Source organism: Gymnodraco acuticeps, unplaced genomic scaffold, assembly GCF_902827175.1.
Source record: "Gymnodraco acuticeps unplaced genomic scaffold, fGymAcu1.1, whole genome shotgun sequence".
Taxonomy (NCBI): domain Eukaryota; kingdom Metazoa; phylum Chordata; class Actinopteri; order Perciformes; family Bathydraconidae; genus Gymnodraco; species Gymnodraco acuticeps.
Genome location: NW_022990693.1, coordinates 473,418 through 545,506, shown reverse-complemented (window position 1 = coordinate 545,506; position 72,089 = coordinate 473,418). Strand labels below are relative to the sequence as shown.

Here is a 72,089-nt window from a genome sequence, read left to right as displayed (position 1 = left end):
ACTAATTAGTAAGTATGTGAGGTGCTGGCCTGTAAAGAAGAAAACATAGTTAGAACAAAATCATCTCAATTTAGTATTCAGGATGAGAAAATACTATTTGGATAAATATAGTCTGAAATCCCAAAAGATGGGGCTTAAAACTCTCTATTTAGCAAAGCTCTTTGCTTAGCCTTTTCCAATCTGAGTTAGTTTTGAACCGTAACGTGCATGCTGTGTTTCTGACTCAATACAGATGATGTGTTGGAGAGGGGCTGAGCTCAGTAGACTGACTGTAATGAGTGCTAGCCACTAATTAGCCTGTTGCTAGGTAAGGCCTCGTCAACAACAACAGACCAACGGGGCTTTAGCTCCGTTTTACTCATGGTGTGTGTCCCCCCTCACATACATACACACAGTGTTGTATCCTAACACACCCCCATTTATATTCATGTGCGCAAACAAGTAAACACACAAAAGCTTTTACATATAACGCTGCAAAAAACGGCATGTCTCATTAGCGTAGCGTAGCTTAGCTTACAGATCTGATCGTTCTTACAGACTACAATCACAAAAGCTTTTACATATAACGCTGCAAAAAACGGCACTTACCTACAGAAGATTAAGTTTGTTATTAAAACTTACTCAATATGATTTTAGAGGATACAAAATACCAATAAATAGGAGAATAAATACTTGTGTTATCGGCTAGGGCGTGGCTTTACAGCCTTCACACAGATCGCCATTACGGCAGTATGTCTGAACATGTTAGCAAATGCCTGATAATTAAAATAAAAGACAAAGCAAAGACTGCGGAGCGTACAATATAAAATGTTATAAAAACATATAAACACCTAACCGATTACTATTTGGGTTTGAGGCGACATTGATACGGCGAAGCTACATGCTACATGCTACATACTACAAGCTAGAGATAGCTTTATCAGGAAAAACACCGCTAAATAAAAACTTACAGCTTCAAAATTGGATGTGTCCTCACTGGCCTGCTCCCGGATGGTTGGTATTGATCCCGGCAATGCACGTGGCCGTGGCTCATTCCACTGATAGGTGGAGAGTTGACCAATAAGCGGAGCACGTCTCTTTGTGACGTAGGAAAGTGTTGAAATCTGGATCCGTTTTTTTCAGATCCGTTTCAGCCACTTTTTTAGAGATTTGGCGAAGGAGGAAAATAGAGAGGGTTGTGTCTTCTGACACTTGGTGAGTTCCCTGGAACACCGGGGACACATATTCATGTATAAAAGACGTCCAAATGTGCATTTTGGACATTTGGACCATTTGGAAATGTCATTGCAAATCTTTATAGACATGTTACAAGATTTTATTTTCCTAAGGGACAGAAAAAAGGACTTGAACTAATTTATGAAACAGGGCTTGCCTCCTCTCCATTTACTACAATGTAAATGGTATTTACCCAAAATAATAATTATATTTACCAAATCAGATATGGGAGAATCCACATTATCAATATAATATAAAATATGATATATTTTGAAGGCCGGAATGTTTGTTAATTTAAGTAACAACCAATCTCTCACATTCGACCAAAACTATTTAGAAAAAGGGCATGAGAAAAATAAATGTTCCAACGATTCATCAGATAAATTACAAAAGGAACATGGTTCCACTTCAAATTTAAATCTTGAATTTAAAAAAGTAGAAACCGGGTAGATTTTATGAACAATTTTAAAATGAGTTTATTTTGCTTTAGGAGAAATAGGCCATTTTATAAAATAAGATAGAGCTTTTTCCATTACAGATAAAGTGTCTAAATCGGTCCCTTGTGGAAATAAGCCTCTGTTCAAATTGTGAAAAATGTGGGATTTCAAAGAAGCATTAATAGATTTGTTATTCTTAAGAGTATCGTCAATAAATTCCAAACTAGGTAAAACTGATACAACATTTGAGTACAGTAAAGTATTGTAACGATCAACTATCTAAAATAGTTGTGTTAATTAAACGCACAAGGGGTTCTTGAATGAAATAATATTATAAAGGTAAACAGAAATAATAAACGGATAATCTGCTCCTTAAACAAAATAAACAGAGACAGATTTCATGCATGGATCCATTATATTGACAGTTTTCCAGCGAAACAACACAAACAAAATTAAACAGTCCGCTCTGCGATACACAAAAAGTGTCTTTACTGCCTAATCCTTTTGGACCTGTTTGCTGCATTCGACACGGTGAATTATCAGATCCTCCTTCGCACTCTCCAAGAACTTGGAGTTTCAGGCTCTGCACTTTCCCTCCTCACCTCATACCTCAAAGACCGCACCTACAGGGTTACTTGGAGAGGGTCCGAATCCGACCCTTGTCAATTAACTACAGGGGTCCCTCAGGGCTCTGTTCTTGGTCCCCTCCTCTTCTCCTTGTACACAAACTTGCTCGGATCAGTCATTAGCCTGCATGCTTTTTCATACCACTGCTACGCTGACGACACCCAATTAATTCTGTCCTTTCCCCGCTCAGAGACCCAGGTCGTCGCACGCATCTCTGCTTGTCTAGCTGACATCTCTCAGTGGATGTCTGATCATCACCTCAAGCTCAACCTTGACAAGACTGAACTGCTTTTCCTTCCGGGAAAAGATTGTCCCACTCTTGACCTAACAATCAACATTGGCACCTCTGTTGTTTCCCCGACTCAGACTGCAAGGAATCTGGGTGTGACCCTAGATAACAACCTGTCCTTCACTGCAAACATCGCTGCTACAACCCGCTGCTGCAGATACACGCTTTACAACATCAGGAGGATGCGTCCCCATTCAGCACTTGAAATGTTTTTGCTCTATGAAGCCTGATGTACTTATATGATTCTGTTTTCTTCAAGTTTGTATTTTGTTGGTCGAACGCACTTATTGTAAGTCGCTTTGGATAAAAGCGTCAGCTAAATGCAATGTAATGTAATGTAATGTAATCCAGGCTATTGTTCATTGACAAAAAAGGCTGTTGCTCCTGCGCCCGTCGGCGGCAAAAACAGAAATGTTTGTAGGCCTTTTCAGGCTATATTCCACAAAAAAAAGGAAACACGAGGTCCAGCGTGGCACAAAGGAGCGATCTCACCCTGTGTCGGAGAGAATCTCTCTCTATTTGTGCGCGTCCTCTCCAAGGAGACGTGCTTCCAGGTCGGTCGATCCAATATCCACATACGGTTACTTTCAGTTACTTCCCCATTGAATGAATATCCACATTCACCACACACAGGCTTCCTCCTCCCCAGTGTGCGAACTATACACCACGGGCTCCGGGGGAGCCGGGGGATTTTTTTTTTTTGCGGTGGGGGTGGGGGGGGTAAATGCTGATCCGTACATTAATAGCAACAGCACAGACATAGGCCTATTATAAAGAGAAAATCTGTTGCACACGGGGTGGTGCTACAGGTCTACATTTACATGAAACGTCCCGATGGATCATGTTCATGTCAACAGATTTCCCGAGCATGTATGGGCTACGCAAACTTCAATCAACTTGATAATAAATAATCCACGGACCATCAATGTAACGTTTGACTGTTTAATTAAATCAACTTAAAATGACTCAAAAACAGGCGAGGCTACATTGTTTCACATGGGCTATAGCCTATTATGGCTGTAGCCTACACAGAGCCGAACACACGTGTTAAGGGAAATGTTTACATATGTCCTCAGTTATTGTATGTATAGACTAGAGCAGGGGTGCCCAACCAGTCGATCGCGGTCCATTTGATGTGTGATACTTGGCCTCGCCTGGAAATGAATCTGCGTATTGCATTTATGCAAGAACTGGTGTCCAATGAATAGGCCATTTCCAGATGGACTGCCCGACTGCCCATGCAGGTGAAGATAACTCCATAGCGTTTGATGAGGCTGCGACCTCTCTTCACTTCAAACGGCCCAAAATAGTCAATGCCCACATTTGTGAATGGTGGAAGATCAGATTGCAGTCTTTCTTTTGGCAAATCTGCCATCTTTTGTTCACCCAGCTTTCCCCTATATTGTCTGCAGACAACACAGGAAGAGAGGATCTTTCTAGCAGCAGCATTTGCTCTGGTGATCCAGTATTGTCGACGAAGTCTGGAAAGTAGGTGATTTCTTCCACAGTGTCCTAACTGTTCATGAATGTGGCGTAAGATTAGAGTGGCGATGTGTTGGTCCTTAGCAAGAATGACTGGATGTTTTGTGTCTGAAGGCATTGCTCCTTTGCTAAGCCTACCTCCCACTCTCAAGATTCCTTGTTTCAGCACCGGATCAAGTTTATAAATGTGACTGCTTTTCTTCACTGCAGATGTTCCCTTTTTCAAAGCAATGATTTCATCACTATACTTGTCCATTTGGCAGTACTGAATGATGACACTTTCTGCCGAGTCAATATCTTCAGGAAATAAGACGTGACCACCCATTGTGGCTCTGAATCTTTTCATGTCCTCTTCCTCTTTGTTCTTTTGTTGAGTTGGGTCAAGTCCACTACTGGACAGAGAAGCTTGTATTTCTTTTCTCTTTTGACTCAACAACTGCAACGTCTTTCTCAGCTGGAGAAACCACGCAACTGAGATCTTAAGCCTTTTCCACGAGGAGAAGTGGGTTATCAGTTGATTTACTGCATTCTGTGGGTCTTCATCAGAGATGTTATTTGTTGCATTTGGTGCATCATTAATGATGACAGTATTAACTGAAACTTCTCCTCTAACCTCTGGGTCATCACTGCTGATGGAAGTTGAATCCAAGATGTTAAGAGGCCATTCCTCTTCACTCTTGGAAAGAAACTCTGGGCCATGGATCCATCTGCTGCAAGTGAGAAGGTGTTCAACTTTCACCCCACGAGAGGCCTCATCAGCTGGGTTCCGTTTTGTGTCAACGTACCTCCATTATGAGATGTCTGTGGCTTCTCTTATAGCAGAGACCCTATTGGCAACAAAGGTGTGAAAGCGCTTTGTTTCATTCCTGATGTACTTTAACACTGTTGTGCTGTCTGTCCAGAAGATTGAGTTTTCCAGCTCTCGTTGCAACTCTGCTTTCAGGAGTCTGTCAACTCTCGCTGCCAGCACAGCAGCTGTTAGTTCCATCCTTGGGATTGTCACATTCTTTAGAGGAGCAACTCGTGCCTTTCCTAGAACGAAAGTTACATGGATCTTCTCATCATCACTCTGCAGCCTCAAGTATGAAACTGTGCCATAGCCGTTCTCGCTGGCATCAGAGAAATTATGCAGTTGGGCACTTGTGAGCTGTCCAAATCCTTTGGGTTTAAAACATCTCGGCACACTGAAAGTGCTGAGTCTTCTTAGATCTTCTAGCCACCCCACCCATTGCAACTGGTAGTTTTGAGGAATGTGCTCATCCCAACTGTAGCTCATCTTACAGAGGTTTTGCAGCATTATCTTGACAGGTAAGGTGAAGGGTGCTAAAAATCCAATGGAGTCGTAGACCGAGCTCACCACCGACAGGATACCTCTTCTTGTGAATGGTCTTTCTTGGACTGCCATCTTGAACCTAAAGGTGTCAGTTTCTGCACACCACTGCAGTCCCAGGGTTCTTTCGACAGGAAGGCTGTCTCTGTCGAAATCCAGTTATTTCACTTCCTTGGCTCTTTTCTCCACATCAATGGCTTCCAACACTGACCTGCTGTAGCTGATCCATTTCAGCAGTTGGAATCCTCCCAACTGGCATAGAGCGGTCAGGTCTGTAACCAAAGACATGGCTTCTGCCTCTGAAGACAAGGATTTCAAGCAATCGTCCACATAAAAGTTCTGCTTGATGGTGTCTGTTACATGAACTGGGAAGTCTGCTTTGTGGTCTTCAGCCGTTTTTCTAAGGGCAAAACTGGCACAGCTGGGCGATGATATTGCACCAAACAGATGAACAGTCATTCTGTACTCAGTGAGCGGCTGTGTCAGATCACCTCTTGGCTACCATAGGAAGCGAAGAAAGTCTACATCCTGTTTTGCTACTTGGACTTGATGATACATAGCTTTTATGTCAGCCATAACTGCTATAGAGTTTAGGCGAAACCTTGTGAGAACTCCGAGCAAGGAATTTGTCAAGTCAGGTCCCTGGAGTAGTTTAGTGTTGAGTGACACACCTTTGTAGCTTGCCGCACAGTCAAATACCACTCTCAGGGTTTTCTTTTTAGGATGGTACACCCCATGATGCGGGATGTACCACACCTTTCCTTCTTTTCCTTTCACCTGATGCTCTGGCACACTCTCTGCATAGCCGTTGTTTATGACATCACGAAGAAAGTTGGTGTATTCCTCTTTGAATGTTGGATTTCTCTCCAATTTCCTTTTTAGGCAGAGGACCCTTTGCTCAGCAAGATGGCGGTTGTTGGGCATGACAACATTGTCCTCTTCTCTAAAAGGCAACTTCAAGCAGTGATGTCCATTGTTGAGTTCAGCTTAAGTGTTGGCAATTTGCATGAACTTAAGATCTTATATGGACATTTCTGGCTTGTCTTCTGCTGATTTCTCATTGATGCCATGGTTGTACTGCTTCACCAGCAGTTCCTCTATGTGAGCAATGGATATGCGGTTGGCTGTGATTGTGGGGCAGCTACTCCCACTCTCATTGCCTCCTCTCAATGGTCCGTTGACAACCCATCCCAATAAGGTTCTAACAGCGTAAGGTCCTTTACCCCTGCTGTTTATCACTTCCCATGGCTCCATTACTTCTGGAGAGTTAGTTCCAATTAACAGCTCCACATCAGCATCGATAGCAGGAATTTCCACAGAGTCTTCCTGTTGTGGGATGTTATTACGAGTCACAGGCATCTTGCGTTGGGTGTACACATCAGGCAACTCAATATATATGTTACCATTGAGTGCAGCTACCTCTAGTCCTGAGATGACGTGACTGTTGACAAAGCTTTCTTTATTCATTGTTTTCATCAGGAATTTAGTGTTCCTTCCTCTCACCTTTAGCTTCCTCATCAGTTGCTCAGAGCAGAAAGTAGATGAGCTGCCGGGATCTAGAAATGCATAGGTCTTTAGAATTGTGCTGCCTTTCTTTGCCTTGATCTTTACAGGCACAATTGACAAGACGCAATCCTGTGCTCCGGCTCCTATATGGCCACATGTCTTGGGAGTAGTGGCTTGACTCATCCATGTTGTCTCTTGCTGTGTGTCCTTTGATTTGATTTATTTCCATTCCTTTGCATGGATATGGAGAATACTAGGATGTTTCAGGTTACACAACTTACAAGACAGCCGACTGTGAAAATCTTTACTCATGTGTCCAACTGATAGACATCCAAAACAAGCAGTGGCATTTTTCTCCCGGAGGCCAAGGGAAGCCAGGCTTCCCCTGTTTTTTCGGATTGTAATTATAATTTAAATAAATAAATAAAAACACTTTGTTTTGTTTCGATAATTCTCCTTTGCTGTGTGTTGCTGCCGACCCGTCTCTCCCCCATTCTCATTGAGTATTTTACAAAGAGTGAAACAAACAGCGCCTCTCTAGATGTTATGGTGAAACAGTAGATTGCACTCTCTGTTGCGAGAGGAGGCCAGCCGAATCTGGCTTCCCTTGGTGAAAAAAGGGGGATTGACCAATCAGATGAGGCTCACGTGATGCCCCTGCCAACCTGTGATTGGTCAGGGCCATGCCAAGGGAAGCCAGAGGCGGCTGGCTTCCCTTGCCTCACAATCTAATCAAATCGCATCAATTTAGTGTTGCAGTGACGCATCCTAAAATCCGGAAGTAAGCTGCGCTCGGTTTCCCTCGACAAAAAAGCAATGAGAGTTCTCCATAGGATTTTGGAAAATAGCTCGAAATAAGGTCAGTGGAAAACGAACCTGTTAGATAAATGCAAGTTTTGTTCAGTCGGATAATATCCACATGTCTACCCTACTTTTATAATTTTCGAATCATAAATCTAATCGATAGAAGATAGATAGCGCCACTGCACCACTTTCACCGCCGTTAGAAAGTAGCAAGCAACTGAAGCAAGTGCAATTATGGAGGGTGGAGATTTGGAGTATTTCATCAAAAATAATTGTACTAAACTTCCGCTACAGCAGCAGCAACAGATACAATCTGATGACAGGCCAATGCCCAAACTGGAGCTGTGTACAGCGAGGAAAAAAGGAGCGAATCGGACGTAAGACGTTAAAGGTCTCCTGATTTAGTTTGTGAATGAATGCTTATTAGAGTTTCAGCTGGAGAGTGCGTGCGGACCTGTCGGTTAGATAACAGGCGTGTGTAAGTCCTGCATCTGATACAAATGTGTGTAAAATGATACCGGGTGCTGCACTCATCTGGTTATGTTATTACATTGACCACCACACCCCCGACCCAAAAGAAAGGACGTATTATTGGCTTCCCCTAATTTTTTCCCCACGCCACGCTACTGAAAACAAGCACCTTTCTTTTTTAGGAAATCAATTTTATCCCGATGCTGCTTCTTTTCCATCTTGGGAAACACTTCCAATCTGTGGCCCTCTTCACACAGCAGACAAGGTCCCTTTGTTGACTTATCAGGTAAGTATTTCTCCTTTTGAGTTTCAGAGTTAACAGCTGCCACAGATGTAGCGAAACTGCATCCTTTCTCCTTTATGCGTCCCTGTGACACTTTATTTCCAACTTTGAATTTTGAGAATGAGACAAATGTGTCTTGAATGTCTCCATACAGTGGGTCAGATGCAATAGACACTTGTCTCTCAATAAAATTGACCACGTCACTGAAACCTGCTTGACGATGGCGTCTCTCATGATGTTCAAAAGCAATGTTTCTCCATTTTTCCCTCAGTTTGTATGGTAACTTCATGATTATAGCACGTATGTTTGATGGCATATTCATTTCTGACATATAGCTTATGTCCTCCATAGCGTTACAGCAGACGCGTAGGAATAGTGAAAATGCTTGTAAGGCTTTGATGTCCTCTGACTTCAGTGGTGCCCATCCAAGTGCTTTTTCCATATATGCAATGGCTATTTTTTGCTCATTTCCAAAGCGTTCTTCTAAAAGCACTCTTGCTCTTTGATACCCCCTGTCAGATGGCATGTGTTGACAGCTCTTGACCAGCTCTCTAGGTTGCCCTCGAGTGTACTGCTCCAGGTAGTATAAGCAGTCTACACTGCTAGCAGCTTTTCCTTCCACTCCATTTTCAAAAGCTCTGACAAATAAGTTGGACTCAAGAGGGTTTCCATCAAACACTGGTATGTCCCTTGGGGGTAATGATAATGAAGACTGCTGTTGCACTAGTAATGCTGTGATGTCGTTTTGCTTTTGCATGATGGTGAAAATATTGCCTTGGTCCGGTTCCTCACTGTTGTGGTTTGATTGCTGTGATGGCTGTGCAGTTGGATATGACTGACGAGATCTTTGAGGCATTCTGCCTTGGTCCTCATCGACTTGGATACATTGCTGTTGTGTATATGCACTGGGATATGACTGCAAAGACCTTTGAGGCATGCTTGGGATGTGATTTGAAGCATACGTTTTTGATCTGGTTCCTTGTGAAATGGTTTCTTTGCGCCGTGCCCCTGTTCCACTTGGCATTGTAGCTGCAGTATTGAACTGGTTGTATGGATCCTGTAGCTGCTGAGACTGTAATGGCATTGCAGCTTTAGCAGCTCCTGTTGGTGGATTGTACTGGTTGTATGGATTTTGATGTGATTGAGTGGGTTTTGCAGTTTTACTGCCTCCTGTTGGTGGATGATTGACGGTACAACCTGAAGTTTGTGGAACAAATGGCACAGCAGAGGGTTTGAGCAGTGGCGAGCCGTGACTTTTATACCTAGGCCCAGAGTTGGGTGTAACGCGTTACAAAGTAACGCGGTACTGTAATAATATTACTTTGTCGGTAACGGAGTAGTGTAACGCGTTACTTTACTATTACAGTAATCACACTACAGTTACTAACATTGCCCCGACACGCGTTACTTCGTTACTTTTATAAAATAATCACACTCACTGACAGACAAGAGGGGTTTCCGCCGCAGGTTTATATACATGTAGGCCTATGTAATCTGCACGACTTGCGAGACCACATCTCCACCTGCAGCAGTGCTGCATAAACATGGCTGAGTCTTCTCATCTGTAAACTCCCTCAACGGGGCCGCTCGCTCTCTTTTGTTGATCGCCCTCTCACGGGTGAACAGTTAAATGTCCCGCTTCATTGTAGGAATTCTGCCATGTCTCTACCACTTTAGTTTGACCATCTATGTTACTAAGTTATGGAATACTAAATACATAAGTAATTAGATACCTTACCGTTATGCGCTCATAAAGAATGATAAGAATAATGCGTCTTGAACTGGTTTCATTAATTAGTGTCTTGACGTTTCACAGACTGTTAGCTTGTTGTGGTAGGCTGGTAGCCTATTTTAGAGCATATAAAAAGAAAGACTTGTGTTATGTCTTCCTTAATGCAATAGTAATTGGGGGTGCAAGTGGAGTCTCGCAGAGGCAAAACTGTGGCGCGCTTACACTGTAGGTGCGCCGCAGTCTGCGTGATCTGCCTGTAGGTAGGGGCGGGCCCTGCGAGTAAAGTAACGAGTAAAGTAACGAGTTACTTTATCTAGAGAGTAACGAAGTAGTGTAATATATTACTTTTTTTAAAAAGTAATATGTAATATGTAATATATTACTTTTTTTTAGTAACGACCCCATCTCTGCCTAGGCCCTCTGACCCCCCTTCCCTCGAAACAACAACAATGTCATCACTATCACTGAAGTTGGCCGTTTGACACTGAAGCTTCGAACGGAGCTTCAACCCTGGACTTCCTATTTCATAGAAGCAGTGCTTCGAAGCTTGCCTCAAATCATGTGACATATGACGTCCGAAGCAGCAACTGCTTCAAATCACGTGACATGTGACGTCCGAAGCAGCAACTGCTTCATTTCCTGAATTAATCACTTGACTGGTTCGCGGTCCATTCACGCGATTCAATGCACTGCCTCGTCTCGATTCTGACAGGTGACAGGTTGAAACAGTTTCAAATTTGAGTGCTTCAACACTTTATGACCGCTCTAAACAATGCGCAATGTGTGGGTTGTTGTCGTAGTTTGCGTTGTTGCTGTTGAGTTGTTGTTGGTATTGCATTTGAATTGTAGTATCATTATAGAGCAAGCCAGGAAGAAAGATAGGTCGTTCTGGCTCGGGAACAAAAAGACAATTATCAGTAATATAAAAACAGTTCAATATTTCAAGGAATAGATAGCCCTGTGCCGGGGGCCCGAATGCGGCGATGTCCTCCGTGCAGCTGGTTCAAAGCCCGGAATGGATGTATTTTAATCATTGCTTTTCAACTTTAATAACTGATAAAAGGCCCTCTCCTCCCAAAAAAATGTCCAGCACTCTCTAGTCTCTTCTCAATAACCCAATACACACAATTATCCATCTTTAATTGCAAATAGAACATGATATTCAGTCTTAGTGTGTGTGTGCGTCGAATATTTTTCAAGGCAAAGATACGTTAAACCCACTGCAGCCTTGCACTTTGCCAGGAGAGGTCGCTGTAACTGAAGCTTCGAGAAATGAACCTATTTCCGACACAATTGTCCAAGTGGTTCGATGCTTCATTCAAAGATTCATTTTGCCATCACTAACTGAAGTGAGCCTTCATGAACGAAATTATGCTAATTGTAAATCTATCGATCATAAATCTATCGTTTAGATTTATGATTAGAAAATAATAAAAGTAGGGTAGACATGTGGATATTATCCGGCTGAACAAAACGTGCATTTATCTAACAGGTTCGTTTCCCACAGACCTTATTTCGAGCTATTTTCCAAAATCCTCTGGAGAAATCCCACTGCTTTCTGTCGAGGGAATCCGAGTGAAGCTTACTTCCCGGTTTTAGGATGCGTAACTGCACCACTTGCATAGGGTCCTTCTCACTTCGGTTAAATGGATTCCTTGCGTCCCTCACTTGCGTCGTTTCCCTGTGACTAGTCCCTCCCTCCAGGGAAGCATGGAGAGACGCAAGGAAACCACGAGAAGCAGGGAAATGAGTTTTAAGAGCAATGGGACGTCCTTTCCTCCGGAGCGTCACGTGAAGCGACGTCCGTTTGTGATGACGCTGCACAGCTGATCGTCTGACAGCAGCTCTGTCCCCGTTATTTCCACACACACCCCCGCCTCTGTTAGTACACATTAGGCTTGTTTGAGACGCGTTGCGGCTCGCCTCGAAAGTAGACGAGAATAGCCGATCGCAGCCGGGGGAGGTCTCAAAAAGCTCGCCTGAAGTCGGAAAGCTCAGAGTCGGCTTCGTCTTCTTCTTCTTCTTCTCTCGGTTTTTTGGCGGATTGCAAACAACTTTAAGGTGCATACCGCCACCTCCGGAGTCGGTTTGACTCGGTTTGCATTTATAAAGAATGCACATATGTGTTTAATCGTTAATGTCAGATATGTACTAAGTAAATACATTTGTTCCTGCTCAAGATTAGATTCAACTTTATTGTTATTGCACAGATTACAGGTACTGAGACAACGAAATGCAGTTTAGCTTCTAACCAGATGCAACAAGCAGTAAAGTGAAAAGTAATGTACACAATCTACAGAATAAAATATAGAATGAATTGAATGATGAATAAACAGTGAGGGGTATGAATACACTAGATATACACAGCAGCCTGAGAGCAGTATGAACAGTGTGTATGAATATGCTAAGATATATAAAGTATGAAAACGGTAAGCAGTGCAAGTATAGTATAAAATATATGGATATTAATGTCATGATGATAAACATTGTGGAACAATGATGAAAAATGTGAATGGAAATGGCGACGTAAAACTGACACAAAACAACAACAAACTTTTGCCGAGCCAATTGGAGAGTTTCATCACCAGCACGTGGTAAAAACCACCAATGAGCGCTCAGCTCGAGATACCAGCGAGTCGTTTCCCATCAAGAATTTCGCTTCCGCAGCCCGTGGAGAGGAACTGCGCCGCCTCGCCACGCCTCGCCACGCCTCGCTCTCAAGGCTGCGGGCGTCTTTGTCCCGCGAGATTTCAACGTCTCATGTAGGCGGGCCTCCAGAGCAAGTCGGACAAAATGACTAACCATCATGCAACGCACGTTGATCGCAACTGCGCAGGTCTCGCTTGTCTCAAACAAGCCTATTTACTGACACAAACATTTGTATCATCTGTTGTAGACCCAAATAAATAAAATAAAAATAAGAACTCATTCTCAAAAAAGATAAACGCCATTCTTAAAATGTATAAACGAACATTAGTTGGATTAATATTGAGTGCACAATAGAAATAAAATAATTGAGAGAAGAAAAAGAGATATGTTATCTATCAAAACCCAGTTAGATTAACATTCATTGGATTGAACACTTTGTTTGTTTGTTTGGATATGTAGCACATTAACATTTTAAATAGCACTTAATGACTGACTGAATGGAAATGACAATAAATGAAAATGTAAAACGAAAAAAGCGATCATGAAAATGTTTCCAATAAATGAATAAAATGATTTTTGACCACTTTGTTGTTCAGATATATCACATATTTGTAACTAAATGATACATGAATTGAAACAAAACACGGTACTGAGGAGTGACTCTCGTGAGTTTCATTTATTTTCTTCACTCCGCTGGGAAACTGCTCTCATGTCAAGAAGCATGAGATCAGTGCATGCACTGCCTCGTCAAATCAGTGAGCGATACACAGTAAGGGGGCGGGGCGAGTGTCTGAGGATTTCATCGAAGGATGGTCTGGTGGTTCCTCGGTTATAGCTCCTCCATTATCGTCCTCGGTCCTCCGGCAAAAATAAGGCCATTGGGACGCTACTCAAGATGGCGCAGACAAATCAACTTCCGGTGAGACCAAGACCGAGGAGCGAGGAAATGAAAAATAAGAGAAGTGAGAAGGGGTCCCAGTAGCTTCACGGAGCAGCTAGCAGAGAGACGAGAAGCTAGCAGCAGCAGTCACTTGACAGAGCCGTCACTCAATGTGACCACGCCCTAATTTATGCAAAAACTTTAAGACCTAATATAAATAAAAGGGTCGTGTTAGAAAACAATTCACTCACAGATCCTCATCATGAAGGTGGAACCTAACTATATTCATAATAATATGTATTGCATCCAGGGTCGGCGTCATGGGGGGTCATTCGCGGGCCATGCCCCCCCAAGTGAGTCACTGTGCCCCCCCAACGCAGGGTGGGCAAGCCTTATTGCCACTTTGCCGTTTTTTTTTTTTTTAATCATATAAGTTAAAACGTTTCCACCAAAAGTTTTTTGTGTGAAATACATCAGAAATAAAGAATACACATTTGTATTCTTTATTTATTCTTTATATGAAACACAGCCTGAGGTGAGCTCACTGCTGCTCTCTGATTGGTGTGTTGCTTGACCAATGACCCCGACTTTTGTTTTGTTATCATTACGTGGCTGTGTGTTTAGATGAAAGCCCGGTGGCGATCTGTCCATCTGTTACACTGATTATACAGTAAAGCCATCGAAAATAATATGATATACAGTACAGTACAAGTACATGGGTCTCTGTGTTTCATTCAAGCTCGGCGCTGTGTGTGTGGCACGAGCGCATTTTGTCAGTGCGCGAGCGGTAACGTGGAATATTGTTGTTAGCATCTGGTTAGCTAGCTATGCTAACGGATATAAAGAGCTGTTTCTACACCAAGGTGGAGGAGAGTCCTCTCCTGTCAGACTGAGAGGATCTTATAACGTCAGCTCAGTGAGGTAAGGAGTCTCTCAGTGTTTAGATAGTTCACTTTAGTGTAAGTTATCTCAGTGGGTCTCAAACGGTTTGGTGACCATTTATGTAAACAAGTATTTGCGAGGAATAGGCTACCTTTATATGATCATTATAGTCATTAAAGAATAAGAGAATACATGAAAAACGGGTATGAAATACTATAGGACAATAACACAAGAATACCATTTAAAAGGGGAGTGATTAGTAAAATATCCATAAAGAAAAAGTAAATCTGTGTACAGTTCTGTTTCATATGGATGTTGAGAGATGTATCCATAGATCTCTTCATTTTGCTCTCAAAGTGCACCAGATTGATGCTTTTAACTTCAATATTTTAAAAATAATCTTCCCGGGGGAGCATGCCCCCGGACCCTCCTAGAGGAGGTTAGGTCCACACCCACCTAAAACATGTTCACATGGATAGGATACTAAATACATTTGCACACTTTTCATATGGTGGCCTATGTCCATATGTTTCTGTTTTGGTGGTCGTGCCATAACCGTGCATGTATGCACAGCTCATAGGTGCGCTATACAATAGCACTACACCCTGCAATGTGTGTGAAAGACAATAGACTTTACAGCATGTTTTTTGAAATTGAAGTTGCGTTGGTGTTTGTGTGTTGGTTGTTGACGGCAGTATGTGCCCCCCCTTGGTAAATGATTTCCCCCCCATTTGATTTGTTCTAGAGCCGACCCTGATTGCATCCATGGGTAGAAACATGTTTTTTTCTGCTGTAAAGTTGGGCATTTTAACATGGGGGTCTATGGAAATTGCTCCTTTCTGCAGCCAGTCCCTATCGGCCAATATATGAACTGCAGTGTGTGGCACTTCCGTATTGGCATCCCGGCGTTTGCCGCTTGGGTAGAGCCTACGGTCGTGTACCGTCTTGCTGCTGCGGCTATGGCAGGGTCATAAGTTTTGATCATTCAAAAAAAATACAATTTATTTGAAAGTTCAAGTTTTTATCCTGAACTTTGAAAAAATACAATGATGTATTCAAAATAAAAATAAGTATTTGAAATAATTTCTCAGGTTGAATATTATTTTGATTCAGTTCAGCAATTTTTTTGAATAAAATATTTATTTTCAGATATCACTTTTATACATATTTTGATATTTGAATCCTTATTTTTTTCAGTTGCAGATTTTTCGTTTTCAGATTCAAAACAATAATTTTTTCAGTTTCAAATCTTGTTTTTTCAGGTTTCACATTGCTTTTCACCTTCAGATCGTTTTGCGCTTTCAGATTGTTTTTATTCGCTTGCTTGGGGGGGGGGCGGGGCTTAGCAAAGAGTAGGCTTGTTTGAGACAAGCGAGACCTGCGCAGACCTGCGCAGTTGCGATCAACGTCTTGCTCGTGCGTTGCATGATGGTTAGTCATTTTGTCCGACTTGCTCTGGAGGCCCGCCTACATGAGACGTTGAAATCTCGCGGGACAAAGACGCCCGCAGCCTTGAGAGCGAGGCGTGGCGAGGCGGCGCAGTTCCTCTCCACGGGCTGCGGAAGCGAAATGCTTGATGGGAAACGACTCGCTGGTATCTCGAGCTGAGCGCTCATTGGTGGTTTTTACCCCGTGCTGCTGATGAAACTCTCCCATTGGCTCCACAAAAGTTTGTTGTTGTTTTGTGTCAGTTTTACGTCACCACATCCATTCCCATTTTTCATCATTGTTCCACAATGTTTATCATCATGACATTAATATCCATATATGTTATACTATACTTGCACTGCTTACCGTTTCATACTTTATATATCTTAGCATATTCATACACACTGTTCATACTGCTCACAGGCTGCTGTGTATATCTAGTGTTCATACCCCTCACTGTTTATTCATCATTCAATTCATTCTATATTTTATTCTGTAGATTGTGTACATTACTTTTCACTTTACTGCTTGTTGCACCTGGTTAGAAGCTAAACTGCATTTCGTTGTCTCAGTACCTGTAATATGTGCAATAACAATAAAGTTGAATCTAATCTTGAGCAGGAACAAATGTATTTACTTAGTACAAATCTGACATTAACGATTAAACACATATGTGCATTCTTTATAAATGCAACCCGAGTCAAGCCGACTCCGGAGGTGGCGGTATGCACCTTAAAGTTGTTTGCAATCCGCCAAAAAACCGAGAGAAGAAGAAGAAGACGAAGCCGACTCTGAGCTGTCCGACTTAAGGCGAGCTTTTTGAGACCTCCCCCGGCTGCGATCGGCTATTCTCGTCTACTTTCGAGGCGAGCTGCAACGCGTCTCAAACAAGCCTAGTAGTTTGGCTTCCTGAGTGACAGGCCTCCCACTGTCATGTTGCCTTCATGGATGTTAGGTAGCGCGAGAAATATAACTCAATTCTTTCTATCAGCGGTGGCTGGTGGCCTATTTTTCTGGTGGGGCTCCCCTCCACGGGGGGTTCGGGGGGGAACCCCCCGCAACATTTTTTTTCAGAAATGACCCCTTAAATTATGACTTCTGGTGATGTTGGGGGGGGGAAAGAAGACACATTGAGGCTTAAAAATATGAGAAGACTGATCAATACCTCCATAATCTTCAGTGTGGAAAATATTATTTATCAACCTGAACATCTACACTTTACCAGGAATTTGTATTCTCAGAACTGGTCTTTGTTATTTTCTTTCTTAAAACTGTTCATGTTTTAAGAACCAACACCTCCACCAAGTGGCTTTACAGTGAACTGCATGTGTTATGTAGATAATGTGTTTCTGGTCATTAATAGCATATTTTCAGTAGCATTAATTATAAATATTTAAATGGTTGTGAATGAATGCAATTTAAAAAAAAGAACCACAGCACAAAACGTAGAGTTTTACATTTGTATAAGACTTGTTTTTGTTTCTCTGAGGATTATTTACAAACAGGCTTATTTACATATAGCAATAACTCAGAAATGAAAAAGCTACATCATCTAGCACAAACAACCAGTTAGCATAATGATAATACATTTGTTATGTACAATGTAACTGGCAAGACTAGAGCAAGAAAGAACATAAAGAAGTTTGCAAAAGGTTTAAATAACTTCAAGTATCTGTCTTCAGATTTCGTGGAGGTTTTAGTCCGATGGGAAGCAGATTTAAAGTGACACCGAAGATAAACCAAAAATGTGGTGGAGCTGTAAACCGTGTAGTGTTGCTGGGACAGGACAGGAGGAGCTATAACTGTTGGAAAATACATCACAGACAATGCAACAACCGTGGAGACAGAACAATCACTTCTGTGATAAATGCCCACTTATTAATAAACTTCTAACACAACCATGGGAAACCTCCTCTCTACATACATAAAGTGATATCCAGCTTATTGGCCTATAGCACCTTTTTTACTGCTTTGAATAACAAAAACAAAAGGAAACAATAAACAACTGTTCCTCTGGGGGAAATGAGTCGAACGCAACAGGTTTCCAAACTGTCCTCATGTTCCTGGACTTTGTGGTTGAACAACATTGAAAACATCTTTTTAGTATGTTCAGTAACTTCACAACACAGGACTCTCTTGAAAAAGAGAGTTTTAATCTCTATGAGACCTATCCTGGTTAAATAAAAGGTAAAATAAAATAAACAACATTCTGCGGCCGTTTAATTGTCTCTCTAATAAAACGCATTTTATTTTTTAAGGGTCGGCCGTGTGTGTATGTGTGTGTCTTTATTTGTAGAGGAATTTTGCCCTTCTCTCCTTCTGAGTGGCAAACCTCTCAATGACTCTGGTGATGAAGTCAGGAATGCTGCTAAGTCGTTTTTTCTCAATTGACAGCATAGCCAGAGCATTCAGGCGATCCTGTGTCATACTGTTCCTCAAGAAAGTCTTGATCCTTTTCAGAGTGGAAAAGCACCTCTCTGCCTCAGCCGTAGCCATGGGTGTGGTTACAAGAACCTTCAGAAGAATGACAGTCTCTGTGAATGTCTCCTGCAGATTGTTGTCAACAAAGAACTGGAGCAGATTAACAGCACCACTGCAAGCCCTGAACTGGTCAGTGTCATAGACGAGGGACAGTTCCGTCTTGAGCTTTGCCTTGTCCAGTAGAGGGTAGGCCTCCACAGTTGTTTTCAGCGCTGCTTCAGGGAATGTTTGGCTGTGTTGCTCGAACAGGTCTCCTTGCAGGAGGGTGGCGCTGATCAGGTGTTTGGTGAAGGAGAATCTCTCCTTTGCGTGACTCAGTATGGTATCACATACCTATGAAATAATGCACAATAGGGGTGTAACGGTTCACAGAAGTCACGGTTCGGTTCATACCTCGGTTTGGGGGTCACGGTTCGGTACGGGTTCGGTACAACAAGGACAAGCAAAAAAAAGGCCCAAATGCATCATTTTTTTTGCTGTTATTTATTTTTAACAGTAGTGCAAGTTTTGGTATGAAAATAAGGAACTCTAACATTTGGAATCATTAGCTGTATTACACAGTTAAAAACGAACCACAAACAGTAACACTCAGATGGCCATAATATTTATAATGGCTGATGTCAAACTATAAATAAGCTGTACAACTAAAAAGAATGTCTTTTTTTTATTTTTTTTATTATTAAAATAAATAATAAGAAAGTGTTTGAATCACAATCAATAAAAGGCAATTTATTTTATATTTTGACATCAGGAGATGTTATACAGTTCTGTATAACATCTCCTGATGTCAAAATATAAAATAAATACAATGATAAATATAAAACAAAATCAAATCTGTACCTTTAGGAGCAATGTCTAACATGTGTAATTAACTTGTGAGTGTGTGAGGCCATTATGCCTAAATAAAGCTACTCGAGCTTTACTCTATTTTCAAGTTTTTCTTCAAAAAGATGAGTTTGTCTACGTTGTCAGTAGTGAGGGCAGATCTGTTGGCGGTAACTATGTCACATGCTGTCGAGAAAACCCTCTCACTGGGGACTGAGACTGACTCGGATGTGATTGAGCATGTTTGACGTGTTACCACTAGCATACCGCACCGCTGTCGAACAACGCCGACACACCGTCCTCGTCCGATCCACAACTCGCACCCCATCATTGTTGTAGTCCACAGGGAACCCGCAATGTTCCCACACAGCTGATTTAAAAGAAGCAGGTGGGTCTTCTAGCTCCTGTGTGTTGTGTGAACTCGCCATAGCTAACTGTTCTTCTTCATATATTGTGTTCGTTTTGTTGTGTTTTGTTCTTGTTCTTCATTTGTTATTTACGGGCGGCTGGCTTTTAGGCGCAATACCGCCCCCTGGATTATATATAGTGTAATACTGCCCTGAGTGACAGACTTTTTCCCACTCGTAAAAAAAGGCGTATTCGCCGTGTGACTGCATGTGCCGAACCGTGACGTCCGAACCGTGACGGTACGGGACGGATACGGATACCGTTACACCCCTAATGCACAATGAAAAAATCAAGACATAATAAATAACAGAATCACCTTTTCACATCTATCAGTCATAATGTCATTAGTGTTCCCTATACGATGTGTAACAAACAAAGAGCTTTCTTGTGAATGGAACCTATCAGAATAACAGGACATCTATCTGAGTGTCAACAGAACAATATTACTGTTTAAAATTAAGTCACTACAATATATACATTTAATGACTGTTTACACTTCATTCATTTATTGTTGGGCCCTTTCTGTCCCCTGTGGTTGCTTCTGGAGGCCTAAACCTTTTCTGATCTGTCTTGTCCCCTTTGAAATGTAGAGACTGTGGGACACTTTTTGCAGTTTAGGCCTTGTTAAGTGTATACAATTCAGAATGTAATAAGCAATAGGCCTTTTATGTGGATATTTTAACTAGCCTACCTATTTATTGAATTTACAGAAAATGGGCTTTATTGTGAAATGTATCATTATTGTGATATGAAATTACCTATATTATTAAAGGAGCTTTTGGTCATAGAACACGTTCCTATTACTGCTTACCTCTCTAGCCAACCGCTGTTGCTCTTCATGTCCAAGTCCCCTCCGTTTTGTTGTGGGCGGCTGTTGTACAGATCCATCAGGAGGAATGGAGTCCCTGATCCAAACCACAAGTAACCATGTACAATTACTCATTGTGGGAAGAATTGACAAATTAGGTTTGACTATTTGAAATAGTAGTCAGAGATACACCTTATAAACGTTATATAATATATACATTTCCAGTTAGCCTGTTTAAGATATTTAAACAAGTATGTATGAGTTGGTCTATTGTGTTCAGCTAAATCACATTTAGGTTTCATAGATTTCCTATAATAAGCACATCTCAGCCATTGTAAATAATGATTTACCTGATTGTCTGTATGCTGCTGGTGAACCTCTTGATGAGTCCTTTGATGTAGACAGAGTCGATGTTCCTCTTCTGCAGTTGGCTAAACAGCATGTCTACATGTGGCATTATCTTGTGGAACAATGTCAGGAAAAAGCCAAAAACGTCATCTTCCATCATTCTCACAAAGCCCCCAGCTTCTCTCACTGTTATGGGATCAAAGTCACCTGAGTCTCTGATTGTCTTGAAACACTTCAGGATGTTCTCCTTCTGCTCATACACAGTGTTAACAGCACGACTGTGAAAGTTCCATCGTGTTGTGGAAGTGCCAGGAAGTATGTGTGCCACCACTTGATCCAGGATCGCAGTTCTCTTAAAAGACCTGGAGAAAAATGCAGCAAATCCACCAAGGTCTGAAAAAAATGCACTTATTTTGGGGATGTGGGATGTTGCCTGCTGCATAATGAGGTTCAGCTGATGCGCATAGCAGTGGATGTAGTGCGCACTACTGTAAACATCCTTCACTTTCCGCTGAACTCCACCTTTAGCTCCCCTCATCACCGCTGCACCGTCATAGGCTTGGGCGATTAGTTTGCCCTGTTGTCCATCGGGGAGTATAGTGCCCAGCCTCTCCATCAGCGCGGTGGCAACTGTGTCAACATTCGCATTTTGAAGAGGGATGAACTCAAAAAAACGCTCCTGGACGTTGTTATGGGGATCGATGTAGCGTAGCACAAGGACTAACTGGCAGTGGGTGGAAATATCAGTGGTCTCATCCGCCTGAATAGCTAAATAACTGGCATTTTTTACCTCCTCCATAATGTAATTTTTAGTAACTGCTAATATGCAGTCCAACAGTTCATTTTGCACCGTCTTTGAGGTGCCTTTGAAAACGGTAGCCGTTTTAAGGTGCTCCTCCAAGACGCTATCTAACGAGGCCAGCAGGTTAACTAAACCCCGAAAAACGCCGGGGTTGTCGGACGTGTCAGTCTCATCATGGCCACGCAAAGCCAGTTCAAAGCCCCCACAAAATTTCACACAATCAATAATCTTCGACAAGACGTGCCTGTTCTTGTCTACTTCTTCGTTGTGCTTCATAACTGAGATATTGTACCCTTGATCTAGCTGCGCGGCTATGTTAGCTTTGCCTAGCATGGCTAGCTTAATGGTACATGTCATGTGTGCCTTCGTGCGCTCATGCTTTTTAATTCTTTCGGACAAATGTTTCATGTCATTTACCCCCTTCACAGTCCACGGGCACGACGTATCTGTCCCCGGCTGTTTGAATAGCAAGCATGGAAAACAAAAGACAGCATTTACCTGGTTGTATCCAGCTAGCCAAGCCTTTCTGCTGTACCAGCTACGTGTGAAACTTCGCGTATATGATTTGCTTTTCTCACGAGCATTCTGTGATATGCACAAATCAGGTTGGTCCGGTCCAAGGTCTTTAAGTATGATTTTATCTCCCAAACTTCGCCTTTCAAAAGGATTGGAGAGTAGCTCTTGCACTGAATTGGGTGCGGGCCGTGGTCCGTCGACTCCACCTGCACACGAAGCCATTCTCATAGTTCTCATATATAAGCAGTGCTGGAATTGGGCCGGTACTCACCGGTACGCAGTACCGGCACTTCTGGTTCTGACCCATGGAGTACCGGCACTTCTTGCTCAGTACCGGCATGCTGGCGGTACTCCGGTACTCATGCACCGTGCCAGTACTCAACACTCTCCCCGCCGTTCTTATTATACATCCATATATATATATATACAGCCGCCCGGTACTCAGTAGATGCGTCATGAGGTGCCGAACGGACATTCTCATCGCTCTAACCGCTGGAGTTTCACAGCGGCTGTCAGCTGTTTACTCCTGTCATTCAAACAGAACGTGCTGGAGAGGGGGCGGGGCTTATCTTCTCCATGTAAATACTGTGGTGGAAACGACTATGTCAAAATTAACCTATTTGACCGTGATTTAATAGTAATACACGTTTCAAAATAATAATAATAATAATAATGCCGAAGTAACAACATACTGAAAACTGTTAGTAAAACCATGTTTTAATGCTTTACAATTTACATACCTAGATGCACGTGTGTTGTGTTTATGCAGTGCAACTCCCACCCAGTGGGTGGCTATGTAGAGTGATAGAACAGAGCAGGCACGCCCCCGAGAGAAGGAAAGCAAGTCACGTCACAAATTAGCATTTCTAAAATGTTAGCGTGGATTAATAAAAGTGCAAAAAGACAGCGGTTGTCGCCGGAAGAAACTTCAAATACAGAGAATGCTGTGCCTGTGTTGGAAATTGTGTCTGATGGGGAGCTTTCTTTGGTTGAGCCTCCTGCTCCAAGTTCTAGTGCATTAGCATTAGCACTAGCTCCGCAGCCTCCTCCAGAGCCTCTAACGTTAGCTGCTGCTGGCTCAACTGCCACCACCAACACCGGGCAAAGCGATGCACCTGACTGCTGGACAACGGACCAGGTGCAATATTTTTGCAAGACCAATGCATGGCTCCTTCTTAAAGATAATAAGCTAGGATGTCGGATATGCAGAGATGTCAAATCTTTGGGAATACACACTGGACAAGGACTGAAACTGTCAACTGAATGGGGTGAGTGTGCAGTGTCTCATTTCGGTGTTGACAAGGGCAAACAACAAGCTAGCCTGAGAAAAAAAATCAAAGAACATAAAGAATCACAAGCCCATGTAAAAGCTGCTGACATCCTTACATCTGCTTTACGTGAAACTATTCAACATCAAGTGCAGTCTATGCATAAATCTGAATTAGACACCACTATCAGAGTTTTTCGAACGGCATATAAAATTGGCAAACATAGCCGGCCATTCACAGACATGCCAATTGATTTGAATGTACAGAAACTGAATGGGCTGAACGTGGGCAGGGTTTTGCACTCCAATAAAACCTGTGGCGAAATCATCGACCACATGGCTCATGAGCTGAAGAAAAAAATGGCAAAAGACATTACAGAAAACCAAAGAAAACTCTGTGTTTTGGTCGATGAATCTACCACTATTAGTGGTAAAACGGTGCTTGTTGTGTGTCTACGCTCAGCATTAGCTGATGCTGAGCCCGAAACGTTTTTTTGGGAGCTGATCGACTTGGATGGAACAACGGCTGATGACATCACAAAGGCGTTAATGGAGTGTCTTGGAAGAGATTTTAACGAGGACTTTTTAGGTCAGTGTTTCGTTTCTTTTGCATGTGATGGGGCTTCAGTCATGCTAGGGAAGAGAACAGGCGTTGCTACCCAGTTGTGTAGTAAATTCCCAAGCCTGTTTGTGTGGCACTGCTCCAATCATCGTCTAGAGCTGGCAGTTGGGGATGTGGTCAAGGAGGTCTCAGGGCTCAATAATTTCCAGATCTTTTTTGACAAACTCTATTCCTTGTTCCATGCCTCCCCCAAAAATCAGAGGCAGTTAGCGCAGTGTGCGCAAGCAGTCGGACAGCGTCTCCTGGTGATAGGGCGTGTTTTGTCCATCCGCTGGGTGGCTTCAAGTGAAAGGAGCGTCAGAGCAGTCTGGGAAAACTACCGAGTGCTTCATGATCACTTCACAAATGCTGCAAAGTGCAAGGGCCTGGATGATGTGCTCACATCTGCAACGTTTGTCAGCAATCTGGGACTGATGTACGATGCGCTCACAGAGCTCAGCGACCTCTCTCGGCAACTCCAAAAAAGAGAGATGACACTGCCTACAGCAGATAGGCTCTTTACTCGAGAAATACGAGTTTTTGAATCCATGGTCACCATGCCTGGCCCACACATGACTACAGTTCATACAGCTCTAGCTGAGAAGTCCTTCAAGGATGTTGCCCTGCGTGAGAATGGCAGGCTTGTACAGATTCATGCAGGTCAGTTTTTCCGCAGTATGGTAGAGAATCTGAGACACAGAATGACTTCCACAACCTCCTCTCATGTCAGCACAAGAGAAATCCCATTACATGGCCGGGAGGCCCGGGACAATCAGCTAATCCAGGACATGAAAGTTATCCATCCTGGAAGTTGGCCTGAAGAGGAGTTAGACGTACAGTATGCGGACGTAGAGGTGCTACGTTTGTGCGAAGTGCTGAAAGTGGACAGAAGAGAGACTGTTCAGGGCTTTCGCGAATACAAGGAAACCAGGGCATCCCGTACACCTGCTGCCATGGAGCCTCTACTGAAAGCAGTCCGAACCATCGCTGTCTCCACTAGTGAGTGTGAGCGGGCATTCAGCTGCATGAACGATATCCTTACTGCAAAAAGGAATGCTCTCTCTGTCAGCCGACTGTCCAGCCTGGTTTTCATTAAATGTAATGGACCATCACTAGGACAGTTTCAATCCGGAACAGTATGTGAGGTCCTGGCTGGCAAAGGGAAGGAGAAGTGCTGATGAAAGAGCCTGTCCAGCTCCAGCCCCTGATACTGATGTCCCCAAGGCCTTCTGGAGCCTTTTCTAACAATGTGAAGTATATTGCAAAGCAGCTTACCCAGTGAGAAGACTTTTGGCATAATGTGCCGATTTGTACAGATCCTGGAGATAGAAGGACTTCAGACCAACCAGGGAGTTATCTGATCAGCTTGGTGTTCAATGTAACTCTTTACCATGGCTCAGACTTTGTTACTTGCAGTTACAGTTTCTCATTTAGATTGTGCAAATTTTGCATTTGTTTTTACATGTTCTTTGTTCATGCTCTTTATCATTTTTCCGAGTTGGAAAGTTAGATTGCATCATAGTTTACTTTATACATATTTGTATTCTTCAGTGGTGAAGTATATTGCAAAGCAGCTCAGCCATGTGAGAAGACTTTTGGCACTTTTTCGTTTTTCGTTTTCTGAGTTGCAAAGTTAGATTGCATTCAAAATGTACAGAAATACTTAATTTTGTTAAAGCTTTTTATAAAAAATGCTTCTGACCAGAGCTTTGTTTCCTTGTCATTAATGTTGAACACCACCAGAGGGGCTCTCACCTGAAAGGTCTCTGCTTCATGTGTCTTCAGCAGAAGATCTAGACTTTGATTGCTATATTTTCAGTTAATATTGACCTTACTGAGCTTTAGCCATATCCGCTGCCTATCATAAAAAATGTTAAGTACAGTGAACCTTTCTAAATATACAGTAGTAAAGAGACAAACCCACCAGCATTATAGTAGCCAAATTCTTGTTTGTGGGCTGTATATATAAAATTGACTTGAAAAAGTTGCTGATTTTAGAGTACTGGCACCTTTTTCATTCCAATTCAAGCACTGTATATAAGAGCAATAAACTGTGCTAGAATGTGAAATTACGTATCCGCAATTAAGCATTGTCCTTCCCCACTTCCACGTTGCTCCATGAACGCAGCATAGTATTGGCTTGGTTTTTGCATCAGAATCAGAATACCTTTAGACCCCGCACAAAACAACACAGACTATAACACCTCTTGTTGATAAATAACAACTATGTGCAATATTTGCAATATGTGCAATATATATATCAGCAGTGCTGGAATTGGGCCGGTACTCACCGGTACGCAGTACCGGCACTTCTGGTTCTGACCCATGGAGTACCGGCACTTCTTGCTCAGTACCGGCATGCTGGCGGTACTCCGGTACTCATGCACCGTGCCAGTACTCAACACTCTCCCGCCGTTCTTATTATACATCCATATATATATATATACAGCCGCCCGGTACTCAGTAGATGCGTCATGAGGTGCCGAACGGACATTCTCATCGCTCTAACCGCTGGAGTTTCACAGCGGCTGTCAGCTGTTTACTCCTGTCATTCAAACAGAACGTGCTGGAGAGGGGGCGGGGCTTATCTTCTCCATGTAAATACTGTGGTGGAAACGACTATGTCAAAATTAAACCTATTTGACCGTGATTTAATAGTAATACACGTTTCAAAATAATAATAATAATAATAATGCCGAAGTAAACAACATACTGAAAACTGTTAGTAAAACCATGTTTTAATGCTTTACAATTTACATACCTAGATGCACGTGTGTTGTGTTTATGCAGTGCAACTCCCACCCAGTGGGTGGCTATGTAGAGTGATAGAACAGAGCAGGCACGCCCCCCGAGAGAAGGAAAGCAAGTCACGTCACAAATTAGCATTTCTAAAATGTTAGCGTGGATTAATAAAAGTGCAAAAAGACAGCGGTTGTCGCCGGAAGAAACTTCAAATACAGAGAATGCTGTGCCTGTGTTGGAAATTGTGTCTGATGGGGAGCTTTCTTTGGTTGAGCCTCCTGCTCCAAGTTCTAGTGCATTAGCATTAGCACTAGCTCCGCAGCCTCCTCCAGAGCCTCTAACGTTAGCTGCTGCTGGCTCAACTGCCACCACCAACACCGGGCAAAGCGATGCACCTGACTGCTGGACAACGGACCAGGTGCAATATTTTTGCAAGACCAATGCATGGCTCCTTCTTAAAGATAATAAGCTAGGATGTCGGATATGCAGAGATGTCAAATCTTTGGGAATACACACTGGACAAGGACTGAAACTGTCAACTGAATGGGGTGAGTGTGCAGTGTCTCATTTCGGTGTTGACAAGGGCAAACAACAAGCTAGCCTGAGAAAAAAAATCAAAGAACATAAAGAATCACAAGCCCATGTAAAAGCTGCTGACATCCTTACATCTGCTTTACGTGAAACTATTCAACATCAAGTGCAGTCTATGCATAAATCTGAATTAGACACCACTATCAGAGTTTTTCGAACGGCATATAAAATTGGCAAACATAGCCGGCCATTCACAGACATGCCAATTGATTTGAATGTACAGAAACTGAATGGGCTGAACGTGGGCAGGGTTTTGCACTCCAATAAAACCTGTGGCGAAATCATCGACCACATGGCTCATGAGCTGAAGAAAAAAATGGCAAAAGACATTACAGAAAACCAAAGAAAACTCTGTGTTTTGGTCGATGAATCTACCACTATTAGTGGTAAAACGGTGCTTGTTGTGTGTCTACGCTCAGCATTAGCTGATGCTGAGCCCGAAACGTTTTTTTGGGAGCTGATCGACTTGGATGGAACAACGGCTGATGACATCACAAAGGCGTTAATGGAGTGTCTTGGAAGAGATTTTAACGAGGACTTTTTAGGTCAGTGTTTCGTTTCTTTTGCATGTGATGGGGCTTCAGTCATGCTAGGGAAGAGAACAGGCGTTGCTACCCAGTTGTGTAGTAAATTCCCAAGCCTGTTTGTGTGGCACTGCTCCAATCATCGTCTAGAGCTGGCAGTTGGGGATGTGGTCAAGGAGGTCTCAGGGCTCAATAATTTCCAGATCTTTTTTGACAAACTCTATTCCTTGTTCCATGCCTCCCCCAAAAATCAGAGGCAGTTAGCGCAGTGTGCGCAAGCAGTCGGACAGCGTCTCCTGGTGATAGGGCGTGTTTTGTCCATCCGCTGGGTGGCTTCAAGTGAAAGGAGCGTCAGAGCAGTCTGGGAAAACTACCGAGTGCTTCATGATCACTTCACAAATGCTGCAAACGACACGAGCAGGGATTCCAGAGACAGAGCAAGGGCCTGGATGATGTGCTCACATCTGCAACGTTTGTCAGCAATCTGGGACTGATGTACGATGCGCTCACAGAGCTCAGCGACCTCTCTCGGCAACTCCAAAAAAGAGAGATGACACTGCCTACAGCAGATAGGCTCTTTACTCGAGAAATACGAGTTTTTGAATCCATGGTCACCATGCCTGGCCCACACATGACTACAGTTCATACAGCTCTAGCTGAGAAGTCCTTCAAGGATGTTGCCCTGCGTGAGAATGGCAGGCTTGTACAGATTCATGCAGGTCAGTTTTTCCGCAGTATGGTAGAGAATCTGAGACACAGAATGACTTCCACAACCTCCTCTCATGTCAGCACAAGAGAAATCCCATTACATGGCCGGGAGGCCCGGGACAATCAGCTAATCCAGGACATGAAAGTTATCCATCCTGGAAGTTGGCCTGAAGAGGAGTTAGACGTACAGTATGCGGACGTAGAGGTGCTACGTTTGTGCGAAGTGCTGAAAGTGGACAGAAGAGAGACTGTTCAGGGCTTTCGCGAATACAAGGAAACCAGGGCATCCCGTACACCTGCTGCCATGGAGCCTCTACTGAAAGCAGTCCGAACCATCGCTGTCTCCACTAGTGAGTGTGAGCGGGCATTCAGCTGCATGAACGATATCCTTACTGCAAAAAGGAATGCTCTCTCTGTCAGCCGACTGTCCAGCCTGGTTTTCATTAAATGTAATGGACCATCACTAGGACAGTTCAATCCGGAACAGTATGTGAGGTCCTGGCTGGCAAAGGGAAGGAGAAGTGCTGATGAAAGAGCCTGTCCAGCTCCAGCCCCTGATACTGATGTCCCCAAGGCCTTCTGGAGCCTTTTCTAACAATGTGAAGTATATTGCAAAGCAGCTCACCCAGTGAGAAGACTTTTGGCATAATGTGCCGATTTGTACAGATCCTGGAGATAGAAGGACTTCAGACCAACCAGGGAGTTATCTGATCAGCTTGGTGTTCAATGTAACTCTTTACCATGGCTCAGACTTTGTTACTTGCAGTTACAGTTTCTCATTTTAGATTGTGCAAATTTTGCATTTGTTTTTACATGTTCTTTGTTCATGCTCTTTATCATTTTTCCGAGTTGGAAAGTTAGATTGCATCATAGTTTACTTTATACATATTTGTATTCTTCAGTGGTGAAGTATATTGCAAAGCAGCTCAGCCATGTGAGAAGACTTTTGGCACTTTTTCGTTTTTCGTTTTCTGAGTTGCAAAGTTAGATTGCATTCAAAATGTACAGAAATACTTAATTTTGTTAAAGCTTTTTATAAAAAATGCTTCTGACCAGAGCTTTGTTTCCTTGTCATTAATGTTGAACACCACCAGAGGGGCTCTCACCTGAAAGGTCTCTGCTTCATGTGTCTTCAGCAGAAGATCTAGACTTTGATTGCTATATTTTCAGTTAATATTGACCTTACTGAGCTTTAGCCATATCCGCTGCCTATCATAAAAAATGTTAAGTACAGTGAACCTTTCTAAAATATACAGTAGTAAAGAGACAAACCCACCAGCATTATAGTAGCCAAATTCTTGTTTGTGGGCTGTATATATAAAATTGACTTGAAAAAGTTGCTGATTTTAGAGTACTGGCACCTTTTTCATTCCAATTCAAGCACTGTATATCAGGGTTGCCAACTCTCACGCATCTGGCGTGTGACACATGCTTTCACTCTCAATGTCACGCTCTCACGCTGCCCAAACTATTCTCACGCCAAAAACAAGATGAACCGGCGATCGTTTTTGGTTGGTTATTTACAATGTTGAGTTGACAGCTGCTCAAGCTGTCGAACCGCTCCCTCCCTTCCCCCACCACTCTTAACAATGTTAACAGACAGCAGAGCCGGTTGGTCAATCCCCGACCCGTATTGCGCATGCGCAGATCTAAGATCCAGTAGAAATTATAAAAAGTAAAAGTCTGCTGCTTATTGTTCTACTAGGCCAAAATAGAGTCAAAGAGTATATGAGAGTGAGAGTGCGTTAATTCATATATTTGGAAGTTTGTAGTAAGTCTGTAGATTTGTTTAAGTGTGTGTGTTTCATGTATAGGCCTCTCACGATAATTAATTTAGTTGGATACATTTTCCCAGAAATTATTGCGATAAACGATAATATTGTCGGCACCGTTGTATGACCATTTTAGATCACTGACATAATGATAATATATAATAATAATTCAAGTACATCCTTTCAAACTGCTAGTCACATCCTCATATAAATGGCAATTTATCGAGGTCAGAAAAGTTATGGAGTTCATTTTTATTTATCGTACGATAAGTCAATTAATTGCTTACCGCGACAGGCCTATGCACACAATAAAACAGTGGAAACAAACATGTTTGACTTTCATTAGTGAATGAAACGTTGTGCCCTTTATAGTCTGTGTCCAATATTGTGTATTTGTATATATTGTATATATATCATATATATATATATATGCTAAGGTCCCGCTACTGACAGGATAGCAGTCATTTAGTGCGCATGTGTAATTAAACCCATGATATCAAAATCTCACTCCAGCCAGGTACCCAAAGTTGGCAACCCTGATATATGCTGTTGAAACCTGTGCAATATATACCTGGCTGCTAAATCCGCAGAACTGTTACAGGGTGTGTATTATGTAAAATGTGTAACTTTAAAAAAATGTATAATTTTTTTTTTTAATCTTTAATACTTTTTGTATGCATGCTTTAGGTAACATTACGCTGTCTTTGGCTCTTCTCTGCTGTAACAATGTAAATGTATCCCCTGTGTGACGTCTAGGGGCTGTGCTGGTGCTGGTCTGACCGCTGCAGGAAGGAAGGACCTGCGGTATCTCTCCGTGAGACAGCGGGGGATGACATCAGGTCCACCAGAACAACCTGCTGGCTCGTTGCGGATACGTAATTTCACATTCTAGCACAGTTTATTGTGCTTATACCTTGATATTTGCCAACTACGATGCTCAACAGCTCGCTTAACGGAACTTTGACGCTGGTATCAGTTTACCACCAATCACGGGAGTATTATGTATAGAAAGTATTGAGTTATATTTCTCGCGCTACCTAACATCCATGAAGGCAACATGACAGAGGTAGGCCTGTCACTCAGGATGCCAAACTACTCTTTGCTAAGCCCCGCCCCCCCAAGCAACATCAGGGCCAAAAGTCTGAAAGCGAAAAAAAAAGATCTGAAAGCAAAAAACGATCTGAAGGTGAAAAGAAATGTGAAACCTGAAAAAACAAGATTTGAAACTGAAAAAATAATTGTTTTGAATCTGAAAACGAAAAATCTGCAACTGAAAAAAATAAGGATTCAAATATCAAAATATGTATAAAAGTGAAATCTGAAAACTGAATCAAAATAATATTCAACCTGAAAAATTATTTCAAATACTTATTTTTATTTTGAATACATCATTGTATTTTTCAAAGTTCAGGATACAAACTTGAACTTTCAAATAAATTGTATTTTTTTGAATGATCAAAACCAGCGCCATATAGATGGCGCTGATCAAAATGTATGACCCTGAAATAGCTCCATACAGCTTGCAGCTGGATACTGTTATCTGATTGGCTGTCCGGCTCTGATCACATGACCTAACATAACCCAATCCCGTCTGTTTCCAAATCAGTACTCTCACAGCGCAGGGAAAGAGCTCCTTCTTTGTACTTTACCGTGTTTTTAGCAATGAAACAACTAGGTTAAATGTGATTTTATATAAAGAACAGACCTCAACGCTGTTATCTGCGGTATTTGAATGAACCTGGACGCATTTTAACAGGTGGGTTGACCGTTTTAGGTAAGGTAAGGTGAAAGCTACTGGTTTTGTTGTTTACCACTGTCGGCGACTCTAGTCTGCTCAGTAAACTAGACGTGTGTAACAATGTAAGTTAACGGTTAATTACATTATAATAATGATGGTGCTACAAATGGGTTTGCATAGTGCTTCTTATCTAAATGTGTGTTTTCAAATCACTTTTAAGTGACCCACATTAGTAGATGTTGTTAGCCTACTACTAGCTATGTATCTCTGTTATCTTCTCTGAAGCTCACAGCAAAAGGTGTTGCTGGGTCATTCGATCATATGAATCTTCCCTGACTCACTCTCACTGGTAGTGGAGCCAAAGCTCTCGTGTCCCTGTCAGAGGAGGAATAAGTATTCAGATGCTTTGTTTGAATGTAAGAACAAAAGTATTATAAACAAACTGTTCTTCAAGTATAACAAATAAAAGTCATTTGTAATTTACACACGGCATCTATTGCACGTCTGTCCGTCCTGGGAGAGGGATCCCTCCTCTGTTGCTCTCCCTGAGGTTTCTCCCATTTTTCCCTTTAAACTGTGGGTTTTCTCTGGAAGTTTTTCCTTGTACGATGTGAGGGTCTAAGGACAGAGGGTGTCGTATTGTCATACTGATATTCTGTACAAACTGTGAAGTCCACTAAGACAAATGTAACATTTGTGATATTGGGCTATATAAATAAACATTGATTGATTGATTGATTGATTAATTTGTGTGAGAACAAAAAAATCCCTTTTGTGTGTTTATAATTCTATTTATATATGTGACACATTTCTAGGTAATATTGTTGCATCAAGTACCTCAACATTTTACTTAAGTACAGTACTTGATTAATGTACTTAGTTACTTCCCACTTCTGGTTCCTCTCTAATGTGATGTGCTCCTCTGCTCAGACAGGCAAGCCTTCTGCTACCAGTATAAACTCCATAAGAGTTTTTTTCAAGTTGTTTTGCTTTGAATGCTACATATTTCACCTAAAAGGCATCATCTGCTAATTTACACTCAATGCAGATATGGTGGAAAGTAGTAATTTAAAGTCAAGTGGTACTGGAAACTCTATACTTCAATATGTTTCCTCCCTTAGGCTTAAAAAAAACCATTCTGATCAAAATATTGAACCGACAATGGAAAATATGATATATGTGAAATTGCAAAATGACTGTTTCCTAATCCAGACTCACTTTCCATATAACCTAGCATAGCTTGGCCTCCAATATCACACTGGAAGATTTTAACTTTCCTTTTCTTAATTTGTATACCTCTTGTTTCCCCTGGGATCTGTTTACAAGAGCCTCAAAACAAAGCAAATATTTAGCTTTCTTGAGACAAGATTTAAGGAAAGCATTTCAGCCAAAATATGTTGAATGGTTTGTTTCCCGCATGTGCATGACTTGAACAATTCCAAACTGTTCTGCAAGATCCCACGTCCAGGGCCCGTACTCGTGTGTTCCTAACCAGCAGCTTTAATGAGCTGTGAGAAAATGCTTTTTCAGAGAAACTGAAGCTCTACACTGCTGCTGTCAGCATTCAGGCGTCTATACTTCCTCTCTGTTTTAAGGAATCAGGAATCACAAGACCTGAGATTCCTGTAAAGAGTTAATTCTGTCGGGGATGTTATTGTTGGTGCTCAGCTCCCACAGCCCTTCGTGCCAGAGATGAGCTGTGCAGGTTATTCTCTCTGTGGAACCTTCCCTTTGTCACATCTGTAAAGAGAGCAGGGACAATGGCTGGGAGATTGCTCTGTTGTGTCATAGCTATGTAGTAGGGCTGTGCCTTGAGTGATATTGCAATAGTCCATACATTGCAATTTCATCTTACGTTTGATAAATTGTGCAGCCCTACTATGTTGCTACATGAAGTTAGATCAAGCATATTTATGACTATCACTTATGCCAACAAAAAAAAAGTGTTTTCAATTTTCAAATTAACTTTATATATTTCCTCATATGTTAACTTGTTTAGATCCCCAACTGTACCCTGGTTGGTAAACATCAGTGAAGTAAAGATGTTTACTTCCTGCTGCCACAATGTGAACGTTTCCTGTCATTCATCAGATCCTTCCCACTGAGTCATAAACACGTGATGTAACATTTCGTTTTTTTTTTGGCTCAGAGCTGCATCATCTGACCGGAGCGGACTCTACCCATATCATCCCAGCAGATGTTATTCTGTCTGTGACAATGAAGACTGACATCCCATACAACCAGGTAAGGACCATAACTTTATTAAATCAAAGAGTTTTAAAAAGCAAAAAATATTTTCAATCAGTTCTGTCAAGTAAGGAATACCAATCTTTTACTGGGTCAAACAGGGGTAATGTGACAATTTGGCTAATACTTAAAAATGTAATTGATAGATAGAACTTTTTGATGTTCAATTCTGACGTTCAGGGAAAGGATTCAACAAAAAATGATTAATTAAAGTAACCATAACAACGTGTACTGTATTGAAATACAATGTGCTGTGGGAAATTCCGTTCTGTACATGTCCGTAGTAGTTACTCAGAGCAGAGGAGACCATGTGGTCTGTTGAAGGATGATAGCTTATCTCATGTTACAGTGTCAAATTCATTTCATACTTACTTTCATTTTAGAAAACCTCCCTAGCATACAGAGTTAATAAACAAATAATGCAATGTATTTCACATTTGTAGGTGGTATTACCCTAATAACCTTTAGCTGTGGTGGAGATGAGGTTATCCATTATGAGGAGTGACGAACAGGGCTGAGGTCAAATAGTCCAAAAAATCCAGTCCAGTGTCTTTTCCTAAACACTTTAACTTAACATCAGTGAAAAGTGTCATGGGGTTAAGGAAAGATGGGTACCACTTTACAATAAGACTACCCTTATAAAGGATTCATAAAGGGTTTATAATTAGGTTATTAATTAGGTTGTAAACACTTTATTAATCTTTAAAGGTGCGGTAGGTAAGTTTGAGAAACCGGCTCTAGATACACTTTTTGTTATATTCCATGCAATGTTCTTAACATCCCGATAGCAATGAATATCTTAAGTGCTTTGACAAAAAATCCATTAAAAAAACGTCATCTGTGGAAGCCGTACAAAAAGCACGACTAATCATTTTAGCCGGCCCGGCTAAAGTAACTGGATGGCCTACCTGCCTGTCAGCCTTCCATCTGTGCACAAACTTATCTCGTGCCCTCATTGGTCATGTTCGTGTGTGTTGGAGGAGGTATTTTCAAATTCTAGTGCACTCGAGCTGGTTTCTCCAAAATTACCTACCCCACCTTTAAGAACCATTTATTAACCAGTTCTAACATAGACACATACTGTACATCAACACAGGCTCGCTATTTGGCAAGATGACTAAGCCTTATATTGGCACTAGCTTACTTTGTGTTCTTCATCAGCCAGCATCCTTAATATCTGTTGTTCACTGAGTTGATTCCCCCTTCCATCTTGATGTTTCTTGGCATCTCTTTATGACCATTTATTTACAAGTTACTAACATGTATAACTGCCAAAAGGGAGCCTTGTAAAGCACATTCCCATTTATTAATGAGTTACTACTATTTATAATTTGTTTAAGTTATATTAAGCCTTAAAGTTATGCATACATTAGGGCGTGGTCACATTGAGTGACAGGTAATTCCAGTGACTGCTGCAGTTAGCTTTCTGCTCTGCTAGCAGCTCTGTGATGCTACAGGGGCTCTGCCTGCTCAGCTCATCTGGGGAACATAACTTGAACTCTGCCGTGTTTGTTGTGCTGGTGCCTTGTGGACTATTCTTCATAATGGATTATTGTGACTCGCTCCGCGTTCAAAACAGACGGTGCATGAATGCGGTTTTGCGGTAAGTGAAATTTGAGTACTTTATTTATGTGTTGCTTATATTTAGTCAGCTAATGTTAATGAATGTTAAGGCTTGGGTTAGCATATAGTAAGCGAGTGGTAGCTACATCGGTGCTAACGATGCTAATCGTAGCCTCCAAGTTAAAATAATAGACTGTATATATAAAGGTTAAAACGAAATAGACGTTAAGTGGGATAATACTGTTGAACAAACAGCTTCTGTTTGAGGTTGATAAAATAAGGTTACATCCTTGTAACTTAGAGATATGTTATTATGTAGGTAGGAACTGTATGCATCGCTAAGGTTAATTTAAATTGGCTATGCTCAAGTATGTAGACAAGTTAACGTCGAAGTAGTGTATGTGAAATCAACCTCACAATAAGATGTGTGTATATTACAATTATTAATGTCATATTTCAAGATGATTACTTAGATATTACAATATGGTTGGTTGAGCTGGAGTTCATTATTGAGCTTACACGTTAACGTCACAGTCATCTGAAGAACGAACCCAAACCTTGTTGTTTTTATTAATTGTATTACCAAATGGGTATCAAATAAACAGTAAGCATTGGTAACACAACTTCCAAAGTTACAGTAAAATAAAAAGGACCCTGACTCGGACAATACACAATCCAACATGTTCAACAGAAGAGAATCAGTTATATTGTTTGTACACATGGTACTTTACATATATATCTGTTTGTTTAAGGTGTCCAGGTGATGCAGGCAGGCTGGACCATAGAGTGAGAGACAGAACTGGACTCCTCACAGCAGTGAACTTCAGCACAGGTACAAAGACTATTTTTGTCATACTGTACAAAGAATCAAGAAAGATATTGGTTTAAATAAATGAAGTATTGACTTGAATACACTGATATACGTTCCATTAAACAATACTAAATACTAGATCACCTACACATCAGTTAAGTTGAGGGGTTTTTCCATGCAAAAAGTTACATTTAGATGTTAACAAGCACTATGATTTAGTCAGCTTTCTAATTTAATGTATTGAAGGCAAAGATATTTGACACATAGTGAGAACTGCTACTATTTATCTCTCAATATTGTCTGTAATAAACGTGGTAAAAGTTATTCTTTCAGTGAGACAACAGAGCAAGCTTCTACAGTTGCACTACGTTTTGCTAACAGTTAAATATTATTTTGATAATAACATATATTTCAATGTTGATGAACTTCATACTGTTCATTCATAATCTGATTGTCTTTATAGCTCACTGTTGAAATAAAAAAAAAACATTACAATTACAAAATAATTATATCTACAATCCCTAAACACACAAACACACCGCTTTCATAAATAACACACTTGTTCTGCAATAATATGTTTCCTGTAATTTTTGTTAGGAAAGGACATGCCTGAAAGACACAACATGTTCTCCTTCTCTGAGGGTCAAGAAGAACATCCAAGAGGAACATTAAAAGCTGATGTTATGAGATTTTAAGACCAGTACACTAAGAAACTACTTTTATTGTAAAAACAGTCAGCTGATCGAATGCACCTATTTCCACATCTACACTCCATCAGCTGATTATTTCTATTTGCCTCACTTTATGAGCTTCACATCACTTGTGCCTTGTACCGCAGAGTTTGCAACGTCACAAATAAATGGGGCCAATCTTCAGTCAGATGTGAATGTGTAATCTAACATTTTCAGTAAGAATAATGGACAAAAGGAGTGCAAATACAAATGCAATTTATTGAAATGTGAACCAAAAGTTAATCAAATGTTTTAAATAAAAAGCACATATGGACAGAAGGTGTAAACCTATTAAATGTATAAGTAAACACATTTAGTCAAATAAAGCGACAGACTAGGCCTGTGCTGTTGGTATCAGCTGTGCCCAGCATGGGCTCCTCCATCAGGCCTGGTCCTCCTCGCTGAGGAAAGACCCTCAGTCCATCACACAGAGGTTTCTCCCTGAAGTCTCTGCAGCTCTCTGGACACCACGCTGTGTCAATCCGTCCACACTGAATATGAGAGGGGGGAAATGAAAATAATAAATGCTTTAGACAATAAGAAACATAAAGTTGACTGTTGAGTTGCTCAGTTTTTTTAGATTGTCAATACTATTACTGTATAACTAATATCTCAGGTTAAGAGGCACATTCAAATAAAGATTGGTCTTTAAATACATGTTGTCTTTTGAATTGTTTGTCTAAAGTCAAGGATCTAGAACTGGTACTTAGTTTTAATGATACAGTCTGGTTATTATGCTGTTTGGAAGAGGCCTCACAGGTAAGAGCACTAACTAGCTACTATCACATGTACCTTAGCTTGACTTAAATGTATTAAACGTATAGTTAAGTGATATCAAAATACAAATAACTAATGTCATAAAAACATATTAATATTTGCTTGATTCCAGTGTTGAATTTAGCACAATTGCATACAAACGTTAAGGGATTTTAAGATTCTGAAGTATTATGCTAAAAACTCAATAACTTAGATTATTATTTATAGTTTTGCTCAATAGTTTCATGTCCGCTTACCTTAGAAACATAAAATGCCACGGCAGTGTGCAGATGGGGAGCATGTTAGCTTAGCTTGGTAGCTTCAGCTAGCTCTGGAACTTCCAGCTCGGTGGCAGCAGGTCCCGCCTCGGCTCCGCCTCTTTGCCCTTATTTGGAGCAGGCTGGAGTAGGCGGGAGTTGAACTCTGACGTCACTGTCGAGCCGTTAGTGGCCGACTCCGCCTACTAAGGGCTTCTCGGCATCTCTGCAGAATCCAATGGGTGACGTCACAGACCCTACGTCCATTTATATATACAGTCTATGGTCACAGCCCACGACCTATTCCAGACTGTACAAAAAAACGTCCGTTTTTGTAAACCAGCTCAGTAGCGCCCCCTATTGTGCGATAGTCACATATCGTTTCTCCAAACTACCCGAATCTTGCCACAGACATTCCTCATGGAATTGCGGACATATTTCAAAATGGCTTCCATTAGCCCCACCCCACAGAAAGTTGGCCATTTTGACAAATCGGCGTTATTCATGCGTTTTAAGCGCATTTTCGCAAACACCTCCTAGGGAAAAGATCGGAAAAATTCCAGTCCAGGACAAGTTCAGCCCATCTCCAATATCATGTTAAATTGCGAATAAAACAGTTGCTAGCTCAATCGGGGCGGTCGTAAGCTAACAGATAATGTACCATTTTTGACAATTTGCATGTAGCAAATGACTCCAAAGTACTTGCATATGGTTGTTCCAAAATGCACGACACGTTGTATACACATTGCTCTTGTGATTGCGGACATCTTTCAAATTTCCTTCCATTTGGCCCGGCCCTCAGAAAGTCGGCCATTTTGAAAATATGCAGTTTCCATGCCTTTTCTGCACATTTTTGCAAAGGCCTCCTTGGGAAATGGCTGGAAAATGTCCATTCCATGACAAGTTCAGCCCATATCCAATGCGATGCTACATTGCGAAGGAATAGTCAGTCGCTCGAATGGGGAGCTCACAGGCTAGAAGGTACCATTTTCCAACATTTAGATGTCAGATAAGCTACTCTGCCTTCCACATCATCTGTCTCTTTCTCACACACACACACACTCACACACCCACACACACATCCACACACGCACACACACACACTCGCATACACACACACATACACACTCACACATACACACTCAAACACACTCACACACTGCTGGCAATGATGTTGAGTGTTAGTCCAGCAGCTCCCTCTGCTGGCGGCACATGCAATTACAACAGACACATATACACTCCATAACACACACATACAGCTCTTAAAGCATATAGTATATATCAGGCTACAGCCCATGTATATGTTATGATGTTAAGCACTCTTTGGTTTCATGAAAAATATCAAGTGTTTATTTGTAGATATCTACTAAAGCATACAAATAAAGTGTGTAATGTAGGCCTGATACTTATATTATTGAGAGATATATATAGTACACACACTGTTCTGCTTTCTGTACTGGGCTCAGCAGCTCTTCTCACTGTAAATGTTGGCTCACAATTAAAGCAGTTGTATTAAAAACATACATAGCCTAATATCCAGAGGAGATCTATTTATTGATTAAACAAACGGTCAAGGGCAGAAAGTCTGCACAACCCACTGCACCACACGCCCCGGTTACTGCTCCTCCAGACAGCCTCCGCGATAATCGATCGTCGACTAGCGCCCACATACGTTTCCGGGTCGCTGCCGGAGGACCGAGGAGTCTGGGACGCGAACATTTGAGAAATTACGAACGGCTCATTTCGGAGGACTCGCGAGCGTCTGCTTGACGCCGGGACGACCGACGACCCTCCCCGACAGGTGCTCGGACGCGAAGGCTCGCCCACAACTACGTGCACGTCTGTGACCGCAGTTTTAATTGCCGGCTTTATAAACGTGGACAAATGTGAAAAGTATATTACTTCATTACTAAGATTGGAATTGAAATTTAAAAAAGGAAAGTGAAAGGAAATAGTTACTGAGGGTGCTCCTTTTCACTCAAATTAATCAACATGAATCACAATTATTATAATTGGTCAAACTATTTGAATAAATAATACTTTATGCAGTATTGTATGGTTAGGCCTATATATCTTCTACTGTGCATATAATCATTCAAACATGTTGAATTTAGAAAAAAGTAGCTTAAGTGACATCACACAATTCAGTAAACACTTTGAAATGTCATCCTATTTTGATAATTGTATAGTAACTAATTAGCATAACATTCATAGCTCACCTTTTGGTTAAAGTTAAACACCTATAAGGACTTGGGCAAGTAATGGCATAAGATGTTACATGCTAAACTTACATGATCTGTGTTTGTCGGTCATCAACGTTTTTCTCCATGAACGGCTGAATGGTGCTTCACTTTAAATGTTGCAGTCACAAGGAATTGTGGGAAAGCATTAGCTCCTTTCCTTTTCTAAAGGATGGTCCAGTGTATCCTAAGCTGAAGGAGATAACAAAGGAAGCATTAAACTCCTTTCACCTCGTGAGGAACCTTCCTAAGCACAAAATACTTTTCAAACACAACCCCTCCCTTGCTCTTCCTCCATTAAGATTTATTTTGAACCATAGTAGTTTACATTTGAATTAAATATAACATAAAAAGCACCAATAATCACATCCACAAACATGTATGAGTGCTACAGTGATTGTGTTCCCAATAAGATAAATGATCTCTTGTTGCAAATTGTAAATGTGTTAAGGTTGAAATTGAATTCCTCCAAATGTTGTATTTTTTATATATTTTAGAAGTTGTATGCTCATCGTGTTAATATGTGTTTTCTGATGCCTGCAGCTGGTGGACGTGGAGAGGAGGAGACAAGAAACCTACAGGAAAGCACAAGTGGTAAGTCACACACACACACACACACACACACACACACACACACACACACACACACACACACACACACACACACCTACAATGATTTACTCCATGTTGGTCAACAGCCGCAGCTTGTAAGTGTCACCCCCCCTTGCAGTATTCCAGGTGTATTGTAGCTCTGGCCACTGTGGCGGCTCTGCTGCTGGCTGCCACCGCCCTCTACAACCTGCTGACCCCCAGGGCCCCCCCCACCCATCCCGCACCGAGCAGCAGCCTCCGCCTGCCCCGTGCCCCGTCCTGCTCAGACCCCTGCAGGTAACACACAACTGCACACACACACAACTGCACACACACACAACTGCACACACACACACACACACACACACCCACACACACACACACACACTCCATTTTAAACCGCAGCTCATAGTTTACCTTCTCTAGCTGCAAAGACGTTGCTCAGTCATGATGAAGCTGCAAGTATTTAAAACGTTATATTATTCAAGGCACCTCTTATCAATGTTGATTCAAAAGTTAAGCTTTACAGTGAATTCCATCAAAAGATCTATAACAAGCAAGCACATTTATTTCTTGAATATATAATATATATATAGATATAGATAATATGACACAGTACAATTATGTCTGTGTTTCATTCAAGCTCGGTGTGTGTGGAACGAGCCATTTTGTGTGCGAGAGAGAGAGCACCGTTACCGGAGATTGTTGTTGTTGGCTTCTGGTGCTAGCGAGCTACGCTAACGGACATAAGGAGCTTTTTCAACAACAAGGTGGAGGAAAGTCCTCTCCTGTCAGACTGAGAGGCTCAGTGAACTAAAGGGCTCTCTGAGTGTTTAGATAGTTTAAGGCAGTGTTTCTCAAACTTTTTCATACCAAGGACCACTTAACCAATAAAAAAACACTCGCGGACCACCTAACTCCACAAATATCCAAAAACACATCGTTTTTTACAAATCGTCTGAAAATTGTACAAACAAGTGGCAACATGTGTGATGAAGGTGCTTATCTGGGCTATATCATGCAATCGAAAGTGAAACTTAAGCTCGTTCCATTGCGGAGATATTGCCGCGAGAGTGCGAAAAACTTAAATAAATTTATTTATTTCAAATGTGAAATTTTACCAATATACTCACGGACCACTAGGGGGCGCTCACGGACCACCAGTGGTCCGCGGACCACACTTTGAGAAGCACTGGTTTAAGGGGACCTATCATGCAAAATGCACTTTTGTACGTCTTTTATACATGAATATGTGTCCCCGGTGTGTCAGGGAACTCACTAAGTGTCAGAAAACACAACCCTCTCTCTTTTCCTCCATACCCAAATCTCTAAAAACGGGGCTGCAACGGATCTGATACAGACAGATTTTAAAATTCTCTGACGTCAGGAACGAGGAGCTCCGCCTATATGGGCAACTCTCCACCTATCAGGGGAATGTGGGGTTGGGCCACGGCCGGCCATTGACGCTCGAAAGCGCTGGAGACGCTGTATTACATATGCCAGGCCTGTAAGTGGCGCTGTAGTCTGCCACAAAAACAGCGAAGAAGGCTTCCCGTGCATGGTTGCCCTTCTGTTTATTCTCCGCTGTGGCTCTTTTTCTCCCTCCCCGAGGCAAGCATTTGCTTCTGCTGCTGTTATTCAATGCAATCCCTCCCTCGCTGTAATTCTCTCCGGTTAGTCCACCGGCAGATGACAAACACCCACCTCTCCGCCTCTTCCAAGGAACGAGGGGACCGTGCGGCAGAGTTTTTTGCCGTTCAACATGTCCGTTAAAGTTTAAATCTTCCGGACAAAATTAGAAAAGTGCCGGTCAAAGATCTTCTTTGTTATTTATTGAGCTTTAAAACAAATGAATAATGACTCTATGTAATCATATAAGAATAAAACACGGAGGACGGAGATCTCTTTTCCTCCCCCTCTTCTGAGAGCCCAGCAGCTGATCTCAGAGCATGCTCCCCTCTCCTGCAGGGGGGCGTGGTCAGCTGCAGCTCATTTGCATTAAAGCTACGTCAGCAAAGACAGGGCTGGAAAGAGCAAATAGAGCGAAATGAGGCATGGCTAAAATGCAGGATCTGTTTGGTATTTTGAAAAAAAAACTATATTTATATACTTTATATAGATATGGCCCTACAATATATTGTTCAACTATAGCATGATAGGTCCACTTTAACTTTAGTGTAAGTTATCTCAGTGGGTCTCAAACGTTTTTGTCACGATTAATGTAAACAATTATTTCCGAGGCACACGTTTATATGATCATTATAGTTATAAAGAAATAAGAGAATAAATGAAAAACAGGTTTGAAATAATATATGACAGTAAAAAAACAATAAAGTTTAAAAGGTTGATTTGTAAAATATCCATAAAGAAAAAGTAAATATATTTACAGTTCTGTTTCAAATGGGTGTTGAGAGATGTATCCATAGATCTCTTCAAGTGCACCAGATTGATGCTTTTAACTTCAATATTTAAAAAAAATCTTCCCAGGGGAGCGAGCATAAATACATTTAAACCATAACAGTGTTTCCCCCCCCCCTCAGGATTGTTCTGTTGGAGAGCATCCCTGAAGGCCTGACGTTTAACTCCAGCACCCCCCACCCCTCCATCTACCAGGCCTGGCTCCACCTGATGGCCGAGGCCCGCAGCAGCGTGGACATCGCCTCCTTCTATTGGACGCTTACTAACAAAGACACTGGCACTCACGAGCCGTCGGCCAATCAGGTCAGCCCGAGCTGTGAATGGCCACATGGCACAGGATGAGTTTAACTCCTCAAAATATGTGTTTGATTAACATTACCTGACATTTACCAATATAAAATAAGAAATGTGTTCTATTTTTTTATTATAGAAGCGTAAATAACATTTAACGTTCCGGTTGTTTTCTTGCTGTTCGCAGGGTGAGACTGTTCTGAAAACACTAGCTAAACTCTCCGGGAAGGTGTCAGTTCGTATCGCAGTGAACACACCACAGCACAGTCAGCCGCAGGACGACCTCCGACTGCTCAACGCCTCAGGTGACACTTTTGCTTTGTACCAGCGAGTCGAGACAAACGTTTCAGCTGTTGGGTCTACAACTGTAGTTCTTGTTTTTTTAAGACGACATTTAGCTTGAATTTGAGGGCTGACAGTGTAAGAGCCAGAATCTGTATTTGTTTCAGAAAATAACCAAATGAGTTATTTTATCAAACATCACTTGTCATATACACTCACTGGCCACTTTTTGTAGGTACACCTGTTTTAACTGCACGTTAACGCAAATATCTAATCAGCCAATCACATGGCAGAAACTCAATGCACTTAGGCATGAAGACATCATCAAGACGACCTGGTGAAGTTCAAACAGAGCATCAGAACGGGGAAGAAAGGAGATTTAAGTGACTGAACGGGGCATGGTTGTTGGTGCCAGACGGGCTGGTCGGAGTATTTCAGAAACTGCTGATCGACTGGGATTTTCACACACAACCATAGGGTTTACAGGCAATGGTCCGAAAAGGGGGGAATATCCAGTGAGCGGCAGTTCTCTGGGAGAAAATGCCCTGTTGATACCAGAGGTCAGAGGAGAAAGGCCAGACTGGTTCAAGGTGATAGAAAGGCAACAGTTACTCAATTAACCACTAGATACAACCAAGGTATGCAGAAGACCCTCTCTGAACCTCAACACGTGGAACCCTGAAGCAGATGGGCTACAGCAGCAGAAGACCCCACCGGGTGATGTTAGAAATTAAAATCAATGTTTTGATGGCATAATGTAGCTTAAACATACCGTCAGTTTAAATGCTGTTTCATACTAAAAACCAGAAGTTCTCGCGCACAATGTCTGATGTCAAGCTTTTATTTTGAAAAACCTTAATCTCCGGTTAGCATTTAGCATGTGGCTAATATTCCTAAGTGAAATGACATGGAGTGATGCACACCAAAACCTACTGATTTTAACACTACAACTATAGACGTCGAGATATTATTGCTGAATATTAAAATGAAGGTACAGTTTATTTTAATAAGTTTTGTTTACAGACGTAGGTAGCATATGACAACATCCGGGACTACCGTAAATGATAACTGTCGTAAAGTATTTCCAGTGTTTTTAAAGTATTGAATTACAGCGTTAGAAATGTGTTAAATGTAAAGTCATGAAAGAGATAAGGAGGAGAAAAGGCGTGTTTAGATATATATTGAATGTACAATATCTGAATCCTCTGTTATGCGCAACAACGGACATTAAATACGCGGAGGGCCGGCCCCCAGCAGCGCCAACCGGCCCACAGGGAGGAGCCAGCAGAGGATATTTAACAGCTGGAAAGGTGGTTCTCGCCCTCTTTTCTGCCCTCTCGAGAGCCCGAGAACACAGCTGTTGCTCTCACTGAACCATATTCTGCTTGTAACATTACTGCGCCTTTTATTAATTAAAGTACCCATTTGAACCTTCTCAGAGACTCCATTGGTCTCCTACTTTTAAAGCTTCTCTCCTGGACGCGAGAATAATGAACAAAGCTAATAGTGACCCTCCTGTCAGATAGGAACAGGAAACTGAGGCTACAATTCACACGGGCTCACCAACAATAAACAATAAAAGATTGGAAATATATTTTCTTGCCAATATATTTTCTTGGCAAACTTTGTGACCCTTAGTATTGAGCATGGTTTTAACGCCACAGCCTACCAGAGTGTTGCTGCTGACCATGTCCATCCCTTTATGACCACAGTGTACCCATCTTTTGGTGGCTACTTCCAGCAGGATAACTCCATGTCTCGAATATCTAATTATCTCCAACTGGTTTCTTGAACATGACTTCATGAGTTCACTGTTCTCAAATGGCCTCCACAGTCACCAGATCTAAATCCTATAGAGCACATTTGGGATGTGGTGGAACGAGAGATTCACATCATGGGTGTGCAGCCGACGATCTGCAGCAACTGCGTGATGCTATCATGTCAATATGGGCCCAAAATCTCTGCGGAATGTTTCCAGCACCTTGTTGAGTCTTTGCCATGAAGAGTTAAGGCAGTTCTGAAGGCAAAAGGGGGTCCAGCCCTGTACTAGCAAGGTGTGTCTAATAAAGTGACCGGTGAGTGTATATGTTTCGATATATCAAGTATTTACCTTGGTCAAAAATATCAATCATCTCATGAGATAGATGTTTAACCCTATTGTAGAGCCTTATTACTTTCTTTTGTGTACTGTAGCAGAAAATCATAAGGTCGACTACGTTTTATACTCCCTCTCCATGCATTCACGGCTGTCAGTGTCTCTGTAATTATGATAAATACTTTTTGTTTCAGGAGCTAATATCAGGGAAGTAAATGTGAAAAAGCTCACCTCAGGAGTCCTCCACACAAAGTTCTGGGTCGTGGACAAAAAACACATTTACATTGGCAGTGCCAATATGGACTGGAGGTCTCTCACACAGGTACACACACACACACACACACACACACACACACACACACACACACACACACACACACACACACACACACACACACACACAGGTTATCAGTTAGAATGAAGTTTCACCAAATCAACTAACTAATTCAAGTATAGCTAAATACAGTAATTATGTATTTGTTTTATTTTCTCTTATATGTGTAAATTAGATTTTGTTCACATCCCAGGCAATAATGTGTTAAACTCAATAAGAGGGTGTCTTGTAACCGATCCAAGCAGAATTTTGTTTCTTCTGCTTTTAAGAGGAAGTTTGCTCAGTTGGTCACATGCCATGCAGAAAAAGCAGTTTAGTGCGCTGTGATATGATACAGTAATGAGAGGAAATAAATGACGTTTATGAAGTTTCCAGTGAAGTCTGAGAACTTTCACATGGTCAAAGAAGAACATTTGAAATTAGATATCATACTGGAGTTATGATCGGTGAGCAACATTAACAAAATAGTTTTTGTATGTGTTGCTTCGGCAGTTGTTTTACTCTTTATTGCCACAGTTTTAAAATGCAGAAACAATTGAAATGTAAGATAATGTCCTGCTGTGGTGCAGGTGAAGGAGCTGGGCGCCGTGGTGTACAACTGCAGCTGCCTGGCTGCAGACCTGGGGAAGATCTTTGAAGCCTACTGGTTCCTGGGGGAGAGTGACACAGTGCCCTCACCTTGGCCCCCTAGCTTCTCCACCAACTACAACAAGGACACGCCCCTCGAGCTGCCACTCAACAACACGCCGTCCAACGTCTACCTGTCGGTGAGAAACACACAGGGAGGGGGGGGGGGTGGGGATCTGTGAATGTCAGTATATTATTAGAAAGAGCCCAATCTGTTTAAAAGGGGCTTGCTGCATATTGTCCCTAAAGGGGCCTACACACCAAACTGACAACAAAGAACACGTCCCGACGGAACACGACTGTTGTGTCGCCTCACGTCTCCTGCGTCTTGGCCAACAGTCGCACTGGAACACACCGCAAAAACTTCAGCCGACGGCCAAGTAGCACGTACGAACTGCGCATGCGTGAGTGGCAATAACTCTCCTTACCAGCAGGCGGCGGTAGTGTGTATTCGTCATTCAAAAGAGGCAACAACCGGAAGACAGACTGCGTGATACACAGAGAGAAGAAGAACAGACTGCGTGATATAAACAAACAACAAATAGCGGGTGCGTTGGTCTTCGGTTTCTTCATTCCAGATCGCCATTGAAAAAAACAAAACTTGCGTCCTGGTGAGATGAAAATGAATAAGAATAGCCGTCTGTGCTTGCCTTCTTAATCGTTTGTTTGGGTCCCTCACTTCCGTTTCGATTCTCATGCGCTGATTCGCTAAGCTGAACAACCAATCGGAGTGATTTATTTTACCGACAGCCTACCGATTCAACATGTCGAATCTGAGGCGGAAGGTGTCGGCACGGCCAAAAAGACACAACGGTGCGGGACACACCAATCTGAGTAGGGCGACAGGACGCTTATCGACGGCCAGACATCTATCGACGGCCGAAATCGGCTCGGTGTGTCCGGGCCTTTAAGTGTATTTAATGCTGCTCCATTAAAATAAATTACATTAACCTTCAGTTGTGTTCAGGTCAAATCTGACCGATTTTAATACTTTCATCAATCATAAATATTGTGTTTTACATTTGATTTCTGCAAGGCCTTATGATATCCTCCATAGCAGGCATTTCAACATATACAATTGCTGATCACTACTTCCATTGAATTCTAAGTGGTTTTGTCTACTTTGTAACACCTATGATGTTTCTCGTCAAATATGACCACTATAGGAAATGAACGGGTAACCCTAGATTATGTTCATCCATCAGATGGTACACCCCAACTAATCAACAAAATGTTGTTTTAGAATACATTTCCAGTGTCTATTGTTTTTATATTCACTGCAGTTATTCATGTCAACCAGTAGTCTGAGCCATTGTTTATAACTTAAAAGGGTGTTAAATAAAATATGGTGATGATGAATGTTTTTTGTGTCAATGTAAGAGCAGTTAAAACAGACCAGTCAAATTTGACCGGGAACCCCAAGGTAAGAGAGGAGAAACGAACAAGATAGGAGGGGTTAATTCATTATTACTTAACCTCTGCTCCTTCTCATCATCTTAACAGGCTCCTGTATTGTTTTAAAATGTTGTTAGAAATGAACAGTTATTTACCCAGATGTGTTTCCTCTCCCTCAGAGCTCCCCTCCATCTTTCTGTGGAACCGGCAGGACTGGGGACCTGCAGTCCATCCTCAGTGTGATGGAGGACGCCCAGAGCTTCATTTACATCGCTGTCATGAACTACCTGCCCACCATGGAGTTCTCTCATCCTAAGAGGTACAGCTGTTCAGTACAGCCTCACTGAACTCAGTCTCACCTCCCTGAACGCCTCATCTGTGGCTACTCTGCTCCTGAACACCTTTGTTTTGAGTCTAATGTCTCCGTAGATGTAATCATGTTTAAAACTGGCTCCTATAGTCACAATGTGATTGTTTCAATGACAAGACATTTTTGTCCTGCAGTGGGAACCTAGCACACCACAGGGAGTAAAGACATAGCTTGATCGTTATTTTCTGCTTGCATCTCAGCCTGAACTGTTAATAAGATGCAGGCTCTCACTCATTATTACTGCTGAATTAAATGTAATTAAATTAATTTCATACTAAAATCATCAGTGTATACAATAGATTGAAAGCTTTGCAGTAGCGGTAAATGCATAAAAACTCATTTAATTTCCACTGTGTGGAGAGACTGCAATTAGTAAGAAGATGGTTGTTATGGCAACTGTTCAAAGAAGCAGCATGCTTCAGGTTCTCCAAATGATGTTGTCCCAGCACGATTTTTTAAAGAAATCTGGGACATTATTGGAATGAATGTTCTTAATATAATTAACAGCAGCCTTACTACTGTAAGTAGTACCGACATGCCTAAAACATGCTGTGGTCCAGCCCTTGATAAGAAAAACAAAGCTTTTTTTAACAATTTTAGACCTATTTCCAAACTTCCTTTTATGTCTAAAATTCTAGAAAAAGTAGTTATATTACGGTTGGAGTCTTTTTTAAATGTGCATGGTATTCTCGAGGTTTTCCAGTCTGGGTTTAAAACCCTCCACAGCACTGAAAGTGCTCTTTTAAGAGTTTTTAATGACCTGTTTTAACTACTGATGCTGGTAACAGTGCTGTTCTTATACAGCTGCCTTCGACACTGTAGATCAGGGGTGGCCAACCCGCGGCTCTCGAGCCGCATGCGGCTCTTTGCCTAGTTTCATGCGGCTCTTCAGTTCATATCGAATTGTATATGTGTGAGTTTGGGGGAGAGACACTGACTCCTGACTAGTGTTGCACGGTGTACCGATACTTGAAAGGTACCGCGATACCCTGCCGTTAAAAACGTTACGATTCCTCCGTTTCATTAGTATCGGTACTTTAAGAATGACGGGGAAAAGTACTCCGGTGAGAAAGCGCCGTTTTAATAAGAGCCGTGTGTGTTCAGCGCTCTGCTTCCACTCCCTGCACTGCAGCCTTGCCTGCAGTCCCTCCCCTCTCAAGCACGCTCTAAGTCCCTCCCCTCTCAAGCACACTCAAGTGCCTCCCCTCTCTCGTGCACGCGCTAGCTGCCAGAGCATGTGAGAAAACGAGAAGCATGGCTGCAAGTGGGAGTGCAACTGCCGCTGCCCCTCGGCTTGTTGACAAAAAAGACGCCAGAAGCGAAATTTGGAAGTATTTGAGCTATATCTCTGACAGTGAGGGCAAGCCTACGGACACCACGAGGCCTGTCTGTAAGAAATGTATTAATTGTATTTAATACGAATTATTGTCATTTATTTTATTTATTGTTCTCATTGTTTAAAAGTTTGTGTTATGGTTCTGGTTCTGGTGTGACATAAAGCACAATAATTACATTTAAGACTGTTTCCCGTTTTTTAAGAAAAGTATCGAAAAAGAATCGGAATCGCAATTCTTGACTTGGTATCGAAACCAAAATGTTGGTATCGTGACAACACTAGCTACTCCTGACAGTTAAACCTGATATTTAGTAGGTCTGTTAAGTATTGAATGCTGATAATTCTGACGTAATTTGGCCGGTCAAAGTTGTTTGGGCTCGGATAAAATCGCTCCGTTACTTTCGTCCCGTGTTACTTTCGTCCCGGCTCTCCCTACGTGTGTATGTGTGGTGTCAGGTGTCAGTATGAGAGGATGACAGCGCGTCTAATTTGGATGTGGCCCAAGAGCCAATCACAATAATACCTGCGATGCAGTGAACCAATCACCTTTGAGGGGGGGGAAACCTATCGTTGATTAAACACTATCCAGTGTTTCCCCTACCATTGTGTTGGAGGGGCGCTGCACCCCGCCAACGGAGCCCCGCGCCCCCCCTGAAATTCAAGGTGTTTAAAAAATATATATAATTTTTTTTTTTAAATATATATATAGCACCAAATTCCAAATAATCTATAACTACTGTCACTTTTCACATTGAACATGTGCTCTTTTATTAAATAAACTAAACGCTTTCATTTTAAGTTGTGAGTTTAGTGTTTTTGACCCTAAGAAACACTGATGCATTAATCAATAACAATAATCCACAGCTCCTCTCTCTGCTCCAGAGGATTTAAAATATATATATCCCAATGCCACAAAGATCACATCAGTGACGTGGTTGAAATCTTGTCTCCAGAAAACAAAAAACTGAAACAAGCGGTATCAGTGACTGTGTGTTTGATGTGGCTCTTTGCAGAAACATAGAAAAAATGTGGCTCTTAACCTCTGACTGGTTGGCCACCCCTGCTGTAGATCATGGCATTCTTATCTCTCGCCTGAAGCATTCTGTGGGAATCAGTAGTACTGCTCTAGAGTGGTTTCAGTCCTACCTCTCTGAAAGAAGTTTGAATGTGAATCTTGGTGACTTTAGCTGCTCCTCTGCTCCTCTGCCATATGGGGTACCCCAAGGTTCCATTATTGGGCCTATTTTGTTCTCCCTACTTGCTCCCCCTGGGCGCAATCATAAAAAAAATATGGCGTCTCATTTCATTTTTATGCAGATGATTCCCAAATCTTGCTGCCCCTGAAAACAAATGACCCCGATTCTATGCAACTCCTGGATGGCCTTGAACTTTTTTAATTTTAATGAAAATAAGACAGAAGTGATAGTGTTTGGACCCACTGGTGGCCAACATGCCCCATTTATGCTTGATTCTCTGGTCCCATATATAAAACCCACTGTTACAACTCTTGGTGTGCAGATTGAACGGGATTTTAAATTCGATAAACAGATTAATTCTGTTGTAAAATCCAGTTTTTTTCAGCTGCGAATGTTATCAAAGGTCAAGCCTTTCATTACATTACATGTCACTTGTTAGACGCTTTTATCCAAAGCGACTTACATACTCAATACTGTGGACAATCCCCACAGGAGCCATTTGGGGTGAAGTGTCTTGCCCAGGGACACAAGGACATGCTGACTGCAGTGGGGTTTGAACCTGTGACCCCCTGATCCAAACACCTAGGGACAACCCACTACGCCACACGCTCCTTTCTTTTAATGACTTTGAGAGGGTCATACACTGTTTTATCACAACTAAACTTGACTACTGTAATGCTCTCTATGTTGGAGTTAGCCAGGCTTCCATCTCCCGCTTACAGCTACTTCAAAATGCTGCTGCTGGCCTACTCACGAAAACACGCAAGCGCGAGCACATTACACCAGTACTGGCATCTTTACACTGGCTTCCAATAAAGTTTAGAATCGATTTTAAAATGTTATTGTTTGCCCACAAAGCCCTTAATGGTTTGGCCCCACCTTACCTGGCAGAACTCCTACACCCTACATCCTCCCGGTCACTGAGGTCTGCTGACATATTCCTCCTTGTGGTCCCGAGGTTGAAGCAGCGGGGGGGCAGGGCCTTTGCTGTAGCAGCTCCCAGGCTGTGGAACCATTTGCCCCCCCGATCAGACTTGCTCCCACTTTGCCTGTTTTTAAATCTCGTTTAAAGACCTACTTGTTCTCCCGTGCTTTTACAGACCACGTATAAGACGTATCAGTCTGTGTTTTTCTAAACTGTGGTTTTCTATTTTGTTGTGTTTTAAAATGTATGAGGGTTTTCAGTCTGTGGCTATAAGTATGGTTTTATTGTGTCCTACTTTTACATTAGTTTATTTTTCACCCTCTAAGGACAGAGGGTCTAAGGATAGAGGGTGTCGTATTATCAAACTGATATTCTGTACAAACTGTGAAGACCACTGAGACAAATGCAACATTTGTGATATTGGGCTCTATATAAAGAAACATTGATTGATTGATTGATTTTTGTCGGTTTTGTCTAAATGTATTTATGCTGCTTTTTTATATATTAATTGATGTAAAGCACTTTGGTCAACTCTGTTGTTTTTAAATGTGCTATATAAAGAAAGCTGATGGTCACTTTAATGGTTCATCTCTAATAGATGTAAACACCTGCCAACATTTGTAATCAAAATTCCTCATTTGAAATTCTCTTACTACATCATAATCTATTCAGAGTGTATGTAAACAACTGAAATGTACGAAGTGTTACTGTGCCTCATGGGAGTATCAAGAAGCTGCACAGGGTTATTCTAAGCTTTTTTGTGAGAATAGATCAAGTTTAAACTGATTTAGGACATGAGTTATTTGCATTGTTAATATCTCATGTGGTTATAATCTGCAGGTACTGGGCCGACATCGACACCCAGCTGAGGCGCGTCAGCTACGAGAAGCGGGTCAGAGTGCGCCTGCTGATCAGCTGCTGGGCCAGCACCCAGCCCATCATGTTCCCCTTCCTCAAGTCTCTGGCCTCCGTGTACGACCCCAAGAGCAGACTGGACATCCAGGTGGTGAGTCGCTCTTCCTCTTTACTGATTACTTTAATTAGACCTGCCAGGGATCAGATTGTATCTGCTACTGAGAATTAATGTTGTACATGTTTTTATTAATATTTTATAGTAAACCAATAAAGTAGTGACATTTTGTTCCCTTACCCAGAGGCTGTTTGTGGTGCCTGCCACCCCCCAGCAGAAGGAGATTCCCTTTGCCAGAGTGAACCACAACAAGTACATGGTGACGGACAAGATAGCATACATAGGTGAAGCTGCTCAAACTCTGCATGAACACAATACTTGATCTATCCTGGGGAGACTCTCTTTCGTGACAGTTGATTTGATTTAGAATCAAATGAATAACAGATAAATATGAATAAATATGTATACAAATTGAAATGTAATACAACTATTCATACAAAGTTATATTATGCGATAAAAGTTATAAAAGATATTGTATAAAGAGTGTGCAATAAAAGATACAATTAAATAGAATAAACCTTTGTATATAGAAATAAGAAGTTTGAGTAAAAATGTGCTCAATGTACCACAAAAAATGTATAATATACATGTATATTACAATATACATGTATCCCTCCTCTGTTGCTCTCCCTGAGGTTTCTCCCATTTTTCCCTTTAAACTGTGGGTTTTCTCTGGAAGTTTTTCCTTGTACGATGTGAGGGTCTAAGGACAGAGGGTCTAAGGACAGAGGGTCTAAGGATAGAGGGTCTGAGGACAGAGGGTCTGAGGACAGAGGGTCTAAGGACAGAGGGTCTGAGGACAGAGGGTCTGAGGACAGAGGGTCTGAGGACAGAGGGTCTAAGGATAGAGGGTCTGAGGACAGAGGTCAAGGACAGGGTCTAAGGACAGAGGGTCTGAGGACAGAGGGTCTGAGGACAGAGGGTCTGAGGACAGGGTCTGAGGACAGAGGGTCTAAGGACAGAGGGTCTAAGGACAGAGGGTGTCATTTTTCTCATACTGATATTCTGAACAATCTGTGCTGTTGTATTTGCTGTAAAGTGTCTCTACTGTTGGCTATTTTTATTTTATGTACAGCACTTTGGCTCCACCAAAAATCGTTTATAAATGTGCTATATAAATAAAACTTGATTTGATATACACAGTGGTGTATAAGTATTATCAACATATACATGCTGAGGGGAGGAAGGACTTCCTGTGGTGAATTTTGGGGGAATAAGTCTTTCACTGAAGCTTCTCCTGTGCCTGTCCAGCTATTAATATTAAAATGATATAATAATAATCACATCTGATTGTACACCCATAATATAAATCACCTTCCAATCAGCCATGGAGAAGTGCTGAACCTGAATCGTGTGTGTGTTTCTGCCTGCAGGTACGTCTAACTGGTCTGGGGACTACTTTGTGAGCACAGCCGGCTCAGCATTGGTCGTCAACCAAACAGCATCAGAGTCCTCTGAGACAACCGTCCAATCACAGCTGCAGGCCGTGTTTGAGAGGGACTGGGACTCCGCCTACAGCACCCCCCTCACTCAGCACTCAAACCTCAAAAACTTGTGTTAGTTTCATCAGCCAATTTCACGGATCCTTCATCAGAGGGGACTCTTCAACACATATTGCCGTGCTATAGTTGCACGTTCATGCATTTTGCTCTATTCAGCTGGAACATTTCCTCTCAGCTGAGCGGAGTTTGCTGAGGTCCAAAGGAAGATATTTCACTTCCAGAAAAGCTGCTTTATGCTTCAGTGCCAAACTTGACTGGAGCAACGTGCCGTCTACCAGTAAACTGCTCATTGGCAGTCTTATGCTACCATGGGTTGTTCAAGGGTGCCTTTTTTACATTTTAGAAAATATGTTTGCATCTCTTTACCGTTATCAGAACTGGCCTGGGATTTAGACTGCATGTGTGTGTTAAGCTTTGATGACTTTATCATTTTCAAAATCAATCAAAAGTCCTTTATTTTCTGCAACAACAGCCTCAGTGCGGGTTTTCTTTTTTCTTTATCCTAGCACACCTCAGGGAGTAAAGTGTTTCTTAATTAATCTGCACATGAACTGGAAATACGATAATTTCAGCAGTGTTCAAAATAGATACAGTTTTGCAGTGGCAGTAAATGTGGAGTATAATTTCATTTCCACTGTGTGGAGTGACTGCACCTACCAATTAGTGAAGACCTGGTTGTTATGGCAACTGTTCAAAGAAGCAGCATGCACATTAAAAAAAATACTCTGGGGCAGTCATTATCTACGTGCCATCTTCATAAAGAAATAACTTTCAATAAATGAATTTCAATCAAACGTGTTTCAGTCTGTTTATATGTATTGGTGTCTCCTATACACATATATTTCATTATTTAGGCTTCATCCCACTATTACAATAAAGATCCTATAAAGCTTAGTAAAGTGGTAGATTAGAGTCTCTGGCACTTCATTTGTTGGAAACAACAGCAGCATTTAATCAGCCCGTTTAGCCTACAAAATAAAAAGTAAAATATTTTTAAAACCTTTGATGCTCTTCTTCCTGAAGCTCATCTTATGTGAAGTCAAGAATGTAAATAAGTCATTATACAATACAAGAATACACGTTACAGCCGTGTGAGGTATGAGATATTTGATTAAATAAAAGGTAGCATCAAAAAGCAAAGTCTTCAGCCTGAATTTGAAAGATATGAGAGTTGAATAGATATAACTATAACTTAGGTATATGGAGCATAATAACTTACTTAAATGGAAACACATGTGCAACTCATCTTACTGACTGTGTTGCTATTATTATTATTATTATTTATTTATTTATTATTATTATTATAAAATATGTATATTTTGTACATGATATAGTGTATTATATTGTAGTATATTATAGTATAGTATAGTAGGCATACAGTATATTATATTATGTTATGATGACCGTTGGGGCAGCTGGCCTGTCTCGGGCCGCCTGCTGGGATGTTCTTCCCAGACAAAGGGCTCTGTGTCTCCATACATTCCTCCAGCTGAGAGGAGGAGCGTTCACAGCACCGGGAGGCACCGGCGGCTGTCACAGACAGCAGTTAGGCGGGCATGGCGGCACACCGCCCCGCATGTCCCCGCAGGACCAGACGGTCTGTTACCGGACCTCGTTTAGTTGTTAACAGATAAAGTTTAATAATGCCATATGTGTGTGTTGAGTGTTCCTGCGCGGAGAGGCTGCCGGTGTGCAAAGCGGGACTTTCTGAGGCTGAAAGTTAACGCAGAGCTCCAAACCAGGGCGGAATGAAGGTATGAGAACATAAATCCAAAAGGGATTACATTGTTTTTGTTTTTCTGTTAAGAATATTGTTGCACTTTAACGTAGTTCTTTGTACTGGGTTTGCGCGCCAACGTGTCCTACTTTACCATATATGGCATTGAACGTACTGTTGACCCTGCGCTATTAGTAGACACACAGCATATGGCTCAGAGTGAGAGAGAGCTAACGGTCAACTGACACGTGGTTACATTACTCAACATTAGATTACATTACATGTTACCGGACACTTTTATCCAAAGCGTTTTACCCACGCAGCAACTATTTGGCATTAAGTATTTCCCCTGCATGTTGACTGTGGGCTGGGATCGAACCGGCGACCCTCGGGTTGGTAGACCCTGTGCCAGTCAGCCATCAAGTTAGTTAAAAATCGAAGTTTAGTTCACTTGTTGCGCCCTGCTGTTTCACTGTGAGGAGAAATATACAAATAATTCACTCAGAATTTGTGTTTTTGAAACAATGTCAGTCGGTTTGCACTTTGCAGTGGTGGAATGTAACTAAGTAAATGTACTCAAGTATCTGTTATTTCAGGAACATTCAAGGTATTCAATTGAGTAAAACCACACTTTACTTTTCATTTAGTTTCCATGTGTGGTACATTTCAATACAGTTATTTTACAGCTTTAGTTACTTTTCTGCAAATGCATGTTATAAATACAAAATGCAATTCAAATATTTTAGGATTGATAGGTTACATTTCCCATAGGCTACATTGTAATGAATCCTCCACCTTTACCAGCTGCAAGTTATGAACACGATGTTTCAATAGAAATATACAATCACTCAAACTACATAATAAATATAAATGTTTTGACTTCAACGTCTCAGTTTTTCAGTGTATCATACTTTTACTTGAGTACGATTTTGAATGTAAGACTTTTTCTTTTCACATATATTCATGTTTGCACTACTATTGCTTCTTTTACCCCCGCTTCTGATTGTTTTTCATCTTTAAACCGTTGTCTCTGTTTCAGATGAAGCCATGCTGATGTCCTCGGCCCTCAGCTGCTGTGCTCACTCACACCCGGCTGGTTGAGGTAAGTTGACTCAAATGCTGCGACTTTATGCAATATGCAGTCGGGAGGGTTTCTTCAAAAGTGTGTATCGTTACAATGACTTATTACCTGTGCAAAATTGTAATCAGTAAATGTACTTAATCTAATATCACACTATTAAGTCATCTAAAGTCATCTCAACCTGAGAACTCTCCATATACTTTGTATCAACTCAATATCAAATATGCAAAAACAGACTAGAGAAAATAAACATCAATAACTTGGATTTAAGGAAGTGTATGATGTAAGACAACAGAACAATGTCTCCTTGGAAATTAAAACATATTTTGTGTCAAAATGTGTCCTCTGCTCAGCATTTATTTAGTTAAGTCTTTATGTTAAAGTCACGTTTAAAAAAGCCAATGTAAAGAGAGGAACCTTCACTAACACCATTTCTCCTACTGCTAAAAACATATTTTAACATAAAAAGAATTGAATTTTAATTCCTGCCCTTCTAATTATACTGTACGTTCCTGTGGGAGGTCACTTGCCACGTTGCAGTTGCAGATTTCTAACACTGAGCTGCAGTAGCGGTGCAGGTTTGAACAGTCATGAGTGTCAAGCCCTCCACATTTCATATTGTCACTCTTCATTCTTCAATGGTTAAGAAATTAGAGTCTGGAAGAATAGTTTTCAAAATGTGATCTTGCTTGAATCAAAAGTTTAAATATGTCATCATCAGTGTGTCTCCTTTGTGTGGGGAGGATAAGATGAGAGTGAGGCTGGTTCTAAGAATCATCAGAGGAGCCGTGCTGTGTCGCTCACATCTCTGATAAACCAAACTCAGTTATTACAGGGGAATTAAATGCTTTCCATTTCTGTTTTTGTACAGGTAGTTAATAAATCCTGTTTTTACTACCTCTAATTTCTTACAATGTATTCAGTTCAATCACAGTTCAGTCCGCTGGATCTGTCTGTTTCTGGGTGTGTCTGCATGAGAGAACCAAACACCCTGTCTCTGCTGACCCAGAGACGTGCAATTCATTAACCCAGAGCCAGCTGCATAATGTTGTAAAGTACATATACATCTATGATCAGACTCAAATCACACACACTCTCTCTCTCTTCTTCACTTCCCAGTGTTCTGCATTATTCAGTTTGTCCTCAGTGGTATGTCCAACATGTCACTTCCCAGTATGTACACTGTTCAGTGTCATCAGGGGTCTTGTAACGCAGCAGAGCCCCACCCTGAAGGTTATTTCTGTCCCCTGCTAACCATCCAGCCCCCACCAGCCCAGTGTGTGTGTGTGTGTGTGTGTGTGTGTGTGTGTGTGTGTGTGTGTGTGTGTGTGTGTGTGTGTGTGTGTGTGTGTACAAACTACTCATTCACTGCAGTATTGTGACAGGTATCTGTTTGTGTCACTCTTCATCAGATGTTCCAGCTCCACACAATGCTGCAGGAAGGACCAAAGTACATTCAGCAGGTGCTGTGTGTGTTTGAATACAACTCCTGTGATACACTGACAGAATATTGAGTGAAAACCTTAGTTGAACTTCCTCAGAACAAAGTGTTTCCTCTGTGATACATTGAGACGATGTGAATTCGGTTTCTTTATTTCTAAAAAGAAATACAAGTAACTTGAGTTAAACATGATATCACATGGTGTAGGGTTGTGTGTGTAGAAGAGGAGACACACTTGCACTTTAATTACCATGGTGTCCTGTCAGTGGACAGATGTGGTGACGAGGGTGCAGACAGTGAAGGTGGAGTCCTGTCCTGGAACATGGCTGATCTCCTGCCTGCTCTCTCAGGACTCCACTACACAGGAACTCTGGAGGGATGTTTGGGGCTTTTTTTCGATTTGAGGAACAACCAGAGCTATTAGTTATCTAAAGTGTGCTGTATCTCACACATATATCTTAGCCTGCACACTAGGGCTGCTCGATTATGGCAAAAATCATAATCTCGATTATTTGGGTCAATAATTGATATCACGATTATTAAAAACGACTATCCATTTACTTTGAAAACATCAATTTATTGAAGAAGAAAAATGTGAACAGTATGTTTTTAACAGTTGATTACCCTGAACTTTAAGTATAACTCAACTGAAAGTCCAATAATTTTTTTTTTTTTAAATCGTTTTATTTCGATTACGTTGTTTTCGTAATCGTTGCAAGCCATAATCGTAATTGCGATTAAAATACGATTAATTGAGCAGCCCTACCACACACACACACACACACACACACACACACACACACACACACACACACACACACACACACACACACACACACACACACACACACACACACACACACACACACACACACACACACTCAATGGTATGTCCAACATGTCACTTCCCAGTATGTACACTTTTCAGTGTCATCAGGGGTCTTGTAACGCAGCAGAGCCCCACCCTGGAGGTTATTTCTGTCCCCTGCTAACCATCCAGCCCCCACTAGGGTGTGTGTGTGTGTGTGTGTGTGTGTGCGTGTGTGTGCATGCGTGTTAGGGCTGCACGATTTTGGGAAAAAATATAATTGCGATTTTTCTGACAAATATTGCGATTGCGATTCAAATTGCGATATTTGTTTTTAAGCGACCCAACGGAAGTTTATTGTAAAAATTCGACCATATCTCCGGCTAGGAAGGTCGCATCAACGTGCTCCAGTCTCTAGCACGAGCTACGAGTGAAAAAACTAAACTTACATGAAACTTCCGTTGGGTTGCTTTAAAGTCAAGCTTCAGTTTAAGATTCACCCTGTAATAGAAACATGTGATGGAGCATTACTAACCTGACTCAGAAACCATCTAGGAAAGGACCAACATCCGGTTTCACTATGAGTGGTCGCATTTTCGAGAGCTCCCGCTTTGGCGGTTATTCCTCACGATTTTTTACATATTTCATCCTCCTGACAATATGGATTATGGACTCCTACCTCAACTCATCAATGAGGCAACATCACTTAGAGAAGGAGAGTAATGAAAGCGGGGATAAAATGAACCACAATGACTTTTACCTTCTCAATGGCTGGGAAAGGAAACACCTCGCTTTTGGAAGTGCAAGCATTCATGCATTATTAACTGCAAACCCGACGCGAAAGTACTTACCCCCGTCAGGCAAACTAGACCGAAGAAGTATGATCGTCTTGGTCTTATTGTTAGCGGGAGACATCCATCTGAATCCGGGCCCGGTGCAGACAAGAAGCCAGTCCTGCAGGCTCGAGGAGCTAGCATCACAACTAGCATCACAACTAGCATCTCTTCCGCTGCAGCAACAACTACGCGACGACAACAGAGACCGTGGAGACAGCGGAGACCAAGGAATAAACGGAGACTTCGAGATTCCCCCGGGGACGCCTCGGCAGACAGACACGCATGAGGCAGTGACGAGAGGAAGAGAACCGAGATCCGAGGGAACAAATATCCGCCATGTTGTTAGCCATGTTGTTAGCCACCCTGCTAGCATATCAACGGCTAAAGCTACAACGGAGCCTCCCTCCCCCCACCACCACCCCCACACCACCACCACACCACGACAAGCCGGTTGCTGTAACGGACAAAGACAAATATCTGCAAGCTGACGACATTGTGCATTTAAGCAACAAAAATGGACTACATATTTTTCATCTGAACACTAACAGCCTGAGACACAAACTGGCTGAACTCAGGCAGCTATTCATGAACGGTAAGGCAAGCATATTATGCTTTTCTGAGACCAAATTGGACAATTCCATTACAGATTCAGAGATTGAAATTGAAGATTATCTTGTAGTGAGAAGGGACAGGAACGTGAATGGAGGTGGTGTCTGCATGTACATACATAAAGACACCAATTTCAAAAACCGTACTGACCTGCATCATGAAAATATTGAATCTGTGTGGGTTGAAATTCTTTTTGACAATGCTAAATCTGTAATAGTCGGGACAATCTATAGACCACCGGAACAGAGTGACTTTTATGATACATTAGATGGGTGTTTGGCTGATGTGGGGGATGTAGAGACAATTATTATTGGAGACTGGAACACGGATATGCAACGTAAAGACACGTCCGTCTTCAAGTCCTTCAGTAGGATTTGTGTTCTGCACGGCTTCAGCCAGCTAATCACCCAACCCACCCGGGTATGTGAAACAACACAAACTACCATTGATCTCATTCTGACCTCTGACAAGTCCAGGATCTCCAGTAAAGGGGTTATAGCATGCGGGTTAAGTGATCATTATATGATATTCTGTACCCGCAAAAAGCTAAAACAAAGGGCCGGCTGTCACAAAACAGTCATATGTAGAGACCTCAAAAACTACTCTAGCGAGGCCTTTAACCTAGAACTGGAGAGCCTGGACTGGTCAGATGAGCTCAGTGGTACACAAGTTGAAGAAACATGGCTTGGTTTCAAAAACAAATTCTCTGCAATACTCAATGATTTGGCCCCCCTAAGAACAACCAGGGTAAAAAATCGCGCTGAGCCGTGGATGCACTCCGGCATACTGACCGCTAGGGCTGTGCGATTATGGCAAAGATCATAATCACGATTATTTGGGTCAATAATTGATATCACGATTATTTTGACGATTATTCATTGACCATTTATTGAACTTTAAAACAAATAATATTTTACCAATAAACAAGATCAACAAATATGTTGGAGCGCACTTCCAAAACCATACTAAACATATATTATTAATATGATAAATAAAAATAAATTAGACCAAAATAAATGAAATCAAACATGTTGCAGTGCACTGTCACAACCTACTGAAAACTCCTTAACATATAGCCAACATTTTGGTTCAACATATTCAACATATTCCACTCAGTTAAACGTTGAAGGCTGGCCAACCGTCATGGTCCAGAAGTAACAGGAAATAAATGTTGAACTACAATTTAAGACCAAATAAAAATGTTTTGGCCACCATGGCAAATGCTGGTAGGGCTGCTCGTGTCATCTCTTAAAGATGTTTTGCAAGAAACAACAGCCTGTTTACATGGTCTGGTTTCAGAGATGAGCGCAGGCAGGTGACAATATTGCCACCTGTACTGAAGACCCTCAGCCACGCCCCGACACATGGGGTGACGCCGGCCAATCACAAAGCTTTGATGCGTTCAAGTGCATTATTCTGGCACAGGAAGATTATGTTACAGGACATTAACGATAAAACAGAATATTGTTGTTCTATTTTTAGACACATCTAGCGATCGACTGGTTGGGCACCCCTGGGCTAGACCATAGGTCCGTTGTGGTGGCAAAGTAGTCAGCTGAAGCCACATCTCTCTCAACTTCCCCACGGCATTTGTCACATAATACCGAATGAAATAATACCGAGACGGCATCGCGTAACGCTTGTCCAACGTGTTGACAAGTTGCTTAAAGCCCTCGTTGCTAACAGTGCTAACTGGGCACATATCTTTAGCGATGTGAAATGTAATGGCACCTGTAATATCTCTGTGTCTCTGCGAGCTCGTCGCGTAGGCCGTTGCTCTGTACAATGCGTCCTGAATCGATGACTGTGATGATGTTGTGGATGAAGTCGAGCGGCATCTGCTTTTTGGTCTGCTTTTTGTTGTATTATTGCCCGGTCGTATTGCACTTTGTGGTTGTATTTCAGATGATTAAAGAGATTGGTTGTGTTAGCGTGTGGTGCCAACACAACCTGGTAACAAATCCTGCACTGTACTTTATTTTGCTCCACGTCGGACTCCTGAAAGCCAAAGTACTTCCAAATAGTGGAAATAGTTGTACCCTTCTTTTTAACGAGTTGCTGCTCTTGTTCTGACATCTGCGCTTGCGCTGAACATTCACAACACATATCACTCCCACGTGGCCGAGTGGGCTTTTAGGGAGGGGTGAAGCGCACCCAGCAAAATAATCGTATTTTGTCAATTATGCTGTTTTCCTAATCGTCGCAAGCCATAATCGTAATCGCGATTAAAATACGATTAATTGCACAGCCCTACTGACTGCCATGAAAACCAGAGACAAAAAATGCTCTGAGTTTCATAAAAGTCAGTCAATGCTTTCCAAAAGCACGAGCAGTGAACTCCAGGCCCACGCGACTGAACTCAAAATTGAAAGAAACAGACTAAGAAATGACGTAAGCTCCATGATCAAAACTGCCAAAAAGAATTTCATCAATGTCAAAACTGAGGAAAACAAAAATAAACCCCGTGAACTTTGGAAATTACTCAATAACCAGCTTGGCTGCAGTAAAAAACTCAAAACGAGATTTTCTAACTTAAACATAAAGACAGATAACAGGCTCATCACAGACAAACTGGATGTGGCCAAGTACTTGAACATTTTTTTCACAAACATAGCCACAACTCTTGTAAATAAATTACCCTCCCACTCAGGGCTTTTTGGAGTAGATCACATCATGACCTACTACAAAAACCTAGGGGTACGCAAAGATGATTTCAGTCTAGCAAGGGTAACAACAGCAGAGGTACTCATTAAACTGAGCGCCCTCCAACCTAACAAGGCCACGACAATATCCCCTCCAAATTCCTCAGAGACACAGCAACCGCCATCTCACCAGTCATAGCTCACATAATTAACCTCTCCATAAAACAGGGAAAAGTACCCAAAGACTTCAAAATTGCAAGAGTAACCCCCCTGCACAAAAAGGGCAGCAAATTGGACCCAGGCAACTACCGCCCTGTTTCTATACTTACCTCCATCTCGAAAGTCATGGAAAAAATAGTATATGAACAGGTCGAAAAGTACCTCGCGGAAAATAAACTAATCTATGAATTTCAATCTGGCTTTAGAACATCCCACTCCACTGACACATGCCTTCTTTATTTGAGCGACCACATCAAACAAGAGGTGGACGAGGGCAAGTACTGCGGCATGGTGATGCTGGACCTACAAAAGGCTTTCGACACTGTCAATCACCCCATTCTGGTTGACAAGCTAAAAGCCATTGGTTTTGATAAACTATCGGTGAGCTGGATGCAATCCTACCTGGAGGGGAGAGAACAGATGGTGGAGGTAAACGGTACTCTGTCCCCCCCCCCTCCCAGTGAGCTGTGGTGTTCCACAAGGAAGCATATTAGGTCCGTTACTGTTCCTAATTTATGTAAATGACATGTCATCAGCATGTGACTGCAACTTGTTCCTGTTCGCGGACGACTCAGCCCTGCTGGTCTCTGACAGGAGCAGGTTGCAGGTTGAAAAAACCCTCAGCTCCGAGCTCGGCAGAATCTGCACCTGGCTCGCCGATAATAAATTATCATTACACCTGGGTAAAACAGAGTCCATTCTCTTCGGTTCGAAACATAATCTCAGCAAATCCGACGACTTCTCAGTTGCAGTGGGCGACATTATTGTCACAAGTAAGAAGGAAATTACATACCTAGGATCTATTCTTGAGGCAAACCTCTCCTGTGACAAAATGGCATCCAATGTAATAAAAAAAGTCAATCAAAGAACTAGATTCCTATATCGGATCTCCTCTCTGGTAAACAAAAACACCCTGAAAACTCTGGCAGGAGCACTCATTCAAGGGTACTATGACTATGCTTGCACGTCATGGTACCATAGCACCTCCAAGGCGCTAAAAATAAAACTTCAAACATCGCAAAATAAACTGGTCAGACTACTGCTTGACCTTTCATCTAGAACCCACCTCACCTCTGCCCACTTTGACAACCTAGGATGGCTTAGAGTAGACGACAGAGTACAGCTACTTGCAATGGGCCTGGTCTACAAGATCCACTACACCTCTATGGTACCCATGTACATGTCAAAATTCTTCCCAAAGGTCAAGGAATACCATGATCATAACACCAGAGGGAGCTCCACAAATCATGTGAAACCCAGATTTGGCACAAAAAAGGGGGAATACACGTTTCGCAATTATGCCACATCAAGGTGGAACGCTCTTCTCACAACTGTAAAGGAAAGTAAAACTATACTTACCTTCAAAACCTCTCTTAAAGAGCACCTTCGGGGGAGAGCATTGCAAAACTGGCCCCGGTAATGGTATAAATCTCAACCTGTCGTTCAATGGACAGCTTCCCCCCCCCCCCCCCCCATCTATGTATATACTCGCATTTTAGACTCTGTTACTAACTGTATATCTGTAGACTTGGTATGTCTTAAATGTCCGGTTAGGATGTATTAGAACGAAATCTAAAATGAAAATTGTAAACAAGCAATCTGTATGTAAAAAACCACCTGTATGTAAATTGTAAATAAGCCATCTGTATGTCAAATATGTCTTATATGTCTTAAATGACATGATGAATTGGAAATGGGGGACCCTGATGTAAACAAGACGAAAGTCTTTCTCTGGTCTGCATCCCCTTAACAATTGTATGTTTTGAGCTGTACTGTACTGTACCCAATATACAAGCTGTTAATAAACTTTTCAATCAATCAATCAATCAATCAAAAGCTCCATTGGAAGCCATTTGGAAAGGGAGGCACTTTCAAAAGCACTTGGCAGGTGATTGGATCAATCTGTCTATCACCTTCTATCATGGGCCACTTCTGATTGATTAACAATGGCTGGTACATGTGGAGCACAGCACTTCTGATTGGTGTGGATGACTGACACACAATAAAAAAAAAAAGATTATATATAAAAAAAATCGCAGGCTTTGCGATTTGATAATCGCATCATTTAAAATCGCGATTTCGATTTAAAATCGATTAATCGTTCAGCCCTAGTGCGTGTGCAAACTATTCTCATTTTCTATGCAGTACTGTGACAGATTATCTCTCTCTTCATCAGATGTTCCAGCTCTCCACATTTCTTCAGGAAGATCCATAGAACACTCAGCAGGTGTGTGTGTGTGTGTGTGTGTGTGTGTGTGTGTGTGTGTGTGTGTGTGTGTGTGTGTGTGTGTGTGTGTGTGTGTGTGTGTGTGTGTGTGTGTGTGTGTGTGTGTGTGTCCTCGTCTCAACATGTTTTCTATGATACATTAAACCTGAGTCGATGTGAATTTGATTTTCAAAGTTTTAAATAATAGAGGGATGGACATGATGAAATACTGTCAGAAACATAGTAAGAACAGATGCACTGAGTGAACAAGCAACAAAACAAGCAGCTCTTGAAATATCACATTTAAAGAAAGCAACTACAAACAATACAGATGAATGAAGAATGTCGGGTATCATCTGCATAACACAAGAGATAAGGTGAAAAATGGCGGACGATTAAATATATTAAAAACATAATGAAGAAGAGAAACTCACACTGACGGCGTCTCCCTTAGCGTTTTTCTTTATTATTAAAACAATTAATGAAATACAACATGACTTAAACGTGAAAACATGGTGTAGGGTTGTGTGTGTAGAAGAGGAGACACACTTGCACTTTAATTACCATGGTGTCCTGTCAGTGGACAGATGTGGTGACGAGGGTGCAGACAGTGAAGGTGGAGTCCTGTCCTGGAACATGGCTGATCTCCTGCCTGCTCTCTCAGGACTCCACTACACAGGAACTCTGCAATAGGATCTAATGATGGATATGTGACTTTGCATCACTTCCCGATAAGGCCAATCTATACTGGAGAGTAACAGCTCTTATCACTGGGGATAATAATAACACTATTCTGTTTGGCACGTTGTGAAAAGTCCCTTTAGGTGGCTTTTCAGTTCAATTTAACAAGTTGATTTAATGGCCACAAGGGGGCGCTGTTTGATCCACAGTCAAAGCTTAGGGCTTGTTCTTATTCTTCAAAATTAATTTCTATTTGATATTGTTTAGATATCCTACTATTTAACAAATACAAAAATGAAAAACCTATTCATAGTAAATGTTTAATTATGATAACAGCTGTGCAGTGATCTGGATGATATTTGGTGTGTGTGTGTGTGTGTGTGTGTGTGTGTGTGTGTGTGTGTGTGTGTGTGTACAAACTACTCATTCACTGCAGTATTGTGACAGGTATCTGTTTGTGTCACTCTTCATCAGAAGTTCCAGCTCCACACAATGCTGCAGGAAGGACCAAAGTACATTCAGCAGGTGCTGTGTGTGTTTGAATACAACTCCTGTGATACACTGACAGAATATTGAGTGAAAACCTTAGTTGAACTTCCTCAGAACAAAGTGTTTCCTCTGTGATACATTGAGACGATGTGAATTCGGTTTCTTTATTTCTAAAAAGAAATACAAGTAACTTGAGTTAAACATGATATCACATGGTGTAGGGTTGTGTGTGTAGAAGAGGAGACACACTTGCACTTTAATTACCATGGTGTCCTGTCAGTGGACAGATGTGGTGACGAGGGTGCAGACAGTGAAGGTGGAGTCCTGTCCTGGAACATGGCTGATCTCCTGCCTGCTCTCTCAGGACTCCACTACACAGGAACTCTGGAGGGATGTTTGGGGCTTTTTTTCGATTTGAGGAACAACCAGAGCTATTAGTTATCTAAAGTGTGCTGTATCTCACACATATATCTTAGCCTGCACACTAGGGCTGCTCGATTATGGCAAAAATCATAATCTCGATTATTTGGGTCAATAATTGATATCACGATTATTAAAAACGACTATCCATTTACTTTGAAAACATCAATTTATTGGAGAAGAAAAATGTGAACAGTATGTTTTTAACAGTTGATTACCCTGAACTTTAAGTATAACTCAACTGAAAGTCCAATAAAAAAAAGTAATAATTAAAAATAATCGTTTTATTTCGATTACGTTGTTTTCGTAATCGTTGCAAGCCATAATAGTAATTGCGATTCAAATACGATTAATTGAGCAGCCCTACCACACACACACACACACGTCCAACATGTCACTTCCCAGTATGTACACTTTTCAGTGTCATCAGGGGTCTTGTAACGCAGCAGAGCCCCACCCTGGAGGTTATTTCTGTCCCCTGCTAACCATCCAGCCCCCACCAGCCCAGTGTGTGTGTGTAAACTATTCTCATTTTCTATGCAGTACTGTGACAGATTATCTCTCTCTTCATCAGATATTCCAGCTCTCCACATTTCTTCAGGAAGGTCCATAGAACACTCAGCAGGTGTGTGTGTGTGTGTGTGTGTCCTCAGATCAACATGTTTTCTATGATACATTAAACCTGAGTCGATGTGAATTTGATTTTCAAAGTTTTAAATAATAGAGGGATGGACATGATGAAATACTGTCAGAAACATAGTAAGAACAGATGCACTGAGTGAACAAGCAACAAAACAAGCAGCTCTTGAAATATCACATTTAAAGAAAGCAACTACAAACAATACAGATGAATGAAGAGTGTCGGGTATCATCTGCATAACACAAGAGATAAGGTGAAAAATGGCCGACGATTAAATATATTAAAAACATAATGAAGAAGAGAAACTCACACTGACGGTGTCTCCCTTAGCGTTTTTCTTTATTATTAAAACAATTAATGAAATACAACATGACTTAAACGTGAAAACATGGTGTAGGGTTGTGTGTGTAGAAGAGGAGACACACTTGCACTTTAATTACCATGGTGTCCTGTCAGTGGACAGATGTGGTGACGAGGGTGCAGACAGTGAAGGTGGAGTCCTGTCCTGGAACATGGCTGATCTCCTGCCTGCTCTCTCAGGACTCCACTACACAGGAACTCTGCAATAGGATCTAATGATGGATATGTGACTTTGCATCACTTCCCGATAAGGCCAATCTATACTGGAGAGTAACAGCTCTTATCACTGGGGATAATAATAACACTATTCTGTTTGGCACGTTGTGAAAAGTCCCTTTAGCTGGCTTTATTTTGTAATGGCTCATTATACAGGACCATGACACATTGAACAGCTTACATGTGAATTCTAAGTTCTTAAACACGTGCTAAAATGATCACACCCTTGTCAGACCTGCAGTTACAATTAATTCAAAAATCATTATAAAGATATTATTTGACAATACCAAAAATAATGTATAAAACTCAAAGAACTGTTCGTAACTACAGTGAAGTAATAATACTCAAATGAAGATGGCCCTAGGCAATGCCCAGATCTGACCCTGAATCAACTCTTTTACAGAGCCACTGTGATAGTGATGGTCTTGATTCTAACTAAAGGACTCTCTCCCACAGGCAGGATCAGCGTTGGACAAACGGCACAGCAGCCAGAGAAAACTGAAGAACGACTGCAAATCAAACTGGATTTACTTCATGTGTTTTGTATAATATGTGTTCATATTGTATAAAACTAAAGCAGGTTGCTTTAAGCATTCATGTTGCCTTCTATTATTATTGATATGGAAAATAATCAAAATGGGGCCAAATGTCTAGATGAGTCACTTTGTGTCCTTAGGTTCTACAGCATGACTTCAAAATAAAGTAAATCAGATGTTCTAGCTTATCCCCTCTTACTTCTGAATATTATCAACCAATTTAGATCATTTTTCAATTCTATCCTATTTAATCAGTTTAATGGGCCGTTAATGGCTCTGAAGGGCAGATGCCAACCTGTTTCTCTGGGTCTCCAGTTGTACTTGTTTAAATATTTGACTCATACAACAATGATATGTTTTCATAAAATGGCCTCTATGACAACGCTTTCTTATAAAACTTGCACACATTTCAATTTGTGATGCTAGCCTAAACATTCAAAAACCTTTGATCTGTTCTCTGAGTGATCCTGTAGAGAACCTTTCAGGGCAATCCATCCAAAAGTTGTTTAGACATTTCAATAATAACCACATTGCTTTAGTTCATCATGGTGGTACTAAAGAACACTTCAGAGGGATACATGCTCTGGGAAATGTCAGTGTATAATAATAATACATTTGATTTAAAGCGCCTTTCATGACACCCAAGGACACCATACAATTTGTTAAATATTCTAAGAGGTAAAAGCAACAGAACATGATAAAAACACAAACATACCATCATGGAGAGGACAATTAAAGTGGACACATGATTGGGAAACGGTATTCAGGGGAGACAGATGATAGGGAGCACTACAGAGAGTAGGCTGATCTGAACAGGTGGGTTTTGAGGAGGGACTAAGTTATAATAACTATAATTGGGATTATTCAGATGGACCAAAGTGGTGGCACTGCCAACCCCAGAGTCATGTCGTGCATGGTGGAACAGGAAGGACAGAAGAAAGAAACAAGGGAAATAAAATATGAATAAAGATTTAGACTGCGATATATTAAATCAAGTTAATTTCTACAAATAATTAACTGATATAACTATTTAAATAAATCATAACTGTCCACCTCTGTAGTTAATCAGACATTTTAGGCTGGTTATAATTGTGGACACTTACAGTATGGAAGCTCGAATTCAAGAATTTAAAGTTGAGGATTGCAAAAGGTCATTTTGGGCGTAGTATTCCTTTAAACTTCTAGTAGATTTCCATACCATACAAATGATGTGGATACCAATGAAAATCTTATAGCCTATGGATCAAAAAAACATTTGAGCTTCTAAACCTATAGTCTAGCTATCAATGAGAGTTGACTAAAGCTTGCGCTGCCGTCTGTCATTGCCCTGAAACAAACGTTCATATGCTTTGGTTTGATAGCTGTCGCTTCCCTCTGCTGGACCTTCTGACAGTTGTATCTTCAGAGAAATTATGATTCATGGCTCAGAACTAATTATTGGTCTGTCTGAACGGTGGCAAAGTAGAGAAGTGCTGTCGCTAACATTTTTAATCTTGAAGGTCTGAGCTGTGAGTGGGCAAGAAACCTGTGTGATCCTTGTCGTAGCAACTTAAAATCAGCTGCTGTCTTGAGTAAAAGATGAGTTAGGCAAATATGCAAAGAAACACAATATCGATATAAAGTATTTTTGAGATCTTCGTTTTAATGCTTGCAAGTGTGGCGGGGTGGTCGTTTTTAAAGGCAGAGCCACCCAAATACCAAAATGCCTGACAACGCCACCTGGGGAGTTTCGCCCCAGGAGACATTTCATTTACACCTCAGAACTAAGAAGGCTCTACAAGTTCGTGACTGACGCATACAAGACAGAGACGTGGTTCAATAATGAAAAAGTTTAACAGTTTATTTCAATATGTCACACGTGTATTTGTTTATTCTTGGTAAAAACACTATATAGAAAATTACTAAAATCAATGAGGGGAAAAGGGGAGTGGGCAGATCAGACCCGGCGCCAGAACAAATCTAAAGGGAGGGCATATGATTTTCATGGGAGGGCACACAAAACCGTCACGTGCTGCGGGCCTGCGGCACAATATATATCAAACAGCAAGGCCAACAGCATTGCGTAAAGACGCACACTTATCGCAAATACATACACAAATAAAGGG

At 41.6% G+C, this 72,089-nt stretch overlaps 1 protein-coding gene and 1 long non-coding RNA gene across 4 annotated transcripts; both read left to right on the top strand.

Annotated features, from left to right (window-relative positions):
* Positions 1–32,004: 32,004 nt before the first annotated feature.
* Positions 32,005–55,877, top strand: pld3 (phospholipase D family, member 3). Its single transcript, XM_034230563.1, has 12 exons — positions 32,005–32,164; positions 34,296–34,390; positions 41,295–41,345; positions 41,482–41,639; positions 43,883–44,063; positions 44,239–44,356; positions 46,623–46,750; positions 47,332–47,529; positions 48,964–49,103; positions 53,452–53,617; positions 53,766–53,865; positions 54,955–55,877. The coding sequence occupies exons 2-12, from the start codon at positions 34,364–34,366 to the stop codon at positions 55,140–55,142; spliced, it is 1,455 nt and encodes a 484-aa protein (XP_034086454.1). The 5' UTR covers positions 32,005–32,164; positions 34,296–34,363; the 3' UTR covers positions 55,143–55,877.
* Positions 55,878–56,589: 712 nt separating this feature from the next.
* LOC117555582 lies at positions 56,590–70,045 on the top strand. 3 transcript variants are annotated; one of them, XR_004570417.1, is made up of 7 exons: positions 56,590–56,837; positions 57,840–57,902; positions 59,294–59,344; positions 66,613–66,663; positions 67,798–67,848; positions 68,807–68,857; positions 69,905–70,045. It is a non-coding gene; the product is annotated as an uncharacterized LOC117555582 (long non-coding RNA). The 3 variants fall into 3 exon arrangements; XR_004570418.1 differs by lacking the exon at positions 56,590–56,837 and adding an exon at positions 57,089–57,223; XR_004570419.1 differs by lacking the exon at positions 56,590–56,837 and adding an exon at positions 57,149–57,274.
* Positions 70,046–72,089: the final 2,044 nt, after the last annotated feature.

Excerpts from the sequence above, each read along its gene's own strand:
- pld3 (XM_034230563.1), top strand. The coding sequence starts at position 34,364 with ATGAAGACTGACATCCCATACAACCAG. Across the intron at positions 41,640-43,882 it reads TCCTGCTCAGACCCCTGCAG|GATTGTTCTGTTGGAGAGCA; the intron begins GTAACACACAAC and ends CCCCCCCCTCAG. Across the intron at positions 46,751-47,331 it reads ACTGGAGGTCTCTCACACAG|GTGAAGGAGCTGGGCGCCGT; the intron begins GTACACACACAC and ends GCTGTGGTGCAG.